We start from the raw sequence: 69,003 nt of genomic DNA, 5'->3' as shown, positions 1-69,003 counted from the left end.
CGGTGGTGGTGCGGTGCTTTTTTTTCTTTGGGCTGATAGCTTTGAAGATATGTTCTGATGGTGGTGAGAGTGGAGCAGGACTGTCTCCATGGCGCGATTGGCTAGCGCGATCGGCTGTTAACCAAAAGGTCGGAGGTTCGAGCCCACCCTGTGGTGGTATGGCGCTTTTTTTTCTTTGGGCTGATAGCTTTGAAGATATGTTCTGATGGTGGTGAGAGTGGAGCAGGACTGTCTCCATGGCAAAATTGGCTTGCACGATCGGCTGTTAACCGAAAGGTTGGAGGTTCGAGCCCACCCAGTGGTGGTGCGGCGCTTTTTTTTCTTTGCACTTATAGCTTTGAAGATATGTTCTGATGGTGGTGAGAGTGGAGCAGGACTATCTCCGTGGCGCAATTGGCTAGCTTGATCGGCTGTTAACCGGAAAGTCTGAGGTTCGAGCCCACCCGGTGGTGGTGCGGCGCTTTTTTTCTTTGTGCTGATAGCTTTGAAGATATGTTCTGATGGTGGTGAGAGTGGAGCAGGACTGTCTCCGTGGCGCAATTGGCTAGCGTGATCGGCTGTTAACCGAAAAGTTGGAGGTTCGAGCCCACCCGGTGGTGGTGCAGTGCTTTTTTTTCTTTGGGCTGATAGCTTTGAAGATATGTTCTGATGGTGGTGAGAGTGGAGCAGGACTGTCTCCATGGCGCGATTGGCTAGCGCGATCGGCTGTTAACCAAAAGGTCGGAGGTTCGAGCCCACCCAGTGGTGGTGCGGCACTTTTTTTTGGGCTGATACCTTTGAAGATATGTTCTGATGGTGGTGAGAGTGGAGCAGGACTGTCTCCATGGCAAAATTGGCTTGCGCGATCGGCTGTTAACCGAAAGGTTGGAGGTTCGAGCCCACCCAGTGGTGGTGCGGCGCTTTTTTTTCTTTGCGCTGATAGCTTTGAAGATATGTTCTGATGGTGGTGAGAGTGGAGCACGATTGTCACCGTGGCGCAATAGGCTAGCGCGATCTGCTGTTAACCGAAAGGTTGGAGAATCCAGCCCACCCGGTGGTGGTGCGGCGCTTTTTTTTCTTTGGGCTGATAGCTTTGAAGATATGTTCTAATTGTGGTGAGAGTGGAGCAGGACTGTCTCCGTGGCGCAATTGGCCAGCGCGATCGGCTGTTAACCGAAAAGTTGGAGTTTCGATCCCACCCGGTGGTGGTGCGGTGCTTTTTTTTCTTTGGGCTGATAGCTTTGATGATATGATCTGATGGTGGTGAGAGATGAGCAAGACTGTCTCCGTGGCGCAATGGGCTAGCGCGATCGGCTGTTGACCGAAAGATTGGAGTTTCGAGCCCTCCCGGGAGTGGTGTGTTGCTTTTTTTTTGCGATGATAGCTTTGAAGATATGTTCTGATGGTGGTGAGAGTGGAGCAGGACTGTCTTCGTGGCGCAATTGGCTAGCGCGATCGGCTGCTAACCGAAATGTTGGAGGTTCTAGCCCAACCGGTGGTGGTGCGGCGCTTTTTTTCTTTGGGGTGATAGCTCTGAAGAAATATTCTGACGGTGGTGAGAGTGGAGCACGACTGTCTTCGTGGGGCAATTGGCTAGCGCGATCGGCTGCTACCCGAAAGGTTGGAGGTTCGAGCCCACCCGGTGGTGGTGCGGCGCTTTTTTTTTCTTTGGGGTGATAGCTCCGAATAAATGGTCTGACGGTAGTGAGAGTGGAGCAGGACGGTCCCCGTGGCGAAATTGGCTAGCGCAATCGGCTGTTAACCGAAAAGTTGGAGGTTCGAGCCCTCCCGGGAGTGGTGTTTTGCTTTTTTCTTTGCGCTGATAGCTTTGAAGATATTTTCTGATGGTGGTGAGAGTGAAGCACGACTGTCTCCGTGGCGCAATTCGCCAGCGCGATCGGCTGTTAACCAAAAGGTTGGAGGTTCGAGCCCACACGGTGGTGGTGCGGTGCTTTTTTTTCTTTGGGCTGATAGCTTTGAAGTTATGTTCTGATGGTGGTGAGAACGGAGCAAGACTGTCTCCGTGGCGCAATTGGCCAGCGCGATCGGCTGTTAACCGAAAAGTTGGAGGTTCGATCCCACCCGGTGGTGGTGCGGTGCTTTTTTTTCTTTGGGCTGATAGCTTTGATGATATGATCTGATGGTGGTGAGAGATGAGCAAGACTGTCTCCGTGGCGCAATGGGCTAGCGCGATCGGCTGTTGACCGAAAGGTTGGAGTTTCGAGCCCTCCCGGGAGTGGTGTGTTGCTTTTTTCTTTGCGATGATAGCTTTGAAGATATGTTCTGATGGTGGTGAGAGTGGAGCAAGACTGTCTCCGTGGCGCAATGGGCTAGCGCGATCGGCTATTAACCGAAAGGTTGGAGTTTTGAGCCCTCCCGGAAGTGGTGTGTTGCTTTTTTCTTTGCGGTAATAGCTTTGAAGATATGTTCTGATGGTGGTGAGAGTGGAGCAGGACTGTCTTCGTGGCGCAATTGGCTAGCGCGATCGGCTGTTAACCGAAATGTTGGAGGTTCTAGCCCAACCGGTGGTGGTGCGGCGCTTTTTTTTTCTTTGGGGTGATAGCTCTGAAGAAATATTCTGACGGTGGTGAGAGTGGAGCACGACTGTCTCCGTGGGGCAATTGGCTAGCGCGATCGGCTGTTAACCGAAAGGTTGGAGGTTCGAGCCCACCCTGTGGTGGTATGGCGCTTTTTTTTCTTTGGGCTGATAGCTTTGAAGATATGTTCTGATGGTGGTGAGAGTGGAGCAGGACTGTCTCCATGGCAAAATTGGCTTGTGCGATCGGCTGTTAACCGAAAGGTTGGGGGTTCGAGCCCACCCAGTGGTGGTGCGGCGCTTTTTTTTCTTTGCGCTGATAGCTTTGAAGATATGTTCTGATGGTGGTGAGAGTGGAGCAGGACTATCTCCGTGGCGCAATTGGCTAGCTTGATCGGCTGTTAACCGGAAAGTCTGAGGTTCGAGCCCACCCGGTGGTGGTGCGGCGCTTTCTTTTTTTGGGCTGATAGCTTTGAAAATATGTTCTGATGGTGGTGAGAGTGGAGCAGGACTGTCTCCGTGGCGCAACTGGCTAGCGCGATCGGCTGTTAACCAAAAGGTCGGAGGTCCGAGCCCACCCAGTGGTGGTGCGGCGCTTTTTTTTTCTTTGGGCTGATAGCTTTAAGATAGGTTCTTATGGTGGTGAGAGTGGAGCAGGACTGTCTCCGTGGCGCAATTGGCTAGCGCGATCGGCTGTTAACCGAAAAGTCGGAGGTTCGAGCCTACCCGGTGGTTGTGTGGCGCTTTTTTTCTGTGGGCTGATAGCTTTGAAGATATGTTCTGATGGTGGTGAGAGTGGAGCAGGACTGTCTCCGTGGCGCAATTGGCTAGCGTGATCGGCTGTTAACCGAAAAGTTGGAGGTTCGAGCCCACCCGGTGGTGGTGCGGTGCTTTTTTTTCTTTGGGCTGATAGCTTTGAAGATATCTTCTGATGGTGGTGAGAGTGGAGCAGGACTGTCTCCATGGCGCAATTGGCTAGCGAGATCGGCTGTTAACCAAAAGGTCGGAGGTTCGAGCCCACCCTGTGGTGGTATGGCGCTTTTTTTCTTTGGGCTGATAGCTTTGAAGTTATGTTCTGATGGTGGTGAGAAGGGAGCAAGACTGTCTCCGTGGCGCAATGGGCTAGCGCGATCGGCTGTTGACCGAAAGGTTGGAGTTTCGAGCCCTCCCGGGAGTGGTGTGTTGCTTTTTTCTTTGCGCTGATAGCTTTGAAGATATGTTCTGATGGTGGTGAGAGTGGAGCAAGACTGTCTTCGTGGCGCAATGGGCTAGCGCGATCGGCTGTTAACCGTAAGGTTGGAGGTTCGAGCCCACCCGGTGGTGGTGCAGCACTTTTTTTTTCTTTGGGCTGATAGCTCTGAAGAAATGTTCTGACGGTGGTGAGAGTGGAGCAGGACTGTCTCCGTGGCGCAATTGGCTAGCGCGATCGGCTGTTAACGAAAAGGTCGGAGGTTCGAGCCCACCCAGTGGTGATGTGGCGCTTTTTTTTCTTCGGGCTGATAGCTTTGATGATATGTTCTTATGGTGGTGAGAGTGGAGCAGGTCTGTCTCCGTGGCGCAATTGGCTAGCGCGATCGGCTGTTAACCGAAAAGTTGGAGGTTCGAGCCTACTCGGTGGTTGTGCGGCGCTTTTTTTCTGTGGGCTGATAGCTTTGAAGATATGTTCTGATGGTGGTGAGAGTGGAGCAGGACTGTCTCCGTGGCGCAATTGGCTAGCTTGATCGGCTGTTAACCGGAAAGTTGGAGGTTCGAGCCCACCCGGTGGTGGTGCGGCGCTTTTTTTTCTTTGGGCTGATAGCTTTGAAAATATGTTCTGATGGTGGTGAGAGAGGAGCAGGACTGTCTCCGTGGCGCAATTGGCTAGCGCGATCGGCTGTTAACCAAAATGTCGGAGGTTCGAGCCCACCCAGTGGTAGTGCGGCGCTTTTTTTCTTTGGGCTGATAGCTTTGAAGATATGTTCTTATGGTGGTGAGAGTGGAGCAGGACTGTCTCCGTGGCGCAATTGGCTAGCGCGATCGGCTGTTAACCGAAAAGTCGGAGGTTCGAGCCTACCCGGTGGTTGTGCGGCGCTTTTTTTTCTGTGGGCTGATAGCTTTGAAGATATGTTCTGATGGTGGTGAGAGTGGAGCAGGACTGTCTCCGTGGCGCAATTGGCTAGCGTGATCGGCTGTTAAGCGAAATTTGGAGGTTCGAGCCCACCCGGTGGTGGTGCGGGGCTTTTTTTTGGGCTGATAGCTTTGAAGATATGTTCTGATGGTGGTGAGAGTGGAGCAGGACTGTCTCCATGGCGCAATTGGCTAGCGCGATCGGCTGTTAACCAAAAGGTCGGAGGTTCGAGCCCACCCTGTGGTGGTATGGCGCTTTTTTTTCTTTGGGCTGATAGCTTTGAAGATATGTTCTGATGGTGGTGAGAGTGGAGCAGGACTGTCTCCATGGCAAAATTGGCTTGCACGATCGGCTGTTAACCGAAAGGTTGGAGGTTCGAGCCCACCCAGTGGTGGTGCGGCGCTTTTTTTTCTTTGCGCTGATAGCTTTGAAGATATGTTCTGATGGTGGTGAGAGTGGAGCAGGACTATCTCCGTGGCGCAATTGGCTAGCTTGATCGGCTGTTAACCGGGAAGTCTGAGGTTCGAGCCCACCCGGTGGTGGTGCGGCGCTTTTTTTTCTTTGGGCTGATAGCTTTGAAAATATGTTCTGATGGTGGTGAGAGTGGAGCGGGACTGTCTCCGTGGCCCGATTGGCTAGCGCGATTGGCTGTTAACCGAAAGGTTGGAGGTTCGAGCCCACTCGGTGGTTGTGCGGTGGTTTTTTTTCTTTGAGCTGATAGCTTTGAAGATATGTTCTGATGGTGGTGAGAGAGGAGCAGGACTGTCTCCGTGGCGCAATTGGCTAGCGCGATCGGCTGTTAACCGAAAAGTCGGAGGTTCGAGCCCACCCAGTGATGGTGCGGCGCTTTTTTTTCTTTGGGCTGATACCTTTGAAGATATGTTCTGATGGTGGTGAGAGTGGAGCAGGACTGTCTCTATGGCGAAATTGGCTTGCGCGATCGGCTGTTAACCGAAAGGTTAGAGGTTCGAGCCCACCCGGTGGTGGTGCGGCGCTTTTTTTTCTTTGCGCTGATAGCTTTGAAGATATGTTCTGATGGTGGTGAGAGTGGAGCACGATTGTCTCCGTGGCGCATTTGGCTAGCGCGATCTGCTGTTAACCGAAAAGTCGGAGGTTCGAGCCTACCCGGTGGTTGTGTGGCGCTTTTTTTCTGTGGGCTGATAGCTTTGAAGATATGTTCTGATGGTGGTGAGAGTGGAGCAGGACTGTCTCCGTGGCGCAATTGGCTAGCGTGATCGGCTGTTAACCGAAAAGTTGGAGGTTCGAGCCCACCCGGTGGTGGTGCGGTGCTTTTTTTTCTTTGGGCTGATAGCTTTGAAGATATGTTCTGATGGTGGTGAGAGTGGAGCAGGACTGTCTCCATGGCGCAATTGGCTAGCGCGATCGGCTGTTAACCAAAAGGTCGGAGGTTCGAGACCACCCTGTGGTGGTATGGCGCTTTTTTTCTTTGGGCTGATAGCTTTGAAGTTATGTTCTGATGGTGGTGAGAAGGGAGCAAGACTGTCTCCGTGGCGCAATGGGCTAGCGCGATCGGCTGTTGACCGAAAGGTTGGAGTTTCGAGCCCTCCCGGGAGTGGTGTGTTGCTTTTTTCTTTGCGCTGATAGCTTTGAAGATATGTTCTGATGGTGGTGAGAGTGGAGCAAGACTGTCTCCGTGGCGCAATTGGCTAGCGTGATCGGCTGTTAAGCGAAAAGTTGGAGGTTCGAGCCCACCCGGTGGTGGTGCGGGGCTTTTTTTTCTTTGGGCTGATAGCTTTGAAGATATGTTCTGATGGTGGTGAGAGTGGAGCAGGACTGTCTCCATGGCGCACTTGGCTAGCGCGATCGGCTATTAACCAAAAGGTCGGAGGTTCGAGCCCACCCTGTGGTGGTATGGCGCTTTTTTTCTTTGGGCTGATAGCTTGAAGATATGTTCTGATGGTGGTGAGAGTGGAGCAGGACTGTCTCCGTGGCGCAATTGGCTAGCGCGATCGGCTGTTAACGAAAAGGTCGGAGGTTCGAGCCCACCCAGTGGTGATGTGGCGCTTCTTTTTCTTCGGGCTGATAGCTTTGAAGATATGTTCTGATGGTGGTGAGAGTGGAGCAGGACTGTCTCCATGGCGCACTTGGCTAGCGCGATCGGCTATTAACCAAAAGGTCGGAGGTTCGAGCCCACCCTGTGGTGGTATGGCGCTTTTTTTCTTTGGGCTGATAGCTTTGAAGATATGTTCTTATGGTGGTGAGAGTGGAGCAGGTCTGTCTCCGTGGCGCAATTGGCTAGCGCGATCGGCTGTTAACCGAAAAGTTGGAGGTTCGAGCCTACTCGGTGGTTGTGCGGCGCTTTTTTTCTGTGGGCTGATAGCTTTGAAGTTATGTTCTGATGGTGGTGAGAAGGGAGCAAGACTGTCTCCGTGGCGCAATGGGCTAGCGCGATCGGCTGTTGACCGAAAGGTTGGAGTTTCGAGCCCTCCCGGGAGTGGTGTGTTGCTTTTTTCTTTGCGCTGATAGCTTTGAAGATATGTTCTGATGGTGGTGAGAGTGGAGCAAGACTGTCTCCGTGGCGCAATTGGCTAGCGTGATCGGCTGTTAAGCGAAAAGTTGGAGGTTCGAGCCCACCCGGTGGTGGTGCGGGGCTTTTTTTTCTTTGGGGTGATAGCTTTGAAGATATGTTCTTATGGTGGTGAGAGTGGAGCAGGACTGTCTCCGTGGCGCAATTGGCTAGCGCGATCGGCTGTTAACCGAAAAGTCGGAGGTTCGAGCCTACCCGGTGGTTGTGCGGCGCTTTTTTTTCTGTGGGCTGATAGCTTTGAAGATATGTTCTGATGGTGGTGAGAGTGGAGCAGGACTGTCTCCGTGGCGCAATTGGCTAGCGTGATCGGCTGTTAAGCGAAATTTGGAGGTTCGAGCCCACCCGGTGGTGGTGCGGGGCTTTTTTTTGGGCTGATAGCTTTGAAGATATGTTCTGATGGTGGTGAGAGTGGAGCAGGACTGTCTCCATGGCGCAATTGGCTAGCGCGATCGGCTGTTAACCAAAAGGTCGGAGGTTCGAGCCCACCCTGTGGTGGTATGGCGCTTTTTTTTCTTTGGGCTGATAGCTTTGAAGATATGTTCTGATGGTGGTGAGAGTGGAGCAGGACTATCTCCGTGGCGCAATTGGCTAGCTTGATCGGCTGTTAACCGGGAAGTCTGAGGTTCGAGCCCACCCGGTGGTGGTGCGGCGCTTTTTTTTCTTTGGGCTGATAGCTTTGAAAATATGTTCTGATGGTGGTGAGAGTGGAGCAGGACTGTCTCCGTGGCCCGATTGGCTAGCGCGATTGGCTGTTAACCGAAAGGTTGGAGGTTCGAGCCCACTCGGTGGTTGTGCGGTGGGTTTTTTTCTTTGAGCTGATAGCTTTGAAGATATGTTCTGATGGTGGTGAGAGTGGAGCAGGACTGTCTCCGTGGCGCAATTGGCTAGCGCGATCGGCTGTTAACCGAAAAGTCGGAGGTTCGAGCCCACCCAGTGATGGTGCGGCGCTTTTTTTTCTTTGGGCTGATACCTTTGAAGATATGTTCTGATGGTGGTGAGAGTGGAGCAGGACTGTCTCTATGGCGAAATTGGCTTGCGCGATCGGCTGTTAACCGAAAGGTTAGAGGTTCGAGCCCACCCGGTGGTGGTGCGGCGCTTTTTTTTCTTTGCGCTGATAGCTTTGAAGATATGTTCTGATGGAGGTGAGAGTGGAGCACGATTGTCTCCGTGGCGCATTTGGCTAGCGCGATCTGCTGTTAACCGAAAAGTCGGAGGTTCGAGCCTACCCGGTGGTTGTGTGGCGCTTTTTTTCTGTGGGCTGATAGCTTTGAAGATATGTTCTGATGGTGGTGAGAGTGGAGCAGGACTGTCTTCGTGGCGCAATTGGCTAGCGTGATCGGCTGTTAACCGAAAAGTTGGAGGTTCGAGCCCACCCGGTGGTGGTGCGGTGCTTTTTTTTCTTTGGGCTGATAGGTTTGAAGATATGTTCTGATGGTGGTGAGAGTGGAGCAGGACTGTCTCCATGGCGCAATTGGCTAGCGCGATCGGCTGTTAACCAAAAGGTCGGAGGTTCGAGACCACCCTGTGGTGGTATGGCGCTTTTTTTCTTTGGGCTGATAGCTTTGAAGTTATGTTCTGATGGTGGTGAGAAGGGAGCAAGACTGTCTCCGTGGCGCAATGGGCTAGCGCGATCGGCTGTTGACCGAAAGGTTGGAGTTTCGAGCCCTCCCGGGAGTGGTGTGTTGATTTTTTCTTTGCGCTGATAGCTTTGAAGATATGTTCTGATGGTGGTGAGAGTGGAGCAAGACTGTCTCCGTGGCGCAATTGGCTAGCGTGATCGGCTGTTAAGCGAAAAGTTGGAGGTTCGAGCCCACCCGGTGGTGGTGCGGGGCTTTTTTTTCTTTGGGCTGATAGCTTTGAAGATATGTTCTGATGGTGGTGAGAGTGGAGCAGGACTGTCTCCATGGCGCACTTGGCTAGCGCGATCGGCTATTAACCAAAAGGTCGGAGGTTCGAGCCCACCCTGTGGTGGTATGGCGCTTTTTTTCTTTGGGCTGATAGCTTTGAAGATATGTTCTGATGGTTGTGAGAGTGGAGCAGGACTGTCTCCATGGCAAAATTGGCTTGCACGATCGGCTGTTAACCGAAAGGTTGGAGGTTCGAGCCCACCCAGTGGTGGTGCGGCGCTTTTTTTTCTTTGCGCTGATAGCTTTGAAGATATGTTCTGATGGTGGTGAGAGTGGAGCAGGACTATCTCCGTGGCGCAATTGGCTAGCTTGATCGGCTGTTAACCGGAAAGTATGAAGTTCGAGCCCACCCGGTGGTGGTGCGGCGCTTTTTTTTCTTTGGGCTGATAGCTTTGAAAATATGTTTTGATGGTGGTGAGAGTGGAGCAGGACTGTCTCCGTGGCGCGATTGGCTAGCGCGATTGGCTGTTAACCGAAAGGTTGGAGGTTCGAGCCCACTCGGTGGTTGTGCGGTGGTTTTTTTTTCTTTGAGCTGATAGCTTTGAAGATATGTTCTGATGGTGGTGAGAGTGGAGCAGGACTGTCTCCGTGGCGCAATTGGCTAGCGCGATCGGCTGTTAACCGAAAAGTCGGAGGTTCGAGCCCACCCAGTGATGGTGCGGCGCTTTTTTTTCTTTGGGCTGATACCTTTGAAGATATGTTCTGATGGTGGTGAGAGTGGAGCAGGACTGTCTCTATGGCGAAATTGGCTTGCGCGATCGGCTGTTAACCGAAAGGTTAGAGGTTCGAGCCCACCCGGTGGTGGTGCGGCGCTTTTTTTTCTTTGCGCTGATAGCTTTGAAGATATGTTCTGATGGTGGTGAGAGTGGAGCACGATTGTCTCCGTGGCGCAATTGGCTAGCGCGATCTGCTGTTAACCGAAAGGTTGGAGGTTCGAGCCCACCCGGTGGTGGTGCGGCGCTTTTTTTTCTTTGGGCTGATAGCTTTGAAGATATGTTCTAATTGTGGTGAGAGTGGAGCAGGACTGTCTCCGTGGCGCAATTGGCTAGCGTGATCGGCTGTTAACCGAAAAGTTGGAGGTTCGAGCCCACCCGGTGGTGGTGCGGTGCTTTTTTTCTTTGGGCTGATAGCTTTGAAGATATCTTCTGATGGTGGTGAGAGTTGAGCAGGACTGTCTCCATGGCGCAATTGGCGAGCGCGATCGGTGTTAACCAAAAGGTCGGAGGTTCGAGCCCACCCGGTGGTGGTATGGCGCTTTTTTTTCTTTGGGGTGATAGCTTTGAAAATATGTTCTGATGGTGGTGAGAGTGCAGCAGGACTGTCTCCGTGGCGCAATTGGCTAGCGCGATCGGCTGTTATCCAAAAGGTCGGAGGTCCGAGCCCACCCAGTGGTGTTGCGGCGCTTTTTTTTCTTTGGGCTGATAGCTTTAAGATATGTTCTTATGGTGGTGAGAGTGGAGCAGGACTGTCTCCGTGGCGCAATTGGCTAGCGTGATCGGCTGTTAACCGAAAAGTCGGAGGTTCGAGCCTACCCGGTGGTTGTGTGGCGCTTTTTTTCTGTGGGCTGATAGCTTTGAAGATATGTTCTGATGGTGGTGAGAGTGGAGCAGGACTGTCTCCGTGGCGCAATTGGCTAGCGTGATCGGCTGTTAACCGAAAAGTTGGAGGTTCGAGCCCACCCGGTGGTGGTGCGGTGCTTTTTTTTCTTTGGGCTGATAGCTTTGAAGATATGTTCTGATGGTGGTGAGAGTGGAGCAGGACTGTCTCCATGGCGCAATTGGCTAGCGCGATCGGCTGTTAACCAAAAGGTCGGAGGTTCGAGCCCACCCTGTGGTGGTATGGCGCTTTTTTTCTTTGGGCTGATAGCTTTGAAGTTATGTTCTGATGGTGGTGAGAAGGGAGCAAGACTGTCTCCGTGGCGCAATGGGCTAGCGCAATCGGCTGTTGACCGAAAGGTTGGAGTTTCGAGCCCTCCCGGGAGTGGTGTGTTGCTTTTTTCTTTGCGCTGATAGCTTTGAAGATATGTTCTGATGGTGGTGAGAGTGGAGCAAGACTGTCTTCGTGGCGCAATGGGCTAGCGCGATCGGCTGTTAACCGTAAGGTTGGAGGTTCGAGCCCACCCGGTGGTGGTGCAGCGCTTTTTTTTTCTTTGGGCTGATAGCTCTGAAGAAATGTTCTGACGGTGGTGAGAGTGGAGCAGGACTGTCTCCGTGGCGCAATTGGCTAGCGCGATCGGCTGTTAACGAAAAGGTCGGAGGTTCGAGCCCACCCAGTGGTGATGTGGCGCTTTTTTTTCTTCGGGCTGATAGCTTTGATGATATGTTCTTATGGTGGTGAGAGTGGAGCAGGTCTGTCTCCGTGGCGCAATTGGCTAGCGCGATCGGCTGTTAACCGAAAAGTTGGAGGTTCGAGCCTACTCGGTGGTTGTGCGGCGCTTTTTTTTCTGTGGGCTGATAGCTTTGAAGATATGTGCTGATGGTGGTGAGAGTGGAGCAGGACTGTCTCCGTGGCGCAATTGGCTAGCTTGATCGGCTGTTAACCGGAAAGTTGGAGGTTCGAGCCCACCCGGTGGTGGTGCGGCGCTTTTTTTTCTTTGGGCTGATAGCTTTGAAAATATGTTCTGATGGTGGTGAGAGAGGAGCAGGACTGTCTCCGTGGCGCAATTGGCTAGCGCGATTGGCTGTTAACCAAAATGTCGGAGGTTCGAGCCCACCCAGTGGTAGTGCGGCGATTTTTTCTTTGGGCTGATAGCTTTGAAGATATGTTCTTATGGTGGTGAGAGTGGAGCAGGACTGTCTCCGTGGCGCAATTGGCTAGCGCGATCGGCTGTTAACCGAAAAGTCGGAGGTTCGAGCCTACCCGGTGGTTGTGCGGCGCTTTTTTTTCTGTGGGCTGATAGCTTTGAAGATATGTTCTGATGGTGGTGAGAGTGGAGCAGGACTGTCTCCGTGGCGCAATTGGCTAGCGTGATCGGCTGTTAAGCGAAAAGTTGGAGGTTCGAGCCCACCCGGTGGTGGTGCGGGGCTTTTTTTTCTTTGGGCTGATAGCTTTGAAGATATGTTCTGATGGTGGTGAGAGTGGAGCAGGACTGTCTCTATGGCGCAATTGGCTAGCGCGATCGGCTGTTAACCAAAAGGTCGGAGGTTCGAGCCCACCCTGTGGTGGTATGGCGCTTTTTTTTCTTTGGGCTGATAGCTTTGAAGATATGTTCTGATGGTGGTGAGAGTGGAGCAGGACTGTCTCCATGGCAAAATTGGCTTGCACGATCGGCTGTTAACCGAAAGGTTGGAGGTTCGAGCCCACCCAGTGGTGGTGCGGCGCTTTTTTTTCTTTGCGCTGATAGCTTTGAAGATATGTTCTGATGGTGGTGAGAGTGGAGCAGGACTATCTCCGTGGCGCAATTGGCTAGCTTGATCGGCTGTTAACCGGAAAGTCTGAGGTTCGAGCCCACCCGGTGGTGGTGCGGCGCTTTTTTTTCTTTGGGCTGATAGCTTTGAAAATATGTTCTGATGGTGGTGAGAGTGGAGCAGGACTGTCTCCGTGGCGCGATTGGCTAGCGCGATTGGCTGTTAACCGAAAGGTTGGAGGTTCGAGCCCACTCGGTGGTTGTGCGGTGGTTTTTTTTTCTTTGAGCTGATAGCTTTGAAGATATGTTCTGATGGTGGTGAGAGTGGAGCAGGACTGTCTCCGTGGCGCAATTGGCTAGCGCGATCGGCTGTTAACCGAAAAGTCGGAGGTTCGAGCCCACCCAGTGATGGTGCGGCGCTTTTTTTTCTTTGGGCTGATACCTTTGAAGATATGTTCTGATGGTGGTGAGAGTGGAGCAGGACTGTCTCTATGGCGAAATTGGCTTGCGCGATCGGCTGTTAACCGAAAGGTTAGAGGTTCGAGCCCACCCGGTGGTTGTGCGGCGCTTTTTTTTCTTTGCGCTGATAGCTTTGAAGATATGTTCTGATGGTGGTGAGAGTGGAGCACGATTGTCTCCGTGGCGCATTTGGCTAGCGCGATCTGCTGTTAACCGAAAAGTCGGAGGTTCGAGCCTACCCGGTGGTTGTGTGGCGCTTTTTTTCTGTGGGCTGATAGCTTTGAAGATATGTTCTGATGGTGGTGAGAGTGGAGCAGGACTGTCTCCGTGGCGCAATTGGCTAGCGTGATCGGCTGTTAACCGAAAAGTTGGAGGTTCGAGCCCACCCGGTGGTGGTGCGGTGCTTTTTTTTCTTTGGGCTGATAGCTTTGAAGATATGTTCTGATGGTGGTGAGAGTGGAGCAGGACTGTCTCCATGGCGCAATTGGCTAGCGCGATCGGCTGTTAACCAAAAGGTCGGAGGTTCGAGACCACCCTGTGGTGGTATGGCGCTTTTTTTCTTTGGGCTGATAGCTTTGAAGTTATGTTCTGATGGTGGTGAGAAGGGAGCAAGACTGTCTCCGTGGCGCAATGGGCTAGCGCGATCGGCTGTTGACCGAAAGGTTGGAGTTTCGAGCCCTCCCGGGAGTGGTGTGTTGCTTTTTTCTTTGCGCTGATAGCTTTGAAGATATGTTCTGATGGTGGTGAGTGTGGAGCAAGACTGTCTCCGTGGCGCAATTGGCTAGCGTGATCGGCTGTTAAGCGAAAAGTTGGAGGTTCGAGCCCACCCGGTGGTGGTGCGGGGCTTTTTTTTTCTTTGGGCTGATAGCTTTGAAGATATGTTCTGATGGTGGTGAGAGTGGAGCAGGACCGTCTCCATGGCGCACTTGGCTAGCGCGATCGGCTATTAACCAAAAGGTCGGAGGTTCGAGCCCACCCTGTGGTGGTATGGCGCTTTTTTTTTCTTTGGGCTGATAGCTTTGAAGATATGTTCTGATGGTGGTGAGAGTGTAGCAGGACTGTCTCCATGGCAAATTTGGCTTGCACGATCGGCTGTTAACCGAAAGGTTGGAGGTTCGAGCCCACCCAGTGGTGGTGCGGCGCTTTTTTTTCTTTGCGCTGATAGCTTTGAAGATATGTTCTGATGGTGGTGAGAGTGGAGCAGGACTATCTCCGTGGCGCAGTTGGCTAGCTTGATCGGCTGTTAACCGGAAAGTCTGAAGTTCGAGCCCACCCGGTGGTGGTGCGGCGGTTTTTTTTCTTTGGGCTGATAGCTTTGAAAATATGTTCTGATGGTGGTGAGAGTGGAGCAGGACTGTCTCCGTGGCGCGATTGGCTAGCGCGATTGGCTGTTAACCGAAAGGTTGGAGGTTCGAGCCCACTCGGTGGTTGTGCGGTGGTTTTTTTTCTTTGAGCTGATAGCTTTGAAGATATGTTCTGATGGTGGTGAGAGTGGAGCAGGACTGTCTCCTTGGCGCAATTGGCTAGCGCGATCGGCTGTTAACCGAAAAGTCGGAGGTTCGAGCCCACCCGGTGGTGGTATGGCGCTTTTTTTTCTTTGGGCTGATAGCTTTGAAGATATGTTCTGATGGTGGTGAGAGTGAAGCAGGACTGTCTCCGTGGCGCAATTGGCTAGCGCGATCGGCTGTTAACCGAAAGGTAGGAGTTTCGAGCCCACCCGGCGGTGGTGCGGCGCTTTTTTTTCGTTGGGCTGATAGCTTTGAAGATATGTTCTGATGGTGGTGAGAGTAGAGCAGGACTGTCTCCGTGGCGCAATTGGCTAGCGCGATCGGCTGTTAACCGAAAGGTTGGAGTTTCGATCCCTCCCGGGAGTGGTGTGTTGCTTTTTTCTTTGCGCTGATAGCATTGAAGATATGTTCTGATGGTGGTGAGAGTGGAGCACGACTGTCTCCGTGGCGCAGTTGGCTAGCGCGATCGGCTGTTAACCGAAAGGTTGGAGGTTCGAGCCCACCCGGGGGTGGTGCGGCGCTTTTTTTCTTTGGGCTGATAGCTTTGAAGATATGTTCTGATGGTGGTGAGAGTGGAGCAGGACTGTCTCCGTGGCGCAATTGGCTAGCGCGATCGGCTGTTAACCGAAAAGTCGGAGGTTCGAGCCCACCCAGTGGTGGTGCGGCGCTTTTTTTTGGGCTGATACCTTTGAAGATATGTTCTGATGGTGGTGAGAGTGGACCAGGACTGTCTCCATGGCAAAATTGGCTTGCGCGATTGGCTGTTAACCGAAAGGTTGGAAGTTCGAGCCCACCCAGTGGTGGTGCGGCGCTTTTTTTTCTTTGCGCTGATAGCTTTGAAGATATGTTCTGATGGTGGTGAGAGTGGAGCACGATTGTCTCCGTGGCGCAATAGGCTAGCGCGATCTGCTGTTAACCGAAATGTTGGAGAATCCAGCCCACCCGGTGGTGGTGCGGCGCTTTTTTTTCTTTGGGCTGATAGCTTTGAAGATATGTTCTAATTGTGGTGAGAGTGGAGCAGGACTGTCTCCATGGCGCAATTGGCGAGCGCGATCGGTGTTAACCAAAAGGTCGGAGGTTCGAGCCCACCCGGTGTTGGTATGGCGCTTTTTTTTCTTTGGGCTGATAGCTTTGAAGATATGTTCTGATGGTGGTGAGAGTGAAGCAGGACTGTCTCCTTGGCGCAAGTGGCTAGCGCGATCGGCTGTTAACCGAAAGGTAGGAGTTTCGAGCCCACCCGGCGGTGGTGCGGCGCTTTTTTTTCTTTGGGCTGATAGCTTTGAAGATATGTTCTGATGGTGGTGAGAGTAGAGCAGGACTGTCTCCGTGGCGCGATTGGCTAGCGCGATCGGCTGTAACCCGAAAGGTTGGAGTTTCGATCCCTCCCGGGAGTGGTGTGTTGCTTTTTTCTTTGCGCTGATAGAATTGAAGATATGTTCTGATGGTGGTGAGAGTGGAGCACGACTGTCTCCGTGGCGCAGTTGGCTAGCGCGATCGGCTGTTAACCGAAAGGTTGGAGGTTCGAGCCCACCCGGGGGTGGTGCGGCGCTTTTTTTCTTTGTGCTGATAGCTTTGAAGATATGTTCTGATGGTGGTGAGAGTGGAGCAGGACTGTCTCCGTGGCGCAATTGGCTAGCGCGATTGGCTCTTAACCGAAAAGTTTGAGGTTCGAGCCCACCCGGTGGTGGTGCGGCGGTTTTTTTTCTTTGGGCTGATAGCTTTGAAGATATGTTCTGATGGTGGTGAGAGTGGAGCAGGACTGTCTCCGTGGCGCAATTGGCTAGCGCGATCGGCTGTTAACCGAAAAGTCGGAGGTTCGAGCCCACCCAGTGGTGGTGCGGCGCTTTTTTTGGGCTGATACCTTTGAAGATATGTTCTGATGGTGGTGAGAGTGGAGCAGGACTGTCTCCATGGCGCAATAGGCTAGCGCGATCTGCTGTTAACCGAAAGGTTGGAGAATCCAGCCCACCCGGTGGTGGTGCGGCGCTTTTTTTTTCTTTGGGCTGATAGCTTTGAAGATATGTTCTAATTGTGGTGAGAGTGGAGCAGGACTGTCTCCGTGGCGCAATTGGCCAGCGCGATCGGCTGTTAACCGAAAAGTTGGAGTTTCGATCCCACCCGGTGGTGGTGCGGTGCTTTTTTTTTCTTTTGGCCTATAGGTTTGATGATATGATCTGATGGTGGTGAGAGATGAGCAAGACTGTCTCGGTGGCGCAATGGGCTAGCGCGATCGGCTGTTGACCGAAAGGTTGGAGTTTCGAGCCCTCCCGGGAGTGGTGTGTTGCTTTTTTCTTTGCGATGATAGCTTTGAAGATATGTTCTGATGGTGGTGAGAGTGGAGCAGGACTGTCTTCGTGGCGCAATTGGCTAGCGCGATCGGCTGCTAACCGAAATCTTGGAGGTTCTAGCCCAACCGGTGGTCGTGCGGCGCTTTTTTTTCTTTGGGGTGATAGCTCTGAAGAAATATTCTGACGGTGGTGAGAGTGGAGCACGACTGTCTCCGTGGGGCAATTGGCTAGCGCGATCGGCTGCTACCCGAAAGGTTGGAGGTTCGAGCCCACGCGGTGGTGGTGCGGCGCTTTTTTTTTCTTTGGGGTGATAGCTCCGAATAAATGGTCTGACGGTGGTGAGAGTGGAGCAGGACGGTCCCCGTGGCGAAATTGGCTAGGGCAATCGGCTGTTAACCGAAAAGTTGGAGGTTCGAGCCCTCCCGGGAGTGGTGTTTTGCTTTTTTCTTTGCGCTGATAGCTTTGAAGATATTTTCTGATGGTGGTGAGAGTGAAGCACGACTGTCTCCGTGGCGCAATTCGCTAGCGCGATCGGCTGTTATCCAAAAGGTTGGAGGTTCGAGCCCACACGGTGGTGGTGCGGTGCTTTTTTTTCTTTGGGCTTATATCTTTGAAGTTATGTTCTGATGGTGGTGAGAAGGAAGCAAGACTGTCTCCGTGGCGCAATTGGCCAGCGCGATCGGCTGTTAACCGAAAAGTTGGAGGTTCGATCCCACCCGGTGGTGGTGCGGTGCTTTTTTTTCTTTGGGCTGATAGCTTTGATGATATGATCTGATGGTGGTGAGAGATGAGCAAGACTGTCTCCGTGGCGCAATGGGCTAGCGCGATCGGCTGTTGACCGAAAGGTTGGAGTTTCGAGCCCTCCCGGGAGTGGTGTGTTGCTTTTTTCTTTGCGATGATAGCTTTGAAGATATGTTCTGATGGTGGTGAGAGTGGAGCAAGACTGTCTCCGTGGCGCAATGGGCTAGCGCGATCGGCTATTAACCGAAAGGTTGGAGTTTTGAGCCCTCCCGGGAGTGGTGTGTTGCTTTTTTCTTTGCGGTAATAGCTTTGAAGATATGTTCTGATGGTGGTGAGAGTGGAGCAGGACTGTCTTCGTGGCGCAATTGGCTAGCGCGATCGGCTGTTAACCGAAATGTTGGAGGTTCTAGCCCAACCGGTGGTGGTGCGGCGCTTTTTTTTTCTTTGGGGTGTTAGCTCTGAAGAAATATTCTGACGGTGGTGAGAGTGGAGCACGACTGTCTCCGTGGGGCAATTGGCTAGCGCGATCGGCTGTTAACCGAAAGGTTGGAGGTTCGAGCCCACCCGGTGGTGGTGCAGCGCTTTTTTTTCTTTGGGCTGATAGCTCTGAAGAAATGTTCTGACAGTGGTGAGAGTGGAGCAGGACAGTCTGCGTAGCGCAATTGGCTAGCGCGATCGGCTGTTAACCGAAAAGTTGGAGGTTCGAGCTCTCCCGGTGGTGGTGCGGCGCTTTTTTTTCAGTGGGCTGATAGCTTTGAAGTTATGTTCTGATGGTTGTGAGAGTAGAGTAAGACTTTCTCCGTGGCGCAATTGGCTAGCGTGATCGGCTGTTAACCGAAAAGTTGGAGGTTCGAGCCCTCCCGGGAGTGGTGTTTTGCTTTTTTCTTTGCGCTGATAGCTTTGAAGATATTTTCTGATGGTGGTGAGAGTGAAGCACGACTGTCTCCGTGGCGCAATTCGCTAGCGCGATCGGCTGTTAACCAAAAGGTTGGAGGTTCGAGCCCACACGGTGGTGGTGCGGTGCTTTTTTTTCTTTGGGCTGATAGCTTTGAAGTTATGTTCTGATGGTGGTGGGAAGGGAGCAAGACTGTCTCCGTGGCGCAATGGGCTAGCGCGATCGGCTGTTGACCGAAAGGTTGGAGCTTCGAGCCCTCCCGGGAGTGGTGTGTTGCTTTTTTCTTTGCGCTGATAGCTTTGAAGATATGTTCTGATGGTGGTGAGAGTGGAGCAAGACGGTCTCCGTGGCGCAATGGGCTAGCGCGATCGGCTGTTAACCGTAAGGTTGGAGGTTCTACCCACCCGGTGGTGGTGCAGCGCTTTTTTTTCTTTGGGCTGATAGCTCTGAAGAAATGTTCTGACGGTGGTGAGAGTGTAGCAGGACTGTCTCCGTGGCGCAATTGGCTAGCGCGATGGGTGTTAACCAAAATGTCGGAGGTTCGAGCCCACCCAGTGGTAGTGCGGCGCTTTTTTTTCTTTGGGCTGATAGCTTTGAAGATATGTTCTTATGGTGGTGAGAGTGGAGCAGGACTGTCTCCGTGGCGCAATTGGCTAGCGCGATCGGCTGTTAACCGAAACGTCGGAGGTTCGAGCCTACCCGGTGGTTGTGCGGCGCTTTTTTTTCTGTGGGCTGATAGCTTTGAAGATATGTTCTGATGGTGGTGAGAGTGGAGCAGGACTGTCTCCGTGGCGCAATTGGCTAGCGTGATCGGCTGTTAACCGAAAAGTTGGAGGTTCGAGCCCACCCGGTGGTGGTGCGGTGCTTTTTTTCTTTGGGCTGATAGCTTTGAAGATATGTTCTGATGGTGGTGAGAGTGGAGCAGGACTGTCTCCATGGCGCAATCGGCTAGCGCGATCGGCTGTTAACCAAAAGGTCTGAGGTTCAAGCCAACCCTGTGGTGGTATGGCGCTTTTTTTTCTTTGGGCTGATAGCTTTGAAGATATGTTCTGATGGTGGTGAGAGTGGAGCAGGACTGTCTCCATGGCAAAATTGGCTTGCGCGATCGGCTGTTAACCGAAAGGTTGGAGGTTCGAGCCCACCCAGTGGTGGTGCGGCGCTTTTTTTTTGCGCTGATAGCTTTGAAGTTATGTTCTGATGGTGGTGAGAAGGAAGCAAGACTGTCTCCGTGGCGCAATGGGCTAGCGCGATCGGCTGTTGACCGAAAGGTTGGAGTTTCGAGCCCTCCCGGGAGTGGTGTGTTGCTTTTTTCTTTGCGCTGATAGCTTTGAAGATATGTTCTGATGGTGGTGAGCGGGTAGCAAGACTGTCTCCGTGGCGCAATGGGCTAGCGCGATCGGCTGTAAACCGTAAGGTCGGAGGTTCGAGCCCACCCGGTGGTGGTGCAGCGCTTTTTTTTTCTTTGGGCTGATAGCTCTGAAGAAATGTTCTGACGGTGGTGAGAGTGGAGCAGGACTGTCTCCGTGGCGCAATTGGCTAGCGCGATCGGCTGTTAACGAAAAGGTCGGAGGTTCGAGCCCACCCAGTGGTGGTGTGGCGCTTTTTTTTCTTCGGGCTGATAGCTTTGATGATATGTTCTTATGGTGGTGAGAGTGGAGCAGGTCTGTCTCCGTGGCGCAATTGGCTAGCGCGATCGGCTGTTAACCGAAAAGTTGGAGGTTCGAGCCTACCCGGTGGTTGTGCGGCGCTTTTTTTTCTGTGGGCTGATAGCTTTGAAGATATGTTCTGATGGTGGTGAGAGTGGAGCAGGACTGTCTCCGTGGCGCAATTGGCTAGCTTGATCGGCTGTTAACCGGAAAGTTGGAGGTTCGAGTCCACCCGGTGGTGGTGCGGCGCTTTTTTTTCTTTGGGCTGATAGCTTTGAAAATATGTTCTGATGGTGGTGAGAGAGGAGCAGGACTGTCTCCGTGGCGCAATTGGCTAGCGCGATCGGCTGTTAACCAAAATGTCGGAGGTTCGAGCCCACCCAGTGGTGGTGTGGCGCTTTTTTTTCTTCGGGCTGATAGCTTTGATGATATGTTCTTATGGTGGTGAGAGTGGAGCAGGTCTGTCTCCGTGGCGCAATTGGCTAGCGCGATCGGCTGTTAACCGAAAAGTTGGAGGTTCGAGCCTACCCGGTGGTTGTGCGGCGCTTTTTTTTCTGTGGGCTGATAGCTTTGAAGATATGTTCTGATGGTGGTGAGAGTGGAGCAGGACTGTCTCCGTGGCGCAATTGGCTAGCTTGATCGGCTGTTAACCGGAAAGTTGGAGGTTCGAGTCCACCCGGTGGTGGTGCGGCGCTTTTTTTTCTTTGGGCTGATAGCTTTGAAAATATGTTCTGATGGTGGTGAGAGAGGAGCAGGACTGTCTCCGTGGCGCAATTGGCTAGCGCGATCGGCTGTTAACCAAAATGTCGGAGGTTCGAGCCCACCCAGTGGTAGTGCGGCGCTTCTTTTTCTTTGGGCTGATAGCTTTGAAGATATGTTCTGATGGTGGTGAGAGTGGAGCAGGACTGTCTTCATGGCGCAATTGGCTAGCGCGATCAGCTGTTAACCAAAAGGTCGGAGGTTCGAGCCCACCCTGTGGTGGTATGGCGTTTTTTTTATTTGGGCTGATAGCTTTGAAGATATGTTCTGATGGTGGTGAGAGTGGAGCAGGACTGTCTCCATGGCAAAATTGGCTTGCGCGATCGGCTGTTAACCGAAAGGTTGGAGGTTCGAGCCCACCCAGTGGTTGAGCGGCGCTTTTTTTCTTTGCGCTGATAGCTTTGAAGATATGTTCTGATGGTGGTGAGAGTGGAGCAGGACTATCTCCGTGGCGCAATTGGCTAGCTTGATGGGCTGTTAACCGGAAAGTCTGAGGTTCGAGCCCACTCGGTGGTGGTGCGGTGGTTTTTTTTCTTTGAGCTGATAGCTTTGAAGATATGTTCTGATGGTGGTGAGAGTGGAGCAGGACTGTCTCCGTGGCGCAATTGGCTAGCGCGATCGGCTGTTAACCGAAAAGTCGGAGGTTCGAGCCCACCCAGTGATGGTGCGGCGCTTTTTTTTCTTTGGGCTGATACCTTTGAAGATATGTTCTGATGGTGGTGAGAGTGGAGCAGGACTGTCTCTATGGCGAAATTGGCTTGCGCGATCGGCTGTTAACCGAAAGGTTAGAGGTTCGAGCCCACCCGGTGGTGGTGCGGCGCTTTTTTTTCTTTGGGCTGATAGCTTTGAAGATATGTTCTAATTGTGGTGAGAGTGGAGCAGGACTGTCTCCGTGGCGCAATTGGCCAGCGCGATCGGCTGTTAACCGAAAAGTTGGAGGTTCGAACCCACCCGGTGGTGGTGCGGTGCTTTTTTTTCTTTGGGCTGATAGCTTTGATGATATGATCTGATGGTGGTGAGAGATGAGCAAGACTGTCTCCGTGGCGCAATGGGCTAGCGCGATCGGCTGTTGACCGAAAGGTTGGAGTTTCGAGCCCTCCCGGGAGTGGTGTGTTGCTTTTTTCTTTGCGATGATAGCTTTGAAGATATGTTCTGATGGTGGTGAGAGCGGAGCAAGACTGTCTCCATGGTGCAATTGGCTAGCGCGATCGGCTGTTAACCGAAAAGTTGGAGGTTCGAGCCCACCCGGTGGTGGTGCGGTGCTTTTTTTTCTTTGGGCTGATAGCTTTGAAGATATGTTCTGATGGTGGTGAGAGTGGAGCAGGACTGTCTTCGTGGCGCAATTGGCTAGCGCGATCGGCTGTTAACCGAAAGGTTGGAGGTTCTAGCCCAACCGGTGGTGGTGCGGCGCTTTTTTTTTCTTTGGGGTGATAGCTCTGAAGAAATGTTCTGACGGTGGTGAGAGTGGAGCACGACTGTCTCCGTGGGGCAATTGGCTAGCGCGATCGGCTGTTACCCGAAAGGTTGGAGGTTCGAGCCCACCCGGTGGTGGTGTGGCGCTTTTTTTTCTTTGGGGTGATAGCTCTGAAGAAATGGTCTGACGGTGGTGAGAGTGGAGCAGGACGGTCCCCGTGGCGCAATTGGCTAGCGCAATCGGCTGTTAACCGAAAAGTTGGAGGTTCGAGCCCTCCCGGGAGTGGTGTTTTGCTTTTTTCTTTGCGCTGATAGCTTTGAAGATATTTTCTGATGGTGGTGAGAGTGAAGCACGACTGTCTCCGTGGCGCAATTCGCTAGCGCGATCGGCTGTTATCCAAACGGTTGGAGGTTCGAGCCCACACGGTGGTGGTGCGGTGCTTTTTTTTCTTTGGGCTGATAGCTTTGAAGTTATGTTCTGATGGTGGTGAGAAGGGAGCAAGACTGTCTCCGTGGCGCAATTGGCCAGCGCGATCGGCTGTTAACCGAAAAGTTGGAGGTTCGATCCCACCCGGTGGTGGTGCGGTGCTTTTTTTTCTTTGGGCTGATAGCTTTGATGATATGATCTGATGGTGGTGAGAGATGAGCAAGACTGTCTCCGTGGCGCAATGGGCTAGCGCGATCGGCTGTTGACCGAAAGGTTGGAGTTTCGAGCCCTCCCGGGAGTGTTGTGTGGCTTTTTTCTTTGCGATGATAGCTTTGAAGATATGTTCTGATGGTGGTGAGAGTGGAGCAAGACTGTCTCCGTGGCGCAATGGGCTAGCGCGATCGGCTATTAACCGAAAGGTTGGAGTTTTGAGCCCTCCCGGGAGTGGTGTGTTGCTTTTTTCTTTGCGGTAATAGCTTTGAAGATATGTTCTGATGGTGGAGAGAGTGGAGCAGGACTGTCTTCGTGGCGCAATTGGCTAGCGCGATCGGCTGTTAACCGAAATGTTGGAGGTTCTAGCCCAACCGGTGGTGGTGCGGCGCTTTTTTTTTCTTTGGGGTGATAGCTGTGAAGAAATATTCTGACGGTGGTGAGAGTGGAGCACGACTGTCTCCGTGGGGCAATTGGCTAGCGCAATCGGCTGTTAACCGAAAGGTTGGAGGTTCGAGCCCACCCGGTGGTGGTGCAGCGCTTTTTTTTCTTTGGGCTGATAGCTCTGAAGAAATGTTCTGACAGTGGTGAGAGTGGAGCAGGACAGTCTGCGTAGCGCAATTGGCTAGCGCGATCGGCTGTTAACCGAAAAGTTGGAGGTTCGAGCTCTCCCGGTGGTGGTGCGGCGCTTTTTTTTCTGTGGGCTGATAGCTTTGAAGTTATGTTCTGATGGTTGTGAGAGTAGAGTAAGACTTTCTCCGTGGCGCAATTGGCTAGCGTGATCGGCTGTTAACCGAAAAGTTGGAGGTTCGAGCCCTCCCGGGAGTGGTGTTTTGCTTTTTTCTTTGCGCTGATAGCTTTGAAGATATTTTCTGATGGTGGTGAGAGTGAAGCACGACTGTCTCCGTGGCGCAATTCGCTAGCGCGATCGGCTGTTAACCAAAAGGTTGGAGGTTCGAGCCCACACGGTGGTGGTGCGGTGCTTTTTTTTCTTTGGGCTGATAGCTTTGAAGTTATGTTCTGATGGTGGTGGGAAGGGAGCAAGACTGTCTCCGTGGCGCAATGGGCTAGCGCGATCGGCTGTTGACCGAAAGGTTGGAGCTTCGAGCCCTCCCGGGAGTGGTGTGTTGCTTTTTTCTTTGCGCTGATAGCTTTGAAGATATGTTCTGATGGTGGTGAGAGTGGAGCAAGACTGTCTCCGTGGCGCAATGGGCTAGCGCGATCGGCTGTTAACCGTAAGGTTGGAGGTTCTAGCCCACCCGGTGGTGGTGCAGCGCTTTTTTTTCTTTGGGCTGATAGCTCTGAAGAAATGTTCTGACGGTGGTGAGAGTGTAGCAGGACTGTCTCCGTGGCGCAATTGGCTAGCGCGATGGGTGTTAACCAAAATGTCGGAGGTTCGAGCCCACCCAGTGGTAGTACGGCGCTTTTTTTTCTTTGGGCTGATAGCTTTGAAGATATGTTCTTATGGTGGTGAGAGTGGAGCAGGACTCTCTCCGTGGCGCAATTGGCTAGCGCGATCGGCTGTTAACCGAAAAGTCGGAGGTTCGAGCCTACCCGGTGGTGGTATTGCGCTTTTTTTTCTTTGGGCTGATAGCTTTGAAGATATGTTCTGATGGTGGTGAGAGTGGAGCAGGACTGTCTCCATGGCAAAATTGGCTTGCGCGATCGGCTGTTAACCGAAAGGTTGGAGGTTCGAGCCCACCCAGTGGTGGTGCGGCGCTTTTTTTGCGCTGATAGCTTTGAAGTTATGTTCTGATGGTGGTGAGAAGGAAGCAAGACTCTCCGTGGCGCAATGGGCTAGCGCGATCGGCTGTTGACCGAAAGGTTGGAGTTTCGAGCCCTCCCGGGAGTGGTGTGTTGCTTTTTTCTTTGCGCTGATAGCTTTGAAGATATGTTCTGATGGTGGTGAGCGGGTAGCAAGACTGTCTCCGTGGCGCAATGGGCTAGCGCGATCGGCTGTAAACCGTAAGGTTGGAGGTTCGAGCCCACCCGGTGGTGGTGCAGCGCTTTTTTTTTCTTTGGGCTGATAGCTCTGAAGAAATGTTCTGACGGTGGTGAGAGTGGAGCAGGACTGTCTCCGTGGCGCAATTGGCTAGCGCGATCGGCTGTTAACGAAAAGGTCGGAGGTTCGAGCCCACCCAGTGGTGGTGTGGCGCTTTTTTTTCTTCGGGCTGATAGCTTTGATGATATGTTCTTATGGTGGTGAGAGTGGAGCAGGTCTGTCTCCGTGGCGCAATTGGCTAGCGTGATCGGCTGTTAACCGAAAATTTGGAGATTCGAGCCCACCCGGTGGTGGTGCGGTGCTTTTTTTTCTTTGGGCTGATAGCTTTGAAGATATGTTCTGATGGTGGTGAGAGTGGAGCAGGACTGTCTCCATGGCGCAATCGGCTAGCGCGATCGGCTGTTAACCAAAAGGTCTGAGGTTCAAGCCAACCCTGTGGTGGTATGGCGCTTTTTTTTTCTTTGGGCTGATAGCTTTGAAGATATGTTCTGATGGTGGTGAGAGTGGAGCAGGACTGTCTCCATGGCAAAATTGGCTTGCGCGATCGGCTGTTAACCGAAAGTTTGGAGGTTCGAGCCCACCCAGTGGTGGTGCGGCGCTTTTTTTTTGCGCTGATAGCTTTGAAGTTATGTTCTGATGGTGGTGAGAAGGAAGCAAGACTGTCTCTGTGGCGCAATGGGCTAGCGCGATCGGCTGTTAACCGAAAGGTTGGAGGTTCGAGCCCACTCGGTGGTGGTGCGGTGGTTTTTTTTCTTTGAGCTGATAGCTTTGAAGATATGTTCTGATGGTGGTGAGAGTGGAGCAGGACTGTCTCCGTGGCGCAATTGGCTAGCGCGATCGGCTGTTAACCGAAAAGTCGGAGGTTCGAGCCCACCTAGTGATGGTGCGGCGCTTTTTTTTCTTTGGGCTGATACCTTTGAAGATATGTTCTGATGGTGGTGAGAGTGGAGCAGGACTGTCTCTATGGCGAAATTGGCTTGCGCGATCGGCTGTTAACCGAAAGGTTAGAGGTTCGAGCCCACCCGGTGGTGGTGCGGCGCTTTTTTTTCTTTGGGCTGATAGCTTTGAAGATATGTTCTAATTGTGGTGAGAGTGGAGCAGGACTGTCTCCGTGGCGCAATTGGCCAGCGCGATCGGCTGTTAACCGAAAAGTTGGAGGTTCGAACCCACCCGGTGGTGGTGCGGTGCTTTTTTTTCTTTGGGCTGATAGCTTTGATGATATGATCTGATGGTGGTGAGAGATGAGCAAGACTGTCTCCGTGGCGCAATGGGCTAGCGCGATCGGCTGTTGACCGAAAGGTTGGAGTTTCGAGCCCTCCCGGGAGTGGTGTGTTGCTTTTTTCTTTGCGATGATAGCTTTGAAGATATGTTCTGATGGTGGTGAGAGCGGAGCAAGACTGTCTCCATGGTGCAATTGGCTAGCGCGATCGGCTGTTAACCGAAAAGTTGGAGGTTCGAGCCCACCCGGTGGTGGTGCGGTGCTTTTTTTTCTTTGGGCTGATAGCTTTGATGATATCATCTGATGGTGGTGAGAGATGAGCAAGACTGTCTCCGTGGTGCAATGGGCTAGCGCGATCGGCTGTTGACCGAAAGGTTGGAGTTTCGAGCCCTCCCGGGAGTGGTGTGTTGCTTTTTTTCGGGCTGATAGCTTTGAAAATATGTTCTTATGGTGGTGAAAGTGGAGCAGGACTGTCTCCGTGGCGCAATTGGCTAGCGCGATCGGCGGTTAACCGAAAAGTTGGAGGTTCGAGCCTACCCGGTGGTAGTGCGGCGCTTTTTTTTCTGTGGGCTGATAGCTTTGAAGATATGTTCTGATGGTGGTGAGAGTGGAGCAGGACTGTGTCTCCGTGGCGCAATTGGCTTGCGTGATCGGCTGTTAACCGGAAAGTTGGAGGTTCGAGCCCACCCGGTGGTGGTGCGTCGCTTTTTTTCTTTGGGCTGATAGCTTTGAAGATATGTTCTGATGGTGGTGAGAGTGGAGCAGGATTGTCTCCGTGGCGCAATGGCTAGCGCAATCGGCTGTTAACCAAAAGGTCGGAGGTTCGAGCCCACCCAGTGGTGGTGCGGCCCTTTTTTTTCTTTGGGCTGATAGCTTTGAAGATATGTTCTTATGGTGGTGAGAGTGAAGCAGGACTGTCTTCAAGGCAAAATTGGCTTGCGCGCTCGGCTGTTAACCGAAAGGTTGGAGGTTCGAGCCCCCCCGGTGGTGGTGCGGTGCTTTTTTTCTTTGGGCTGATAGCTTTGAAGATATCTTCTGATGGTGGTGAGAGTTGAGCAGGACTGTCTCCATGGCGCAATTGGCGAGCGCGATCGGTGTTAACTAAAAGGTCGGAGGTTCGAGCCCACCCGGTGGTGGTATGGCGCTTTTTTTTCTTTGGGCTGATAGCTTTGAAGATATGTTCTGATGGTGGTGAGAGTGAAGCAGGACTGTCTCCGTGGCGCAATTGGCTAGCGCGATCGGCTGTTAACCGAAAGGTAGGAGTTTCGAGCCCACCCGGCGGTGGTGCGGCGCTTTTTTTTCTTTGGGCTGATAGCTTTGAAGATATGTTCTGATGGTGGTGAGAGTAGAGCATGACTGTCTCCGTGGCGCAATTGGCTAGCGCGATCGGCTGATAACTTAAGGTTGGAGTTTCGATCCCGAGAGTGGTGTGTTGCTTTTTTCTTTGCGCTGATAGCTTTGAAGATATGTTCTGATGGTGGTGAGAGTGGAGCAAGACTGTCTCCGTGGCGCAGTTGGCTAGCGCGATCGGCTGTTAACCGAAAGGTTGGAGTTTTGAGCCCTCCCGGGAGTGGTGTGTTGCTTTTTTCTTTGCGGTAATAGCTTTGAAGATATGTTCTGATGGTGGTGAGAGTGGAGCAGGACTGTCTTCGTGGCGCAATTGGCTAGCGCGATCGGCTGTTAACCGAAAGGTTGGAGGTTCTAGCCCAACCGGTGGTGGTGCGGCGCTGTTTTTTTCTTTGGGGTGATAGCTCTGAAGAAATGTTCTGACGGTGGTGAGAGTGAAGCACGACTGTCTCCGTGGGGCAATTGGCTAGCGCGATCGGCTGTTAACCGTAAGGTTGGAGGTTCGAGCCCACCCGGTGGTGGCGCAGCGCTTTTTTTTTCTTTGGGCTGATAGCTCTGAAGAAATGTTCTGACGGTGGTGAGAGTAGAGCAGGACTGTCTCCGTGGCGCAATTGGCTAGCGCGATCGGCTGTTAACCAAAAGGTCGGAGGTTCGCGCCCACCCAGTGGTGGTGTGGCGCTTTTTTTTCTTCGGGCTGATAGCTTTGATGATATGTTCTTATGGTGGTGAGTGTGGAGCAGGTCTGTCTCCGTGGCGCAATTGACTAGCGCGATCGGCTGTTAACCGAAAAGTTGGAGGTTCGAGCCCACCCGGTGGTGGTGCGGTGCTTTTTTTTCTTTGGGCTGATAGCTTTGAAGATATGTTCTGATGGTGGTGAGAGTGGAGCAGGACTGTCTCCATGGCGCAATTGGCTAGCGCGATCGGCTGTTAACCAAAAGGTCGGAGGTTCGAGCCCACCCTGGGGTGGTATGGCGCTTTTTTTTCTTTGGGCTGATAGCTTTGAAGATATGTTCTGATGGTGGTGAGAGTGGAGCAGGACTGTCTCCATGGCAAAATTGGCTTGCGCGATCGGCTGTTAACCGAAAGGTTGGAGGTTCGAGCCCACCCTGTGGTGGTGCGGCGCTTTTTTTTCTTTGCGCTGATAGCTTTGAAGATATGTTCTGATGGTGTTGAGAGTGGAGCACGATTTTCTCCGTGGCGCAATTGGCTAGAGCGAACTGCTGTTAACCGAAAGGTTGGAGGTTCCAGCCCACCCGGTGGTGGTGCGGCGCTTTTTTTTTCTTTGGGCTGATAGCTTTGAAGATATGTTCTGACAGTGGTGAGAGTGGAGCAGGACAGTCTGCGTAGCGCAATTGGCCAGCGCGATCGGCTGTTAACCGAAAAGTTGGAGGTTCGAGCTCTCCCGGTGGTGGTGCGGCGCTTTTTTTTCTTTGGGCTGATAGCTTTGAAGTTATGTTCTGATGGTTGTGAGAGTAGAGTAAGACTGTCTCCGTGGCGCAATTGGCTAGCGTGATCGGCTGTTAACCGAAAAGTTGGAGGTTCGAGCCCTCCCGGGAGTGGTGTTTTGCTTTTTTCTTTGCGCTGATAGCTTTGAAGATATTTTCTGATGGTGGTGAGAGTGAAGCACGACTGTCTCCGTGGCGCAATTCGCTAGCGCGATCGGCTGTTAACCAAAAGGTTGGAGGTTCGAGCCCACACGGTGGTGGTGCGGTGCTTTATTTTCTTTGGGCTGATAGCTTTGAAGTTATGTTCTGATGGTGGTGGGAAGGGAGCAAGACTGTCTCCGTGGCGCAATGGGCTAGCGCGATCGGCTGTTGACCGAAAGGTTGGAGCTTCGAGCCCTCCCGGGAGTGGTGTGTTGCTTTTTTCTTTGCGCTGATAGCTTCGAAGATATGTTCTGATGGTGGTGAGAGTGGAGCAAGACTGTCTCCGTGGCGAAATGGGCTAGCGCGATCGGCTGTTAACCGTAAGGTTGGAGGTTCTAGCCCACCCGGTGGTGGTGCAGCGCTTTTTTTTCTTTGGGCTGATAGCTCTGAAGAAATGTTCTGACGGTGGTGAGAGTGTAGCAGGACTGTCTCCGTGGCGCAATTGGCTAGCGCGATGGGTGTTAACCAAAATGTCGGAGGTTCGAGCCCACCCAGTGGTAGTGCGGCACTTTTTTTTCTTTGGGCTGATAGCTTTGAAGATATGTTCTTATGGTGGTGAGAGTGGAGCAGGACTGTCTCCGTGGCGCAATTGGCTAGCGCGATCGGCTGTTAACCGAAAAGTCGGAGGTTCGAGCCTACCCGGTGGTTGTGCGGCGCTTTTTTTCTGTGGGCTGATAGCTTTGAAGATATGTTCTGATGGTGGTGAGAGTGGAGCAGGACTGTCTCCGTGGCGCAATTGGCTAGCGTGATCGGCTGTTAACCGAAAAGTTGGAGGTTCGAGCCCACCCGGTGGTGGTGCGGTGCTTTTTTTTCTTTGGGCTGATAGCTTTGAAGATATGTTCTGATGGTGGTGAGAGTGGAGCAGGACTGTCTCCATGGCGCAATTGGCTAGCGCGATCGGCTGTTAACCAAAAGATCGGAGCTTCAAGGCCACCCTGTGGTGGTATGGCGCTTTTTTTTCTTTGGGCTGATAGCTTTGAAGATATGTTCTGATGGTGGTGAGAGTGGAGCAGGACTGTCTCCATGGCAAAATTGGCTTGCGCGATCGGCTGTTAACCGAAAGGTTGGAGGTTCGAGCCCACCCAGTGGTGGTGCGGCGCTTTTTTTTGCGCTGATAGCTTTGAAGTTATGTTCTGATGGTGGTGAGAAGGAAGCAAGACTGTCTCCGTGGCGCAATGGGCTAGCGCGATCGGCTGTTGACCGAAAGGTTGGAGTTTCGAGCCCTCCCGGGAGTGGTGTGTTGCTTTTTTCTTTGCGCTGATAGCTTTGAAGATATGTTCTGATGGTGGTGAGCGGGTAGCAAGACTGTCTCCGTGGCGCAATGGGCTAGCGCGATCGGCTGTAAACCGTAAGGTTGGAGGTTCGAGCCCACCCGGTGGTGGTGCTGCGCTTTTTTTTTCTTTGGGCTGATAGCTCTGAAGAAATGTTCTGATGGTGGTGAGAGTGGAGCAGGACTGTCTCCGTGGCGCAATTGGCTAGCGCGATCGGCTGTTAACGAAAACGTCGGATGTTCGAGCCCACCCAGTGGTGGTGTGGCGCTTTTTTTTCTTCGGGCTGATAGCTTTGATGATATGTTCTTATGGTGGTGAGAGTGGAGCAGGACTGTCTCCGTGGCGCAATTGGCTAGCGCGATCGGCTGTTAACCGAAAAGTTGGAGGTTCGAGCCTACCCGGTGGTTATGCGGCGCTTTTTTTTCTGTGGGCTGATAGCTTTGAAGATATGTTCTGATGGTGGTGAGAGTGGAGCAGGACTGTCTCCGTGGCGCAATTGGCCAGCTTGATCGGCTGTTAACCGGAAAGTTGGAGGTTCGAGTCCACCCGGTGGTGGTGCGGCGCTTTTTTTTCTTTGGGCTGATAGCTTTGAAAATATGTTCTGATGGTGGTGAGAGAGGAGCAGGACTGTCTCCGTGGCGCAATTGGCTAGCGCGATCGGCTGTTAACCAAAATGTCGGAGGTTCGAGCCCACCCAGTGGTAGTGCGGCGCTTCTTTTTCTTTGGGCTGATAGCTTTGAAGATATGTTCTGATGGTGGTGAGAGTGGAGCAGGACTGTCTTCATGGCGCAATTGGCTAGCGCGATCAGCTGTTAACCAAAAGGTCGGAGGTTCGAGCCCACCCTGTGGTGGTATGGCGTTTTTTTTTTATTCGGGCTGATAGCTTTGAAGATATGTTCTGATGGTGGTGAGAGTGGAGCAGGACTGTCTCCATGGCAAAATTGGCTTGCGCGATCGGCTGTTAACCGAAAGGTTGGAGGTTCGAGCCCACCCAGTGGTGGTGCGGCGCTTTTTTTCTTTGCGCTGATAGCTTTGAAGATATGTTCTGATGGTGGTGAGAGTGGAGCAGGACTATCTCCGTGGCGCAATTGGCTAGCTTGATCGGCTGTTAACCGGAAAGTCTGAGGTTCGAGCCCACCCGGTGGTGGTGCGGCGCTTTTTTTTCTTTGGGCTGATAGCTTTGAAAATATGTTCTGATGGTGGTGAGAGTGGAGCAGGACTGTCTCCGTGGCGCGATTGGCTAGCGCGATTGGCTGTTAACCGAAAGGTTGGAGGTTCGAGCCCACTCGGTGGTGGTGCGGTGGTTTTTTTTCTTTGAGCTGATAGCTTTGAAGATATGTTCTGATGGTGGTGAGAGTGGAGCAGGACTGTCTCCGTGGCGCAATTGGCTAGCGCGATCGGCTGTTAACCGAAAAGTCGAAGGTTCGAGCCCACCCAGTGATGGTGCGGCGCTTTTTTTTCTTTGGGCTGATACCTTTGAAGATATGTTCTGATGGTGGTGAGAGTGGAGCAGGACTGTCTCTATGGCGAAATTGGCTTGCGCGATCGGCTGTTAACCGAAAGGTTAGAGGTTCGAGCCCACCCGGTGGTGGTGCGGCGCTTTTTTTTCTTTGGGCTGATAGCTTTGAAGATATGTTCTAATTGTGGTGAGAGTGGAGCAGGACTGTCTCCGTGGCGCAATTGGCCAGCGCGATCGGCTGTTAACCGAAAAGTTGGAGGTTCGAACCCACCCGGTGGTGGTGCGGTGCTTTTTTTTTCTTTGGGCTGATAGCTTTGATGATATGATCTGATGGTGGTGAGAGATGAGCAAGACTGTCTCCGTGGCGCAATGGGCTAGCGCGATCGGCTGTTGACCGAAAGGTTGGAGTTTCGAGCCCTCCCGGGAGTGGTGTGTTGCTTTTTTCTTTGCGATGATAGCTTTGAAGATATGTTCTGATGGTGGTGAGAGCGGAGCAAGACTGTCTCCATGGTGCAATTGGCTAGCGCGATCGGCTGTTAACCGAAAAGTTGGAGGTTCGAGCCCACCCGGTGGTGGTGCGGTGCTTTTTTTTCTTTGGGCTGATAGCTTTGATGATATCATCTGATGGTGGTGAGAGATGAGCAAGACTGTCTCCGTGGTGCAATGGGCTAGCGCGATCGGCTGTTGACCGAAAGGTTGGAGTTTCGAGCCCTCCCGGGAGTGGTGTGTTGCTTTTTTTCGGGCTGATAGCTTTGAAAATATGTTCTTATGGTGGTGAAAGTGGAGCAGGACTGTCTCCGTGGCGCAATTGGCTAGCGCGATCGGCGGTTAACCGAAAAGTTGGAGGTTCGAGCCTACCCGGTGGTAGTGCGGCGCTTTTTTTTCTGTGGGCTGATAGCTTTGAAGATATGTTCTGATGGTGGTGAGAGTGGAGCAGGACTGTGTCTCCGTGGCGCAATTGGCTTGCGTGATCGGCTGTTAACCGGAAAGTTGGAGGTTCGAGCCCACCCGGTGGTGGTGCGTCGCTTTTTTTCTTTGGGCTGATAGCTTTGAAGATATGTTCTGATGGTGGTGAGAGTGGAGCAGGATTGTCTCCGTGGCGCAATGGCTAGCGCAATCGGCTGTTAACCAAAAGGTCGGAGGTTCGAGCCCACCCAGTGGTGGTGCGGCCCTTTTTTTTCTTTGGGCTGATAGCTTTGAAGATATGTTCTTATGGTGGTGAGAGTGAAGCAGGACTGTCTTCATGGCAAAATTGGCTTGCGCGCTCGACTGTTAACCGAAAGGTTGGAGGTTCGAGCCCACCCAGTGGTGGTGCGGCGCTTTTTTTTCTATGCGCTGATAGCTTTGAAGATATGTTCAGATGGTGGTGAGAGTGGAGCACGATTGTCTCCGTGGCGCAATTGGCTAGCGCGATCTGCTGTTAACCGAAAGGTTGGAGGTTCCAGCTCACCCGGTGGTGGTGCGGCGCTTTTTTTTTCTTTGGGCTGATAGCTTTGAAGATATGTTCTAATTGTGGTGAGAGTGAAGCAGGACTGTCTCCGTGGCGCAATTGGCCAGCGCGATCGGCTGTTAACCGAAAAGTTGGAGGTTCGATCCCACCCGGTGGTTGTGCGGTGCTTTTTTTTCTTTGGGCTGATAGCTTTGATGATATGATCTGATGGTGGTGAGAGTGGAGCAGGACTGTCTCCGTGGCGCAATTGGCTAGCGCGATCGGCTGTTAACGAAAAGGTCGGAGGTTCGAGCCCACCCAGTGGTGGTGTGGCGCTTTTTTTTCTTCGGGCTGATAGCTTTGATGATATGTTCTTATGGTGGTGAGAGTGGAGCAGGTCTGTCTCCGTGGCGCAATTGGCTAGCGCGATCGGCTGTTAACCGAAAAGTTGGAGGTTCGAGCCTACCCGGTGGTTGTGCGGCGCTTTTTTTTCTGTGGGCTGATAGCTTTGAAGATATGTTTTGATGGTGGTGAGAGTGGAGCAGGACTGTCTCCGTGGCGCAATTGGCTAGCTTGATCGGCTGTTAACCGGAAAGTTGGAGGTTCGAGTCCACCCGGTGGTGGTGCGGCGCTTTTTTTTCTTTGGGCTGATAGCTTTGAAAATATGTTCTGATGGTGGTGAGAGATGAGCAAGACTGTCTCCGTGGCGCAATGGGCTAGCGCGATCGGCTGTTGACCGAAAGGTTGGAGTTTCGAGCCCTCCCGGGAGTGGTGTGTTGCTTTTTTCTTTGCGATGATAGCTTTGAAGATATGTTCTGATGGTGGTGAGAGCGGAGCAAGACTGTCTCCATGGTGCAATTGGCTAGCGCGATCGTCTGTTAACCGAAAAGTTGGAGGTTCGAGCCCACCCGGTGGTGGTGCGGTGCTTTTTTTTCTTTGGGCTGATAGCTTTGATGATATCATCTGATGGTGGTGAGAGATGAGCAAGACTGTCTCCGTGGCGCAATGGGCTAGCGCGATCGGCTGTTGACCGAAAGGTTGGAGTTTCGAGCCCTCCCGGGAGTGGTGTGTTGCTTTTTTTCGGGCTGATAGCTTTGAAGATATGTTCTTATGGTGGTGAAAGTGGAGCAGGACTGTCTCCGTGGCGCAATTGGCTAGCGCGATCGGCGATTAACCGAAAAGTTGGAGGTTCGAGCCTACCCGGTGGTAGTGCGGCGCTTTTTTTCTGTGGGCTGATAGCTTTGAAGATATGTTCTGATGGTGGTGAGAGTGGAGCAGGACTGTCTCCGTGGCGCAATTGGCTTGCGTGATCGGCTGTTAACCGGAAAGTTGGAGGTTCGAGCCCACCCGGTGGTGGTGCGTCGCTTTTTTTCTTTGGGCTGATAGCTTTGAAGATATGTTCTGATGGTGGTGAGAGTGGAGCAGGATTGTCTCCGTGGCGCAATGGCTAGCGCAATCGGCTGTTAACCAAAAGGTCGGAGGTTCGAGCCCACCCAGTGGTGGTGCGGCCCTTTTTTTTCTTTGGGCTGATAGCTTTGAAGATATGTTCTTATGGTGGTGAGAGTGGAGCAGGACTGTCTCCGTGGCGCAATTGGCTAGCGCGATCGGCTGTTAACCAAAAATTCGGAGTTTGGAGCCTACCCAGTGGTTGTGCGGCGCTTTTTTTTCTGTGGGTTGATAGCTTTGAAGATATGTTCTGATGGTGGTGAGAGTGGAGCAGGACTGTCTCCGTGGCGCAATTGGCTAGCGTGATCGGCTGTTAACCGAAAAGTTGGAGGTTCGAGCCCACCCGGGGGTGGTGCGGTGCTTTTTTTCTTTGGGCTGATAGCTTTGAAGATATCTTCTGATGGTGGTGAGAGTGGAGCAGGACTGTCTCCATGGCGCAATTGGCGAGCGCGATCGGTGTTAACCAAAAGGTCGGAGGTTCGAGCCCACCCAGTGGTGGTATGGCGCTTTTTTTTCTTTGGGCTGATAGCTTTGAAGATATGTTCTGATGGTGGTGAGAGTGAAGCAGGACTGTCTTCATGGCAAAATTGGCTTGCGCGATTGGCTGTTAACCGAAAGGTTGGAGGTTCGAGCCCACCCAGTGGTGGTGCGGCGCTTTTTTTTCTTTGCGCTGATAGCTTTGAAGATATGTTCAGATGGTGGTGAGAGTGGAGCACGATTGTCTCCGTGGCGCAATTGGCTAGCGCGATCTGCTGTTAACCGAAAGGTTGGAGGTTCCAGCTCACCCGGTGGTGGTGCGGCGCTTTTTTTCTTTGGGCTGATAGCTTTGAAGATATGTTCTAATTGTGGTGAGAGTTGAGCAGGACTGTCTCCGTGGCGCAATTGGCCAGCGCGATCGGCTGTTAACCGAAAAGTTGGAGGTTCGATCCCACCCGGTGGTTGTGCGGTGCTTTTTTTTCTTTGGGCTGATAGCTTTGATGATATGATCTGATGGTGGTGAGAGATGAGCAAGACTGTCTCCGTGGCGCAATGGGCTAGCGCGATCGGCTGTTGACCAAAAGGTTGGAGTTTCGAGCCCTCCCGGGAGTGGTGTGTTGCTTTTTACTTTGCGATGAAAGCTTTGAAGATATGTTCTGATGGTAGTGAGAGTGGAGCAAGACTGTCTCCGTGGCGCAATGGCCTAGCGCGATCGGCTGTTAACCGAAAGGTTGGAGTTTTGAGCCCTCCCGGGAGTGGTGTGTTGCTTTTTTCTTTGCGGTAATAGCTTTGAAGATATGTTCTGATGGTGGTGAGAGTGGAGCAGGACTGTCTTCGTGGCGCAATTGGCTAGCGCGATCGGCTGTTAACCGAAAGGTTGGAGGTTCTAGCCCAACCGGTGGTGGTGCGGCGCTTTTTTTTTCTTTGGGGTGATAGCTCTGAAGAAATGTTCTGACGGTGGTGAGAGTGGAGCACGACTGTCTCCGTGGGGCAATTGGCTAGCGCGATCGGCTGTTACCCGAAAGGTTGGAGGTTCGAGCCCACCCGGTGGTGGTGCGGCGCTTTTTTTTCTTTGGGGTGATAGCTCTGAAGAAATGGTCTGACGGTGGTGAGAGTGGAGCAGGACGGTCCCCGTGGCGCAATTGGCTAGCGCAATCGGCTGTTAACCGAAAAGTTGGAGGTTCGACCCCACCCGGTGGTGGTGCGGCGCTTTTTTTTCTATGGGCTGATAGCTTTGAAGATATGTTCTGATGGTGGTGAGAGTGGAGCACGACTGTCACCGTGGGGCAATTGGCTAGCACGATCGCCTGTTAACCAAAAGGTCGGAGGTTCGAGCCCACCCTGTGGTGGTATGGCGCTTTTTTTTCTTTGGGCTGATAGCTTTGAAGATATGTTCTGATGGTGGTGAGATGGAGCAGGACTGTCTCCATGGCAAAATTGGCTTGCGCGATCGGCTGTTAACCGAAAGGTTGGAAGTTCGAGCCCACCCAGTGGTGGTGCGGCGCTTTTTTTTCTTTGCGCTGATAGCTTTGAAGATATGTTCTGATGGTGGTGAGAGTGGAGCACGATTTTCTCCGTGGCGCAATTGGCTAGCGCGATCTGCTGTTAACCGAAAGGTTGGAGGTTCCAGCCCACTCGGTGGTGGTGCGGCGCTTTTTTTTTCTTTGGGCTGATAGCTTTGAAGATATGATCTAATTGTGGTGAGAGTGGAGCAGGACTGTCTCCGTGGCGCAATTGGCCAGCGCGATCGGCTGTTAACCGAAAAGTTGGAGGTTCGAGCCCACCCGGTGGTGGTGCGGTGCTTTTTTTTCTTTGGGCTGATAGCTTTGATGATATGATCTGATGGTGGTGAGAGATGAGCAAGACTGTCTCCGTGGCGCAATGGGCTAGCGCGATCGGCTGTTGACCGAAAGGTTGGAGTTTCGAACCCTCCCGTGAGTGGTGTGTTGCTTTTTTCTTCGGGCTGATAGCTTTGAAGATATGTTCTTATGGTGGTGAGAGTGGAGCAGGGCTGTCTCCGTGGCGCAATTGGCTAGCGCGATCGGCTGTTAACCGAAAAGTTGGAGGTTCGAGCCTACCCGGTGGTTGTGCGACGCTTTTTTTCTTTGGGCTGATAGCTTTGAAGATATCTTCTGATGGTGGTGAGAGTGGAGCAGGACTGTCTCCATGGCGCAATTGGCGAGCGCGATCGGTGTTAACCAAAAGGTCGGAGGTTCGAGCCCACCCAGTGGTGGTATGGCGCTTTTTTTTCTTTGGGCTGATAGCTTTGAAGATATGTTCTGATGGTGGTGAGAGTGAAGCAGGACTGTCTTCATGGCAAAATTGGCTTGCGCGATCGGCTGTTAACCGAAAGGTTGGAGGTTCGAGCCCACCCAGTGGTGGTGCGGCGCTTTTGTTTCTTTGCGCTGATAGCTTTGAAGATATGTTCAGATGGTGGTGAGAGTGGAGCACGATTGTCTCCGTGGCGCAATTGGCTAGCGCGATCTGCTGTTAACCGAAAGGTTGGAGGTTCCAGCTCACCCGGTGGTGGTGCGGCGCTTTTTTTCTTTGGGCTGATAGCTTTGAAGATATGTTCTAATTGTGGTGACAGTTGAGCAGGACTGTCTCCGTGGCGCAATTGGCCAGCGCGATCGGCTGTTAACCGAAAAGTTGGAGGTTCGATCCCACCCGGTGGTTGTGCGGTGCTTTTTTTTCTTTGGGCTGATAGCTTTGATGATATGATCTGATGGTGGTGAGAGATGAGCAAGACTGTCTCCGTGGCGCAATGGGCTAGCGCGATCGGCTGTTGACCAAAAGGTTGGAGTTTCGAGCCCTCCCGGGAGTGGTGTGTTGCTTTTTACTTTGCGATGAAAGCTTTGAAGATATGTTCTGATGGTAGTGAGAGTGGAGCAAGACTGTCTCCGTGGCGCAATGGGCTAGCGCGATCGGCTGTTAACCGAAAGGTTGGAGTTTTGAGCCCTCCTGGGAGTGGTGTGTTGCTTTTTTCTTTGCGGTAATAGCTTTGAAGATATGTTCTGATGGTGGTGAGAGTGGAGCAGGACTGTCTTCGTGGCGCAATTGGCTAGCGCGATCGGCTGTTAACCGAAAGGTTGGAGGTTCTAGCCCAACCGGTGGTGGTGCGGCGCTTTTTTTTTCTTTGGGGTGATAGCTCTGAAGAAATGTTCTGACGGTGGTGAGAGTGGAGCACGACTGTCTCCGTGGGGCAATTGGCTAGCGCGATCGGCTGTTACCCGAAAGGTTGGAGGTTCGAGCCCACCCGGTGGTGGTGCGGCGCTTTTTTTTCTTTGGGGTGATAGCTCTGAAGAAATGGTCTGACGGTGGTGAGAGTGGAGCAGGACGGTCCCCGTGGCGCAATTGGCTAGCGCAATCGGCTGTTAACCGAAAAGTTGGAGGTTCGACCCCACCCGGTGGTGGTGCGGCGCTTTTTTTTCTATGGGCTGATAGCTTTGAAGATATGTTCTGATGGTGGTGAGAGTGGAGCACGACTGTCACCGTGGGGATATTGGCTAGCACGATCGGCTGTTAACCAAAAGGTCGGAGGTTCGAGCCCACCCTGTGGTGGTATGGCGCTTTTTTTTCTTTGGGCTGATAGCTTTGAAGATATGTTCTGATGGTGGTGAGAGTGGAGCAGGACTGTCTCCATGGCAAAATTGGCTGGCGCGATCGGCTGTTAACCGAAAGGTTGGAAGTTCGAGCCCACCCAGTGGTGGTGCGGCGCTTTTTTTTCTTTGCGCTGATAGCTTTGAAGATATGTTCTGATGGTGGTGAGAGTGGAGCACGATTTTCTCCGTGGCGCAATTGGCTAGCGCGATCTGCTGTTAACCGAAAGGTTGGAGGTTCCAGCCCACCCGGTGGTGGTGCGGCGCTTTTTTTTTCTTTGGGCTGATAGCTTTGAAGATATGATCTAATTGTGGTGAGAGTGGAGCAGGACTGTCTCCGTGGCGCAATTGGCCAGCGCGATCGGCTGTTAACCGAAAAGTTGGAGGTTCGAGCCCACCCGGTGGTGGTGCGGTGCTTTTTTTTCTTTGGGCTGATAGCTTTGATGATATGATCTGATGGTGGTGAGAGATGAGCAAGACTGTCTCCGTGGCGCAATGGGCTAGCGCGATCGGCTGTTGACCAAAAGGTTGGAGTTTCGAGCCCTCCCGTGAGTGGTGTGTTGCTTTTTTCTTCGGGCTGATAGCTTTGAAGATATGTTCTTATGGTGGTGAGAGTGGAGCAGGGCTGTCTCCGTGGCGCAATTGGCTAGCGCGATCGGCTGTTAACCGAAAAGTTGGAGGTTCGAGCCTACCCGGTGGTTGTGCGGCGCTTTTTTTTCTGTGGGCTGATAGCTTTGAAGATATGTTCTGATGGTGGTGAGAGTGGAGCAGGACTGTCTCCGTGGCGCAATTGGCTAGCGTGATCGGCTGTTAACCGGAAAGTTGGAGGTTCGAGCCCACCCGGTGGTGGTGCGTCGCTTTTTTTTCTTTGGGCTGATAGCTTCTAAGATATGTTCTGATGGTGGTGAGAGTGGAGCAGGATTGTCTCCGTGGCGCAATGGCTAGCGCGATCGGCTGTTAACCAAAAGGTCGGAGGTTCGAGCCCACCTAGTGGTGGTGCGGCGCTTTTTTTTCTTTGGGCTGATAGCTTTGAAGATATGTTCTTATGGTGGTGAGAGTGGAGCAGGACTGTCTCCGTGGCGCAATTGGCTAGCGCGATCGGCTGTTAACCGAACATTCGGAGGTTGGAGCCTACCCGGTGGTTGTGCGGCGCTTTTTTTTCTGTGGGTTGATAGCTTTGAAGATATGTTCTGATGGTGGTGAGAGTGGAGCAGGACTGTCTCCGTGGCGCAATTGGCTAGCGCGATCGGCTGTTAACCGAAAGGTAGGAGTTTCGAGCCCACCCGGCGGTGGTGCGGCGCTTTTTTTTCTTTGGGCTGATAGCTTTGAAGATATGTTCTGATGGTGGTGAGAGTAGAGCATGACTGTCTCCGTGGCGCAATTGGCTAGCGCGATCGGCTGATAACAGAAAGGTTGGAGTTTCGATCCCTCCCGAGAGTGGTGTGTTGCTTTTTTCTTTGCGCTGATAGCTTTGAAGATATTTTCTGATGGTGGTGAGAGTGGAGCAAGACTGTCTCCGTGGCGCAGTTGGCTAGCGCGATCGGCTGTTAACCGAAAGGTTGGAGTTTTGAGCCCTCCCGGGAGAGGTGTGTTGCTTTTTTCTTTGCGGTAATAGCTTTGAAGATATGTTCTGATGGTGGTGAGAGTGGAGCAGGACTGTCTTCGTGGCGCAATTGGCTAGCGCGATCGGCTGTTAACCGAAAGGTTGGAGGTTCTAGCCCAACCGGTGGTGGTGCGGCGCTGTTTTTTTCTTTGGGGTGATAGCTCTGAAGAAATGTTCTGACGGTGGTGAGAGTGAAGCACGACTGTCTCCGTGGGGCAATTGGCTAGCGCGACCGGCTGTTACCCGAAAGGTTGGAGGTTCGAGCCCACCCGGTGGTGGTGCGGCGCTTTTTTTTTCTTTGGGGTGATAGCTCTGAAGAAATGGTCTGACGGTGGTGAGAGTGGAGCAGGACGGTCCCCGTGGCGCAATTGGCTAGCGCAATCGGCTGTTAACCGAAAAGTTGGAGGTTCGACCCCACCGGTGGTGGTGCGGCGCTTTTTTTTCTTTGGGCTGATAGCTTTGAAGATATGTTCTGATGGTGGTGAGAGTGGAGCAGGACTGTCTCCATGGCGCAATTGGCTAGCGCGATCGGCTGTTAACCAAAAGGTCGGAGGTTCGAGCCCACCCTGGGGTGGTATGGCGCTTTTTTTTCTTTGGGCTGATAGCTTTGAAGATATGTTCTGATGGTGGTGAGAGTGGAGCAGGACTGTCTCCATGGCGCAATTGGCTAGCACGATCGGCTGTTAACCAAAAGGTTGGAGGTTCGAGCCCACCCGGTGGTGGTGCGGCGCTTTTTTTTTCTTTGGGGTGATAGCTGTGAAGAAATGGTCTGACGGTGGTGAGAATGGAGCAAGACTGTCTCCGTGGCGCAATGGGCTAGCGCGATCGGCTGTTGACCAAAAGGTTGGAGTTTCGAGCCCGCCCGGGAGTGGTGTAATGCTTTTTTCTTTGCGCTGATAGCTTTGAAGATATGTTCTGATGGTGGTGAGAGTGGAGCAAGACTGTCTCCGTGGCGGAATGGGCTAGCGCGATCGGCTGTTAACCGTAAGGTTGGACGTTCGAGCCCACCCGGTGGTGGCGCAGCGCCTTTTTTTTTTCTTTGGGCTGATAGCTCTGAAGAAATGTTCTGACGGTGGTGAGAGTGGAGCAGGACTGTCTCCGTGGCGCAATTGGGTAGCGCGATCGGCTGTTAACCAAAAGGTCGGAGGTTCGAGCCCACCCAGTGGTGGTGTGGCGCTTTTTTTTTCTTCGGGCTGATAGCTTTGAAGATATGTTCAGATGGTGGTGAGAGTGGAGCACGATTGTCTCCGTGGCGCAATTGGCTAGCGCGATCTGCTGTTAACCGAAACGTTGGAGGTTCCAGCTCACCCGGTGGTGGTGCGGCGCTTTTTTTCTTTGGGCTGATAGCTTTGAAGATATGTTCTAATTGTGGTGACAGTTGAGCAGGACTGTCTCCGTGGCGCAATTGGCCAGCGCGATCGGCTGTTAACCGAAAAGTTGGAGGTTCGATCCCACCCGGTGGTTGTGCGGTGCTTTTTTTTCTTTGGGCTGATAGCTTTGATGATATGATCTGATGGTGGTGAGAGATGAGCAAGACTGTCTCCGTGGCGCAATGGGCTAGCGCGATCGGCTGTTGACCAAAAGGTTGGAGTTTCGAGCCCTCCCGGGAGTGGTGTGTTGCTTTTTACTTTGCGATGAAAGCTTTGAAGATATGTTCTGATGGTAGTGAGAGTGGAGCAAGACTGTCTCCGTGGCGCAATGGGCTAGCGCGATCGGCTGTTAACCGAAAGGTTGGAGTTTTGAGCCCTCCCGGGAGTGGTGTGTTGCTTTTTTCTTTGCGGTAATAGCTTTGAAGATATGTTCTGATGGTGGTGAGAGTGGAGCAGGACTGTCTTCGTGGCGCAATTGGCTAGCGCGATCGGCTGTTAACCGAAAGGTTGGAGGTTCTAGCCCAACCGGTGGTGGTGCGGCGCTTTTTTTTTCTTTGGGGTGATAGCTCTGAAGAAATGTTCTGACGGTGGTGAGAGTGGAGCACGACTGTCTCCGTGGGGCAATTGGCTAGTGCGATCGGCTGTTACCCGAAAGGTTGGAGGTTCGAGCCCACCCGGTGGTGGTGCGGCGCTTTTTTTTCTTTGCGGTGATAGCTCTGAAGAAATGGTCTGACGGTGGTGAGAGTGGAGCAGGACGGTCCCCGTGGCGTAATTAATTGGCTAGCGCAATCGGCTGTTAACCGAAAAGTTGGAGGTTCGACCCCACCCGGTGGTGGTGCGGCGCTTTTTTTTCTATGGGCTGATAGCTTTGAAGATATGTTCTGATGGTGGTGAGAGTGGAGCACGACTGTCACCGTGGGGATATTGGCTAGCACGATCGGCTGTTAACCAAAAGGTCGGAGGTTCGAGCCCACCCTGTGGTGGTATGGCGCTTTTTTTTCTTTGGGCTGATAGCTTTGAAGATATGTTCTGATGGTGGTGAGAGTGGAGCAGGACTGTCTCCATGGCAAAATTGGCTGGCGCGATCGGCTGTTAACCGAAAGGTTGGAAGTTCGAGCCCACCCAGTGGTGGTGCGGCGCTTTTTTTTCTTTGCGCTGATAGCTTTGAAGATATGTTCTGATGGTGGTGAGAGTGGAGCACGATTTTCTCCGTGGCGCAATTGGCTAGCGCGATCTGCTGTTAACCGAAAGGTTGGAGGTTCCAGCCCACCCGGTGGTGGTGCGGCGCTTTTTTTTTCTTTGGGCTGATAGCTTTGAAGATATGATCTAATTGTGGTGAGAGTGGAGCAGGACTGTCTCCGTGGCGCAATTGGCCAGCGCGATCGGCTGTTAACCGAAAAGTTGGAGGTTCGAGCCCACCCGGTGGTGGTGCGGTGCTTTTTTTTCTTTGGGCTGATAGCTTTGATGATATGATCTGATGGTGGTGAGAGATGAGCAAGACTGTCTCCGTGGCGCAATGGGCTAGCGCGATCGGCTGTTGACCGAAAGGTTGGAGTTTCGAGCCCTCCCGTGAGTGGTGTGTTGCTTTTTTCTTCGGGCTGATAGCTTTGAAGATATGTTCTTATGGTGGTGAGAGTGGAGCAGGGCTGTCTCCGTGGCGCAATTGGCTAGCGCGATCGGCTGTTAACCGAAAAGTTGGAGGTTCGAGCCTACCCGGTGGTTGTGCGGCGCTTTTTTTTCTGTGGGCTGATAGCTTTGAAGATATGTTCTGATGGTGGTGAGAGTGGAGCAGGACTGTCTCCGTGGCGCAATTGGCTAGCGTGATCGGCTGTTAACCGGAAAGTTGGAGGTTCGAGCCCACCCGGTGGTGGTGCGTCGCTTTTTTTTCTTTGGGCTGATAGCTTCTAAGATATGTTCTGATGGTGGTGAGAGTGGAGCAGGATTGTCTCCGTGGCGCAATGGCTAGCGCGATCGGCTGTTAACCAAAAGGTCGGAGGTTCGAGCCCACCCAGTGGTGGTGCGGCGCTTTTTTTTCTTTGGGCTGATAGCTTTGAAGATATGTTCTTATGGTGGTGAGAGTGGAGCAGGACTGTCTCCGTGGCGCAATTGGCTAGCGCGATCGGCTGTTAACCGAACATTCGGAGGTTGGAGCCTACCCGGTGGTTGTGCGGCGCTTTTTTTTCTGTGGGTTGATAGCTTTGAAGATATGTTCTGATGGTGGTGAGAGTGGAGCAGGACTGTCTCCGTGGCGCAATTGGCTAGCGCGATCAGCTGTTAACCGAAAGGTAGGAGTTTCGAGCCCACCCGGCGGTGGTGCGGCGCTTTTTTTTCTTTGGGCTGATAGCTTTGAAGATATGTTCTGATGGTGGTGAGAGTAGAGCATGACTGTCTCCGTGGCGCAATTGGCTAGCGCGATCGGCTGATAACAGAAAGGTTGGAGTTTCGATCCCTCCCGAGAGTGGTGTGTTGCTTTTTTCTTTGCGCTGATAGCTTTGAAGATATGTTCTGATGGTGGTGAGAGTGGAGCAAGACTGTCTCCGTGGCGCAGTTGGCTAGCGCGATCGGCTGTTAACCGAAATTGTTGGAGTTTTGAGCCCTCCCGGGAGAGGTGTGTTGCTTTTTTCTTTGCGGTAATAGCTTTGAAGATATGTTCTGATGGTGGTGAGAGTGGAGCAGGACTGTCTTCGTGGCGCAATTGGCTAGCGCGATCGGCTGTTAACCGAAAGGTTGGAGGTTCTAGCCCAACCGGTGGTGGTGCGGCGCTGTTTTTTTCTTTGGGGTGATAGCTCTGAAGAAATGTTCTGACGGTGGTGAGAGTGAAGCACGACTGTCTCCGTCGGGCAATTGGCTAGCGCGACCGGCTGTTACCCGAAAGGTTGGAGGTTCGAGCCCACCCGGTGGTGGTGCGGCGCTTTTTTTTTCTTTGGGGTGATAGCTCTGAAGAAATGGTCTGACGGTGGTGAGAGTGGAGCAGGACGGTCCCCGTGGCGCAATTGGCTAGCGCAATCGGCTGTTAACCGAAAAGTTGGAGGTTCGACCCCACCGGTGGTGGTGCGGCGCTTTTTTTTCTTTGGGCTGATAGCTTTGAAGATATGTTCTGATGGTGGTGAGAGTGGAGCAGGACTGTCTCCATGGCGCAATTGGCTAGCGCGATCGGCTGTTAACCAAAAGGTCGGAGGTTCGAGCCCACCCTGGGGTGGTATGGCGCTTTTTTTTCTTTGGGCTGATAGCTTTGAAGATATGTTCTGATGGTGGTGAGAGTGGAGCAGGACTGTCTCCATGGCGCAATTGGCTAGCACGATCGGCTGTTAACCAAAAGGTTGGAGGTTCGAGCCCACCCGGTGGTGGTGCGGCGCTTTTTTTTTCTTTGGGGTGAGAGCTGTGAAGAAATGGTCTGACGGTGGTGAGAATGGAGCAAGACTGTCTCCGTGGCGCAATGGGCTAGCGCGATTGGCTGTTGACCGAAAGGTTGGAGTTTCGAGCCCACCCGGGAGTGGTGTAATGCTTTTTTCTTTGCGCTGATAGCTTTGAAGATATGTTCTGATGGTGGTGAGAGTGGAGCAAGACTGTCTCCGTGGCGGAATGGGCTAGCGCGATCGGCTGTTAACCGTAAGGTTGGAGGTTCGAGCCCACCCGGTGGTGGCGCAGCGCTTTTTTTTTTCTTTGGGCTGATAGCTCTGAAGAAATGTTCTGACGGTGGTGAGAGTGGAGCAGGACTGTCTCCGTGGCGCAATTGGGTAGCGCGATCGGCTGTTAACCAAAAGGTCGGAGGTTCGAGCCCACCCAGTGGTGGTGTGGCGCTTTTTTTTTCTTCGGGCTGATAGCTTTGATGATATGTTCTTATGGTGGTGAGAGTGGAGCAGGTCTGTCTCCGTGGCGCAATTGACTAGCGCGATCGGCTGTTAACCGAAAAGTTGGAGGTTCAAGCCCACCCGGTGGTGGTGCGGTGCTTTTTTTTCTTTGGGCTGATAGCTTTGAAGATATGTTCTGATGGTGGTGAGAGTGGAGCAGGACTGTCTCCATGGCGCAATTGGCTAGCGCGATCGGCTGTTAACCAAAAGGTCGGAGGTTCGAGCCCACCCTGGGGTGGTATGGCGCTTTTTTTTCTTTGGGCTGATAGCTTTGAAGATATGTTCTGATGGTGGTGAGAGTGGAGCAGGACTGTCTCCATGGCAAAATTGGCTTGCGCGATCGGCTGTTAACCGAAAGGTTGGAGGTTCGAGCCCACCCAGTGGTGGTGCGGCGCTTTTTTTTTCTTTGGGCTGATAGCTTTGAAGATATGTTCTAATTGTGGTGAGAGTGGAGCAGGACTGTCTCCGTGGCGCAATTGGCCAGCGCGATCGGCTGTTAACCGAAAAGTTGGAGGTTCGAGCCCACCCGGTGGTGGTGCGGTGGTTTTTTTTCTTTGGGCTGATAGCTTTGATGATATGATCTGATGGTGGTGAGAGATGAGCAAGACTGTCTCCGTGGCGCAATGGGCTAGCGCGATCGGCTGTTGACCGAAAGGTTGGAGTTTCGAGCCCTCCCGGGAGTGGTGTGTTGCTTTTTTCTTTGCGATGATAGCTTTGAAGATATGTTCTGATGGTGGTGAGAGCGGAGCAAGACTGTCTCCATGGCGCAATTGGCTAGCGCGATCGGCTGTTAACCGAAAAGTTGGAGGTTCGAGCCCACCCGGTGGTGGTGCGGTGCTTTTTTTTCTTTGGGCTGATAGCTTTGATGATATGATCTGATGGTGGTGAGAGATGAGCAAGACTGTCTCCGTGGCGCAATGGGCTAGCGCGATCGGCTGTTGACCGAAAGGTTGGAGTTTCGAGCCCTCCCGGGAGTGGTGTGTTGCTTTTTTCTTCGGGCTGATAGCTTTGAAGATATTTTCTTATGGTGGTGAGAGTGGAGCAGGGCTGTCTCCGTGGCGCAATTGGCTAGCGCGATCGGCTGTTAACCGAAAAGTTGGAGGTTCGAGCCTACCCGGTGGTTGTGCGGCGCCTTTTTTCTGTGGGCTGATAGCTTTGAAGATATGTTCTGATGGTGGTGAGAGTGGAGCAGGACTGTCTCCGTGGCGCAATTGGCTAGCGTGATCGGCTGTTAACCGGAAAGTTGGAGGTTCGAGCCCACCCGGTGGTGGTGCGTCGCTTTTTTTTCTTTGGGCTGATAGCTTTCAAGATATGTTCTGATGGTGGTGAGAGTGGAGCAGGATTGTCTCCGTGGCGCAATGGCTAGCGCGATCGGCTGTTAACAAAAAGGTCGGAGGTTCGAGCCCACCCAGTGGTGGTGCGGCGCTTTTTTTTCTTTGGGCTGATAGCTTTGAAGATATGTTCTTATGGTGGTGAGAGTGGAGCAGGACTATCTCCGTGGCGCAATTGGCTAGCGCGATCGGCTGTTAACTGAACATTCGGAGGTTGGAGCCTACCCGGTGTTTGTGCGGCGCTTTTTTTTCTGTGGGTTGATAGCTTTGAAGATATGTTCTGATGGTGGTGAGAGTGGAGCAGGACTGTCTCCGTGGAGCAATTGGCTAGCGTGATCGGCTGTTAACCGAAAAGTTGGAGGTTCGAGCCCACCCGGTGGTGGTGCGGTGCTTTTTTTCTTTGGGCTGATAGCTTTGAAGATATCTTCTGATGGTGGTGAGAGTTGAGCAGGACTGTCTCCATGGCGCAATTGGCGAGCGCGATCGGTGCTAACCAAAAGGTCGGAGGTTCGAGCCCACCCGGTGGTGGTGCGTCGCTTTTTTTTCTTTGGGCTGATAGCTTTGAAGATATGTTCTGATGGTGGTGAGAGTGAAGCAGGACTGTCTCCGTGGCGCAATTGGCTAGCGCGATCGGCTGTTAACCGAAAGGTAGGAGTTTCGACCCCACCCGGTGGTGGTGCGGCGCTTTTTTTTCTATGGGCTGATAGCTTTGAAGATATGTTCTGATGGTGGTGAGAGTGGAGCACGACTGTCACCGTGGGGCAATTGGCTAGCACGATCGGCTGTTAACCAAAAGGTCGGAGGTTCGAGCCCACCCAGTGGTGGTGCGGCGCTTTTTTTTCTTTGGGCTGATAGCTTTGAAGATATGTTCTTATGGTGGTGAGAGTGGAGCAGGACTATCTCCGTGGCGCAATTGGCTAGCGCGATCGGCTGTTAACTGAACATTCGGAGGTTGGAGCCTACCCGGTGTTTGTGCGGCGCTTTTTTTTCTGTGGGTTGATAGCTTTGAAGATATGTTCTGATGGTGGTGAGAGTGGAGCAGGACTGTCTCCGTGGAGCAATTGGCTAGCGTGATCGGCTGTTAACCGAAAAGTTGGAGGTTCGAGCCCACCCGGTGGTGGTGCGGTGCTTTTTTTCTTTGGGCTGATAGCTTTGAAGATATCTTCTGATGGTGGTGAGAGTTGAGCAGGACTGTCTCCATGGCGCAATTGGCGAGCGCGATCGGTGCTAACCAAAAGGTCGGAGGTTCGAGCCCACCCGGTGGTGGTATGGCGCTTTTTTTTCTTTGGGGTGATAGCTCTGAAGAAATGGTCTGATGGTGGTGAGAGTGGAGCAGGACGGTCCCCGTGGCGCAATTGGCTAGCGCAATCGGCTGTTAACCGAAAAGTTGGAGGTTCGACCCCACCCGGTGGTGGTGCGGCGCTTTTTTTTCTATGGGCTGATAGCTTTGAAGATATGTTCTGATGGTGGTGAGAGTGGAGCACGACTGTCACCGTGGGGCAATTGGCTAGCACGATCGGCTGTTAACCAAAAGGTCGGAGGTTCGAGCCCACCCTGTGGTGGTATGGCGCTTTTTTTTCTTTGGGCTGATAGCTTTGAAGATATGTTCTGATGGTGGTGAGAGTGGAGCAGGACTGTCTCCATGGCAAAATTGGCTGGCGCGATCGGCTGTTAACCGAAAGGTTGGAAGTTCGAGCCCACCCAGTGGTGGTGCGGCGCTTTTTTTTTCTTTGCGCTGATAGCTTTGAAGATATGTTCTGATGGTGGTGAGAGTGGAGCACGATTTTCTCCGTGGCGCAATTGGCTAGCGCGATCTGCTCTTAACCGAAAGGTTGGAGGTTCCAGCCCACCCGGTGGTGGTGCGGCGCTTTTTTTTTCTTTGGGCTGATAGCTTTGAAGATATGATCTAATTGTGGTGAGAGTGGAGCAGGACTGTCTCCGTGGCGCAATTGGCCAGCGCGATCGGCTGTTAACCGAAAAGTTGGAGGTTCGAGCCCACCCGGTGGTGGTGCGGTGCTTTTTTTTCTTTGGGCTGATAGCTTTGATGATATGATCTGATGGTGGTGAGAGATGAGCAAGACTGTCTCCGTGGCGCAATGGGCTAGCGCGATCGGCTGTTGACCGAAAGGTTGGAGTTTCGAGCCCTCCCGTGAGTGGTGTGTTGCTTTTTTCTTCGGGCTGATAGCTTTGAAGATATGTTCTTATGGTGGTGAGAGTGGAGCAGGGCTGTCTCCGTGCCGCAATTGGCTAGCGCGATCGGCTGTTAACCGAAAAGTTGGAGGTTTGAGCCTACCCGGTGGTTGTGCGGCGCTTTTTTTTCTGTGGGCTGATAGCTTTGAAGATATGTTCTGATGGTGGTGAGAGTGGAGCAGGACTGTCTCCGTGGCGCAATTGGCTAGCGTGATCGGCTGTTAACCGGAAAGTTGGAGGTTCGAGCCCACCCGGTGGTGGTGCGTCGCTTTTTTTTCTTTGGGCTGATAGCTTCTAAGATATCTTCTGATGGTGGTGAGAGTGGAGCAGGATTGTCTCCGTGGCGCAATGGCTAGCGCGATCGGCTGTTAACCAAAAGGTTTGAGGTTCGAGCCCACCCAGTGGTGGTGCGGCGCTTTTTTTTCTTTGGGCTGATAGCTTTGAAGATATGTTCTTATGGTGGTGAGAGTGGAGCAGGACTGTCTCCGTGGCGCAATTGGCTAGCGCGATCGGCTGTTAACCGAACATTCGGAGGTTGGAGCCTACCCGGTGGTTGTGCGGCGCTTTTTTTTCTGTGGGTTGATAGCTTTGAAGATATGTTCTGATGGTGGTGAGAGTGGAGCAGGACTGTCTCCGTGGCGCAATTGGCTAGCGCGATCGGCTGTTAACCGAAAGGTAGGAGTTTCGAGCCCACCCGGCGGTGGTGCGGCGCTTTTTTTTCTTTGGGCTGATAGCTTTGAAGATATGTTCTGATGGTGGTGAGAGTAGAGCATGACTGTCTCCGTGGCGCAATTGGCTAGCGCGATCGGCTGATAACAGAAAGGTTGGAGTTTCGATCCCTCCCGAGAGTGGTGTGTTGCTTTTTTCTTTGCGCTGATAGCTTTGAAGATATGTTCTGATGGTGGTGAGAGTGGAGCAAGAGTGTCTCCGTGGCGCAGTTGGCTAGCGCGATCGGCTGTTAACCGAAAGGTTGGAGTTTTGAGCCCTCCCGGGAGAGGTGTGTTGCTTTTTTCATTGCGGTAATAGCTTTGAAGATATGTTCTGATGGTGGTGAGAGTGGAGCAGGACTGTCTTCGTGGCGCAATTGGCTAGCGCGATCGGCTGTTAACCGAAAGGTTGGAGGTTCTAGCCCAACCGGTGGTGGTGCGGCGCTGTTTTTTTCTTTGGGGTGATAGCTCTGAAGAAATGTTCTGACGGTGGTGAGAGTGAAGCACGACTGTCTTCGTCGGGCAATTGGCTAGCGCGACCGGCTGTTACCTGAAAGGTTGGAGGTTCGAGCCCACCCGGTGGTGGTGCGGCGCTTTTTTTTTCTTTGGGGTGATAGCTCTGAAGAAATGGTCTGACGGTGGTGAGAGTGGAGCAGGACGGTCCCCGTGGCGCAATTGGCTAGCGCAATCGGCTGTTAACCGAAAAGTTGGAGGTTCGACCCCACCAGTGGTGGTGCGGCGCTTTTTTTTCTTTGGGCTGATAGCTTTGAAGATATGTTCTGATGGTGGTGAGAGTGGAGCAGGGCTGTCTCCATGGCGCAATTGGCTAGCGCGATCGGCTGTTAACCAAAAGGTCGGAGGTTCGAGCCCACCCTGGGGTGGTATGGCGCTTTTTTTTCTTTGGGCTGATAGCTTTGAAGATATGTTCTGATGGTGGTGAGAGTGGAGCAGGACTGTCTCCATGGCGCAATTGGCTAGCACGATCGGCTGTTAACCAAAAGGTTGGAGGTTCGAGCCCACCCGGTGGTGGTGCGGCGCTTTTTTTTTCTTTGGGGTGATAGCTGTGAAGAAATGGTCTGACGGTGGTGAGAATGGAGCAAGACTGTCTCCGTGGCGCAATGGGCTAGCGCGATCGGCTGTTGACCGAAAGGTTGGAGTTTCGAGCCCTCCCGGGAGTGGTGTAATGCTTTTTTCTTTGCGCTGATAGCTTTGAAGATATGTTCTGATGGTGGTGAGAGTGGAGCAAGACTGTCTCCGTGGCGGAATGGGCTAGCGCGATCGGCTGTTAACCGTAAGGTTGGAGGTTCGAGCCCACCCGGTGGTGGCGCAGCGCTTTTTTTTTCTTTGGGCTGATAGCTCTGAAGAAATGTTCTGACGGTGGTGAGAGTGGAGCAGGACTGTCTCCGTGGCGCAATTGGGTAGCGCGATCGGCTGTTAACCAAAAGGTCGGAGGTTCGAGCCCACCCAGTGGTGGTGTGGCGCTTTTTTTTTCTTCGGGCTGATAGCTTTGATGATATGTTCTTATGGTGGTGAGAGTGGAGCAGGTCTGTCTCCGTGGCGCAATTGACTAGCGCGATCGGCTGTTAACCGAAAAGTTGGAGGTTCGAGCCCACCCGGTGGTGGTGCGGTGCTTTTTTTTCTTTGGGCTGATAGCTTTGAAGATATGTTCTGATGGTGGTGAGAGTGGAGCAGGACTGTCTCCATGGCGCAATTGGCTAGCGCGATCGGCTGTTAACCAAAAGGTCGGAGGTTCGAGCCCACCCTGGGGTGGTATGGCGCTTTTTTTTCTTTGGGCTGATAGCTTTGAAGATATGTTCTGATGGTGGTGAGAGTGGAGCAGGACTGTCTCCATGGCAAAATTGGCTTGCGCGATCGGCTGTTAACCGAAAGGTTGGAGGTTCGAGCCCACCCAGTGGTGGTGCGGCGCTTTTTTTTCTTTGCGCTGATAGCTTTGAAGATATGTTCTGATGGTGGTGAGAGTGGAGCACGATTTTCTAAGTGGCGCAATTGGCTAGCGCGATCTGCTGTTAACCGAAAGGTTGGAGGTTCCAGCCCACCCGGTGGTGGTGCGGCGCTTTTTTTTTCTTTGGGCTGATAGCTTTGAAGATATGTTCTAATTGTGGTGAGAGTGGAGCAGGACTGTCTCCGTGGCGCAATTGGCCAGCGCGATCGGCTGTTAACCGAAAAGTTGGAGGTTCGAGCCCACCCGGTGGTGGTGCGGTGGTTTTTTTTCTTTGGGCTGATAGCTTTGATGATATGATCTGATGGTGGTGAGAGATGAGCAAGACTGTCTCCGTGGCGCAATGGGCTAGCGCGATCGGCTGATGACCGAAAGGTTGGAGTTTCGAGCCCTCCCGGGAGTGGTGTGTTGCTTTTTTCTTTGCGATGATAGCTTTGAAGATATGTTCTGATGGTGGTGAGAGCGGAGCAAGACTGTCTCCATGGCGCAATTGGCTAGCGCGATCGGCTGTTAACCGAAAAGTTGGAGGTTCGAGCCTACCCGGTGGTTGTGCGGCGCCTTTTTTCTGTGGGCTGATAGCTTTGAAGATATGTTCTGATGGTGGTGAGAGTGGAGCAGGACAGTCTCCGTGGCGCAATTGGCTAGCGTGATCGGCTGTTAACCGGAAAGTTGGAGGTTCGAGCCCACCCGGTGGTGGTGCGTCGCTTTTTTTTCTTTGGGCTGATAGCTTTGAAGATATGTTCTGATGGTGGTGAGAGTGGAGCAGGATTGTCTCCGTGGCGCAATGGCTAGCGCGATCGGCTGTTAACCAAAAGGTCGGAGGTTCGAGCCCACCCAGTGGTGGTGCGGCGCTTTTTTTTCTTTGGGCTGATAGCTTTGAAGATATGTTCTTATGGTGGTGAGAGTGGAGCAGGACTATCTCCGTGGCGCAATTGGCTAGCGCGATCGGCTGTTAACTGAACATTCGGAGGTTGGAGCCTACCCGGTGTTTGTGCGGCGCTTTTTTTTCTGTGGGTTGATAGCTTTGAAGATATGTTCTGATGGTGGTGAGAGTGGAGCAGGACTGTCTCCGTGGAGCAATTGGCTAGCGTGATCGGCTGTTAACCGAAAAGTTGGAGGTTCGAGCCCACCCGGTGGTGGTGCGGTGCTTTTTTTCTTTGGGCTGATAGCTTTGAAGATATCTTCTGATGGTGGTGAGAGTTGAGCAGGACTGTCTCCATGGCGCAATTGGCGAGCGCGATCGGTGCTAACCAAAAGGTCGGAGGTTCGAGCCCACCCGGTGGTGGTATGGCGCTTTTTTTTCTTTGGGCTGATAGCTTTGAAGATATGTTCTGATGGTGGTGAGAGTGAAGCAGGACTGTCTCCGTGGCGCAATTGGCTAGCGCGATCGGCTGTTAACCGAAAGGTAGGAGTTTCGAGCCCACCCGGCGGTGGTGCGGCGCTTTTTTTTCTTTCGGCTGATAGCTTTGAAGATATGTTCTGATGGTGGTGAGAGTAGAGCAGGACTGTCTCCGTGGCGCAATTGGCTAGCGCGATCGGCTGATAACAGAAAGGTTGGAGTTTCGATCCCTCCCGGGAGTGGTGTGTTGCTTTTTTCTTTGCGCTGATAGCTTTGAAGATATGTTCTGATGGTGGTGAGAGTGGAGCACGACTGTCTCCGTGGCACAGTTAGCTAGCGCGATTGGCTGTTAACCGAAAGGTTGGAGGTTCGAGCCCAACCGGGGGTGGTGCGGCGCTTTTTTTCTTTGTGCTGATAGCTTTGAAGATATGTTCTGATGGTGGTGAGAGTGGAGCAGTACTGTCTCCGTGGCGCAATTGGCTAGCGCGATTGGCTGTTAACCGAAAAGTTGGAGGTTCGAGCCCACCCGGTGGTGGTATGGCGTTTTTTTTTCTTTGGGCTGATAGCTTTGAAGATATGTTCTGATGGTGGTGAGAGTGAAGCAGGACTGTCTCCATGGCAAAATTGGCTTGCGCGATCGGCTGTTAACCGAAAGGTTGGAGGTTCGAGCTCACCCAGCGGTGGTGCGGCGTTTTTTTCTTTGCGCTGATAGCTTTGAAGATATGTTCTGATGGTGGTGAGAGTGCAGCACGATTGTCTCCGTGGCGCAATTGGCTAGCGCGATCTGCTGTTAACCGAAAGGTTGGAGGTTCCAGTCCACCCGGTGGTGGTGCGGCGCTTTTTTTTCTTTGGGCTGATAGCTTTGAAGATATGTTCTAATTGTGGTGAGAGTGGAGCAGGACTGTCTCCGTGGTGCAATTGGCCAGCGCGATTGGCTGTTAACCGAAAAGTTGGAGGTTCGATCCCACCCGGTGGTTGTGCGGTGCTTTTTTTTCTTTGGGCTGATAGCTTTGATGATATGATCTGATGGTGGTGAGAGATGAGCAAGACTGTCTCCGTGGCGCAATGGGCCAGCGCGATCGGCTGTTGACCAAAAGGTTGGAGTTTCGAGCCCTCCCGGGAGTGGTGTGTTGCTTTTTACTTTGCGATGAAAGCTTTGAAGATATGTTCTGATGGTGGTGAGAGTGGAGCAAGACTGTCTCCGTGGCGCAATGGGCTAGCGCGATCGGCTGTTAACCGAAAGGTTGGAGTTTTGAGCCCTCCCGGGAGTGGTGTGTTGCTTTTTTCTTTGCGGTAATAGCTTTGAAGATATGTTCTGATGGTGGTGAGAGTGGAGCAGGACTGTCTTCGTGGCGCAATTGGCTAGCGCGATCGGCTGTTAACCGAAAGGTTGGAGGTTCTAGCCCAACCGGTGGTGGTGCGGCGCTTTTTTTTTCTTTGGGGTGATAGCTCTGAAGAAATGTTCTGATGGTGGTGAGAGTGAAGCACGCCTGTCTCCGTGGGGCAATTGGCTAGCGCGATCGGCTGTTACCCGAAAGGTTGGAGGTTCGAGCCCACCCGGTGGTGGTGCGGCGTTTTTTTTTTCTTTGGGGTGATAGCGCTGAAGAAATGGTCTGACGGTGGTGAGAGTGGAGCAGGACGGTCCCCATGGCGCAATTGGCTAGCGCAATCGGCTGTTAACCGAAAAGTTGGAGGTTCGACCCCACCCGGTGGTGGTGCGGCGCTTTTTTTCTATGGACTGATAGCTTTGAAAATATGTTCTGATGGTGGTGAGAGTGGAGCACGACTGTCACCGTGGGGCAATTGGCTAGCACGATCGGCTGTTAACCAAAAGGTTGGAGGTTCGAGCCCACCCGGTGGTGGTGCGGCGCTTTTTTTTGGGGTGATAGCTCTGAAGAAATGGTCTGAAAGTGGTGAGAATGGAGCAAGACTGTCTCCGTGGCGCAATGGGCTAGCGCGATCGGCTGTTGACCGAAAGGTTGGAGTTTCGAGCCCTCCCGGGAGTGGTGTGTTGCTTTTTTCTTTGCGCTGATAGCTTTGAAGATATGTTCTGATGGTGGTGAGAGTGGAGCAAGACTGTCTCCGTGGCGGAATGGGCTAGCGCGATCGGCTGTTAACCGTAAGGTTGGAGGTTCGAGCCCACCCGGTGGTGGTGCGGTGCTTTTTTTTCTTTGGGCTGATAGCTTTGAAGATATGTTCTGATGGTGGTGAGAGTGGAGCAGGACTGTCTCCATGGCGCAATTGGCTAGCGCGATCGGCTGTTAACCGAAAAGTTGGAGGTTCGAGCCTACCCGGTGGTTGTGCGGCGCCTTTTTTCTGTGGGCTGATAGCTTTGAAGATATGTTCTGATGGTGGTGAGAGTGGAGCAGGACTGTCTCCGTGGCGCAATTGGCTAGCGTGATCGGCTATTAACCGGAAAGTTGGAGGTTCGAGCCCACCCGGTGGTGGTGCGTCGCTTTTTTTTCTTTGGGCTGATAGCTTTGAAGATATGTTCTGATGGTGGTGAGAGTGGAGCAGGATTGTCTCCGTGGCGCAATGGCTAGCGCGATCGGCTGTTAACCAAAAGGTCGGAGGTTCGAGCCCACCCAGTGGTGGTGCGGCGCTTTTTTTTCTTTGGGCTGATAGCTTTGAAGATATGTTCTTATGGTGGTGAGAGTGGAGCAGGACTATCTCCGTGGCGCAATTGGCTAGCGCGATCGGCTGTTAACTGAACATTCGGAGGTTGGAGCCTACCCGGTGTTTGTGCGGCGCTTTTTTTTCTGTGGGTTGATAGCTTTGAAGGTATGTTCTGATGGTGGTGAGAGTGGAGCAGGACTGTCTCCGTGGAGCAATTGGCTAGCGTGATCGGCTGTTAACCGAAAAGTTGGAGGTTCGAGCCCACCCGGTGGTGGTGCGGTGCTTTTTTTCTTTGGGCTGATAGCTTTGAAGATATGTTCTGATGGTGGTGAGAGTGAAGCAGGACTGTCTCCGTGGCGCAATTGGCTAGCGCGATCGGCTGTTACCCGAAAGGTTGGAGGTTCGAGCCCACCCGGTGGTGGTGCGGCGTTTTTTTTTCTTTGGGGTGATAGCGCTGAAGAAATGGTCTGACGGTGGTGATAGTGGAGCAGGACGGTCCCCATGGCGCAATTGGCTAGCGCAATCGGCTGTTAACCGAAAAGTTGGAGGTTCGACCCCACCCGGTGGTGGTGCGGCGCTTTTTTTCTATGGACTGATAGCTTTGAAAATATGTTCTGATGGTGGTGAGAGTGGAGCACGACTGTCACCGTGGGGCAATTGGCTAGCACGATCGGCTGTTAACCAAAAGGTTGGAGGTTCGAGCCCACCCGGTGGTGGTGCGGCGCTTTTTTTTGGGGTGATAGCTCTGAAGAAATGGTGTGACGGTGGTGAGAATGGAGCAAGACTGTCTCCGTGGCGCAATGGGCTAGCGCGATCGGCTGTTGACCGAAAGGTTGGAGTTTCGAGCCCTCCCGGGAGTGGTGTGTTGCTTTTTTCTTTGCGCTGATAGCTTTGAAGATATGTTCTGATGGTGGTGAGAGTGGAGCAAGACTGTCTCCGTGGCGGAATGGGCTAGCGCGATCGGCTGTTAACCGTAAGGTTGGAGGTTCGAGCCCACCCGGTGGTGGTGCAGCGCTTTTTTTTTCTTTGGGCTGATAGCTCTGAAGAAATGTTCTGACGGTGGTGAGAGTGGAGCCGGACTGTCTCCGTGGCGCAATTGGCTAGCGCGATCGGATGTTAACCAAAAGGTTGGAGGTTCGAGCCCACCCAGTGGTGGTGTGGCGCTTTTTTTCCTCGGGCTGATAGCTTTGATGATATGTTCTTATGGTGGTGAGAGTGGAGCAGGTCTGTCGCCGTTGCGCAATTGATTAGCGCGATCGGCTGTTAACCGAAAAGTTGGAGGTTCGAGCCCACCCGGCGGTGGTGCGGCGCTTTTTTTTCTTTGGGCTGATAGCTTTGAAGATATGTTCTGATGGTGGTGAGAGTAGAGCAGGACTGTCTCCGTGGCGCAATTGGCTAGCGCTATCGGCTGATAACAGAAAGGTTGGAGTTTCGATCCCTCCCGGGAGTGGTGTGTTGCTTTTTTCTTTGCGCTGATAGCTTTGAAGATATGTTCTGATGGTGGTGAGAGTGGAGCACGACTGTCTCCGTGGCACAGTTAGCTAGCGCGATTGGCTGTTAACCGAAAGGTTGGAGGTTCGAGCCCAACCGGGGGTGGTGCGGCGCTTTTTTTCTTTGTGCTGATAGCTTTGAAGATATGTTCTGATGGTGGTGAGAGTGGAGCAGTACTGTCTCCGTGGCGCAATTGGCTAGCGCGATTGGCTGTTAACCGAAAAGTTGGAGGTTCGAGCCCACCCGGTGGTGGTATGGCGTTTTTTTTTCTTTGGGCTGATAGCTTTGAAGATATGTTCTGATGGTGGTGAGAGTGAAGCAGGACTGTCTCCATGGCAAAATTGGCTTGCGCGATCGGCTGTTAACCGAAAGGTTGGAGGTTCGAGCTCACCCAGCGGTGGTGCGGCGTTTTTTTCTTTGCGCTGATAGCTTTGAAGATATGTTCTGATGGTGGTGAGAGTGCAGCACGATTGTCTCCGTGGCGCAATTGGCTAGCGCGATCTGCTGTTAACCGAAAGGTTGGAGGTTCCAGTCCACCCGGTGGTGGTGCGGCGCTTTTTTTTCTTTGGGCTGATAGCTTTGAAGATATGTTCTAATTGTGGTGAGAGTGGAGCAGGACTGTCTCCGTGGTGCAATTGGCCAGCGCGATTGGCTGTTAACCGAAAAGTTGGAGGTTCGATCCCACCCGGTGGTTGTGCGGTGCTTTTTTTTCTTTGGGCTGATAGCTTTGATGATATGATCTGATGGTGGTGAGAGATGAGCAAGACTGTCTCCGTGGCGCAATGGGCCAGCGCGATCGGCTGTTGACCAAAAGGTTGGAGTTTCGAGCCCTCCCGGGAGTGGTGTGTTGCTTTTTACTTTGCGATGAAAGCTTTGAAGATATGTTCTGATGGTGGTGAGAGTGGAGCAAGACTGTCTCCGTGGCGCAATGGGCTAGCGCGATCGGCTGTTAACCGAAAGGTTGGAGTTTTGAGCCCTCCCGGGAGTGGTGTGTTGCTTTTTTCTTTGCGGTAATAGCTTTGAAGATATGTTCTGATGGTGGTGAGAGTGGAGCAGGACTGTCTTCGTGGCGCAATTGGCTAGCGCGATCGGCTGTTAACCGAAAGGTTGGAGGTTCAAGCCCAACCGGTGGTGGTGCGGCGCTTTTTTTTTCTTTGGGGTGATAGCTCTGAAGAAATGTTCTGATGGTGGTGAGAGTGAAGCACGCCTGTCTCCGTGGGGCAATTGGCTAGCGCGATCGGCTGTTACCCGAAAGGTTGGAGGTTCGAGCCCACCCGGTGGTGGTGCGGCGCTTTTTTTCTATGGACTGATAGCTTTGAAAATATGTTCTGATGGTGGTGAGAGTGGAGCACGACTGTCACCGTGGGGCAATTGGCTAGCACGATCGGCTGTTAACCAAAAGGTTGGAGGTTCGAGCCCACCCGGTGGTGGTGCGGCGCTTTTTTTTGGGGTGATAGCTCTGAAGAAATGGTCTGACGGTGGTGAGAATGGAGCAAGACTGTCTCCGTGGCGCAATGGGCTAGCGCGATCGGCTGTTGACCGAAAGGTTGGAGTTTCGAGCCCTCCCGGGAGTGGTGTGTTGCTTTTTTCTTTGCGCTGATAGCTTTGAAGATATGTTCTGATGGTGGTGAGAGTGGAGCAAGACTGTCTCCGTGGCGGAATGGGCTAGCGCGATCGGCTGTTAACCGTAAGGTTGGAGGTTCGAGCCCACCCGGTGGTGGTGCGGTGCTTTTTTTTCTTTGGGCTGATAGCTTTGAAGATATGTTCTGATGGTGGTGAGAGTGGAGCAGGACTGTCTCCATGGCGCAATTGGCTAGCGCGATCGGCTGTTAACCGAAAAGTTGGAGGTTCGAGCCTACCCGGTGGTTGTGCGGCGCCTTTTTTCTGTGGGCTGATAGCTTTGAAGATATGTTCTGATGGTGGTGAGAGTGGAGCAGGACTGTCTCCGTGGCGCAATTGGCTAGCGTGATCGGCTATTAACCGGAAAGTTGGAGGTTCGAGCCCACCCGGTGGTGGTGCGTCGCTTTTTTTTCTTTGGGCTGATAGCTTTGAAGATATCTTCTGATGGTGGTGAGAGTTGAGCAGGACTGTCTCCATGGCGCAATTGGCGAGCGCGATCGGTGCTAACCAAAAGGTCGGAGGTTCGAGCCCACCCGGTGGTGGTATGGCGCTTTTTTTTCTTTGGGCTGATAGCTTTGAAGATATGTTCTGATGGTGGTGAGAGTGAAGCAGGACTGTCTCCGTGGCGCAATTGGCTAGCGCGATCGGCTGTTAACCGAAAGGTAGGAGTTTCGAGCCCACCCGGCGGTGGTGCGGCGCTTTTTTTTCTTTCGGCTGATAGCTTTGAAGATATGTTCTGATGGTGGTGAGAGTAGAGCAGGACTGTCTCCGTGGCGCAATTGGCTAGCGCGATCGGCTGATAACAGAAAGGTTGGAGTTTCGATCCCTCCCGGGAGTGGTGTGTTGCTTTTTTCTTTGCGCTGATAGCTTTGAAGATATGTTCTGATGGTGGTGAGAGTGGAGCACGACTGTCTCCGTGGCACAGTTAGCTAGCGCGATTGGCTGTTAACCGAAAGGTTGGAGGTTCGAGCCCAACCGGGGGTGGTGCGGCGCTTTTTTTCTTTGTGCTGATAGCTTTGAAGATATGTTCTGATGGTGGTGAGAGTGGAGCAGTACTGTCTCCGTGGCGCAATTGGCTAGCGCGATTGGCTGTTAACCGAAAAGTTGGAGGTTCGAGCCCACCCGGTGGTGGTATGGCGTTTTTTTTTCTTTGGGCTGATAGCTTTGAAGATATGTTCTGATGGTGGTGAGAGTGAAGCAGGACTGTCTCCATGGCAAAATTGGCTTGCGCGATCGGCTGTTAACCGAAAGGTTGGAGGTTCGAGCTCACCCAGCGGTGGTGCGGCGTTTTTTTCTTTGCGCTGATAGCTTTGAAGATATGTTCTGATGGTGGTGAGAGTGCAGCACGATTGTCTCCGTGGCGCAATTGGCTAGCGCGATCTGCTGTTAACCGAAAGGTTGGAGGTTCCAGTCCACCCGGTGGTGGTGCGGCGCTTTTTTTTCTTTGGGCTGATAGCTTTGAAGATATGTTCTAATTGTGGTGAGAGTGGAGCAGGACTGTCTCCGTGGTGCAATTGGCCAGCGCGATTGGCTGTTAACCGAAAAGTTGGAGGTTCGATCCCACCCGGTGGTTGTGCGGTGCTTTTTTTTCTTTGGGCTGATAGCTTTGATGATATGATCTGATGGTGGTGAGAGATGAGCAAGACTGTCTCCGTGGCGCAATGGGCCAGCGCGATCGGCTGTTGACCAAAAGGTTGGAGTTTCGAGCCCTCCCGGGAGTGGTGTGTTGCTTTTTACTTTGCGATGAAAGCTTTGAAGATATGTTCTGATGGTGGTGAGAGTGGAGCAAGACTGTCTCCGTGGCGCAATGGGCTAGCGCGATCGGCTGTTAACCGAAAGGTTGGAGTTTTGAGCCCTCCCGGGAGTGGTGTGTTGCTTTTTTCTTTGCGGTAATAGCTTTGAAGATATGTTCTGATGGTGGTGAGAGTGGAGCAGGACTGTCTTCGTGGCGCAATTGGCTAGCGCGATCGGCTGTTAACCGAAAGGTTGGAGGTTCTAGCCCAACCGGTGGTGGTGCGGCGCTTTTTTTTTCTTTGGGGTGATAGCTCTGAAGAAATGTTCTGATGGTGGTGAGAGTGAAGCACGCCTGTCTCCGTGGGGCAATTGGCTAGCGCGATCGGCTGTTACCCGAAAGGTTGGAGGTTCGAGCCCACCCGGTGGTGGTGCGGCGTTTTTTTTTTCTTTGGGGTGATAGCGCTGAAGAAATGGTCTGACGGTGGTGAGAGTGGAGCAGGACGGTCCCCATGGCGCAATTGGCTAGCGCAATCGGCTGTTAACCGAAAAGTTGGAGGTTCGACCCCACCCGGTGGTGGTGCGGCGCTTTTTTTCTATGGACTGATAGCTTTGAAAATATGTTCTGATGGTGGTGAGAGTGGAGCACGACTGTCACCGTGGGGCAATTGGCTAGCACGATCGGCTGTTAACCAAAAGGTTGGAGGTTCGAGCCCACCCGGTGGTGGTGCGGCGCTTTTTTTTGGGGTGATAGCTCTGAAGAAATGGTCTGAAAGTGGTGAGAATGGAGCAAGACTGTCTCCGTGGCGCAATGGGCTAGCGCGATCGGCTGTTGACCGAAAGGTTGGAGTTTCGAGCCCTCCCGGGAGTGGTGTGTTGCTTTTTTCTTTGCGCTGATAGCTTTGAAGATATGTTCTGATGGTGGTGAGAGTGGAGCAAGACTGTCTCCGTGGCGGAATGGGCTAGCGCGATCGGCTGTTAACCGTAAGGTTGGAGGTTCGAGCCCACCCGGTGGTGGTGCGGTGCTTTTTTTTCTTTGGGCTGATAGCTTTGAAGATATGTTCTGATGGTGGTGAGAGTGGAGCAGGACTGTCTCCATGGCGCAATTGGCTAGCGCGATCGGCTGTTAACCAAAAAGTTGGAGGTTCGAGCCTACCCGGTGGTTGTGCGGCGCCTTTTTTCTGTGGGCTGATAGCTTTGAAGATATGTTCTGATGGTGGTGAGAGTGGAGCAGGACTGTCTCCGTGGCGCAATTGGCTAGCGTGATCGGCTATTAACCGGAAAGTTGGAGGTTCGAGCCCACCCGGTGGTGGTGCGTCGCTTTTTTTTCTTTGGGCTGATAGCTTTGAAGATATGTTCTGATGGTGGTGAGAGTGGAGCAGGATTGTCTCCGTGGCGCAATGGCTAGCGCGATCGGCTGTTAACCAAAAGGTCGGAGGTTCGAGCCCACCCAGTGGTGGTGCGGCGCTTTTTTTTCTTTGGGCTGATAGCTTTGAAGATATGTTCTTATGGTGGTGAGAGTGGAGCAGGACTATCTCCGTGGCGCAATTGGCTAGCGCGATCGGCTGTTAACTGAACATTCGGAGGTTGGAGCCTACCCGGTGTTTGTGCGGCGCTTTTTTTTCTGTGGGTTGATAGCTTTGAAGGTATGTTCTGATGGTGGTGAGAGTGGAGCAGGACTGTCTCCGTGGAGCAATTGGCTAGCGTGATCGGCTGTTAACCGAAAAGTTGGAGGTTCGAGCCCACCCGGTGGTGGTGCGGTGCTTTTTTTCTTTGGGCTGATAGCTTTGAAGATATGTTCTGATGGTGGTGAGAGTGAAGCAGGACTGTCTCCGTGGCGCAATTGGCTAGCGCGATCGGCTGTTAACCGAAAGGTAGGAGTTTCGAGCCCACCCGGCGGTGGTGCGGCGCTTTTTTTTCTTTGGGCTGATAGCTTTGAAGATATGTTCTGATGGTGGTGAGAGTAGAGCAGGACTGTCTCCGTGGCGCAATTGGCTAGCGCGATCGGCTGATAACAGAAAGGTTGGAGTTTCGATCCCTCCCGGGAGTGGTGTGTTGCTTTTTTCTTTGCGCTGATAGCTTTGAAGATATGTTCTGATGGTGGTGAGAGTGGAGCACGACTGTCTCCGTGGCACAGTTAGCTAGCGCGATTGGCTGTTAACCGAAAGGTTGGAGGTTCGAGCCCAACCGGGGGTGGTGCGGCGCTTTTTTTCTTTGTGCTGATAGCTTTGAAGATATGTTCTGATGGTGGTGAGAGTGGAGCAGTACTGTCTCCGTGGCGCAATTGGCTAGCGCGATTGGCTGTTAACCGAAAAGTTGGAGGTTCGAGCCCACCCGGTGGTGGTATGGCGCTTTTTTTTCTTTGGGCTGATAGCTTTGAAGATATGTTCTGATGGTGGTGAGAGTGAAGCAGGACTGTCTCCATGGCAAAATTGGCTTGCGCGATCGGCTGTTAACCGAAAGGTTGGAGGTTCGAGCTCACCCAGCGGTGGTGCGGCGCTTTTTTTTCTTTTCGCTGATAGCTTTGAAGATATGTTCTGATGGTGGTGAGAGTGCAGCACGATTGTCTCCGTGGCGCAATTGGCTAGCGCGATCTGCTGTTAACCGAAAGGTTGGAGGTTCCAGTCCACCCGGTGGTGGTGCGGCGCTTTTTTTTCTTTGGGCTGATAGCTTTGAAGATATGTTCTAATTGTGGTGAGAGTGGAGCAGGACTGTCTCCGTGGTGCAATTGGCCAGCGCGATTGGCTGTTAACCGAAAAGTTGGAGGTTCGATCCCACCCGGTGGTTGTGCGGTGCTTTTTTTTCTTTGGGCTGATAGCTTTGATGATATGATCTGATGGTGGTGAGAGATGAGCAAGACTGTCTCCGTGGCGCAATGGGCCAGCGCGATCGGCTGTTGACCAAAAGGTTGGAGTTTCGAGCCCTCCCGGGAGTGGTGTGTTGCTTTTTACTTTGCGATGAAAGCTTTGAAGATATGTTCTGATGGTGGTGAGAGTGGAGCAGGACTGTCTTCGTGGCGCAATTGGCTAGCGCGATCGGCTGTTAACCGAAAGGTTGGAGGTTCTAGCCCAACCGGTGGTGGTGCGGCGCTTTTTTTTTCTTTGGGGTGATAGCTCTGAAGAAATGTTCTGACGGTGGTGAGAGTGAAGCACGACTGTCTCCGTGGGGCAATTGGCTAGCGCGATCGGCTGTTACCCGAAAGGTTGGAGGTTCGAGCCCACCCGGTGGTGGTGCGGCGTTTTTTTTTCTTTGGGGTGATAGCGCTGAAGAAATGGTCTGACGGTGGTGATAGTGGAGCAGGACGGTCCCCATGGCGCAATTGGCTAGCGCAATCGGCTGTTAACCGAAAAGTTGGAGGTTCGACCCCACCCGGTGGTGGTGCGGCGCTTTTTTTCTATGGACTGATAGCTTTGAAAATATGTTCTGATGGTGGTGAGAGTGGAGCACGACTGTCACCGTGGGGCAATTGGCTAGCACGATCGGCTGTTAACCAAAAGGTTGGAGGTTCGAGCCCACCCGGTGGTGGTGCGGCGCTTTTTTTTGGGGTGATAGCTCTGAAGAAATGGTGTGACGGTGGTGAGAATGGAGCAAGACTGTCTCCGTGGCGCAATGGGCTAGCGCGATCGGCTGTTGACCGAAAGGTTGGAGTTTCGAGCCCTCCCGGGAGTGGTGTGTTGCTTTTTTCTTTGCGCTGATAGCTTTGAAGATATGTTCTGATGGTGGTGAGAGTGGAGCAAGACTGTCTCCGTGGCGGAATGGGCTAGCGCGATCGGCTGTTAACCGTAAGGTTGGAGGTTCGAGCCCACCCGGTGGTGGTGCAGCGCTTTTTTTTTCTTTGGGCTGATAGCTCTGAAGAAATGTTCTGACGGTGGTGAGAGTGGAGCCGGACTGTCTCCGTGGCGCAATTGGCTAGCGCGATCGGATGTTAACCAAAAGGTTGGAGGTTCGAGCCCACCCAGTGGTGGTGTGGCGCTTTTTTTCCTCGGGCTGATAGCTTTGATGATATGTTCTTATGGTGGTGAGAGTGGAGCAGGTCTGTCGCCGTTGCGCAATTGATTAGCGCGATCGGCTGTTAACCGAAAAGTTGGAGGTTCGAGCCCACCCGGCGGTGGTGCGGCGCTTTTTTTTCTTTGGGCTGATAGCTTTGAAGATATGTTCTGATGGTGGTGAGAGTAGAGCAGGACTGTCTCCGTGGCGCAATTGGCTAGCGCTATCGGCTGATAACAGAAAGGTTGGAGTTTCGATCCCTCCCGGGAGTGGTGTGTTGCTTTTTTCTTTGCGCTGATAGCTTTGAAGATATGTTCTGATGGTGGTGAGAGTGGAGCACGACTGTCTCCGTGGCACAGTTAGCTAGCGCGATTGGCTGTTAACCGAAAGGTTGGAGGTTCGAGCCCAACCGGGGGTGGTGCGGCGCTTTTTTTCTTTGTGCTGATAGCTTTGAAGATATGTTCTGATGGTGGTGAGAGTGGAGCAGTACTGTCTCCGTGGCGCAATTGGCTAGCGCGATTGGCTGTTAACCGAAAAGTTGGAGGTTCGAGCCCACCCGGTGGTGGTATGGCGTTTTTTTTTCTTTGGGCTGATAGCTTTGAAGATATGTTCTGATGGTGGTGAGAGTGAAGCAGGACTGTCTCCATGGCAAAATTGGCTTGCGCGATCGGCTGTTAACCGAAAGGTTGGAGGTTCGAGCTCACCCAGCGGTGGTGCGGCGTTTTTTTCTTTGCGCTGATAGCTTTGAAGATATGTTCTGATGGTGGTGAGAGTGCAGCACGATTGTCTCCGTGGCGCAATTGGCTAGCGCGATCTGCTGTTAACCGAAAGGTTGGAGGTTCCAGTCCACCCGGTGGTGGTGCGGCGCTTTTTTTTCTTTGGGCTGATAGCTTTGAAGATATGTTCTAATTGTGGTGAGAGTGGAGCAGGACTGTCTCCGTGGTGCAATTGGCCAGCGCGATTGGCTGTTAACCGAAAAGTTGGAGGTTCGATCCCACCCGGTGGTTGTGCGGTGCTTTTTTTTCTTTGGGCTGATAGCTTTGATGATATGATCTGATGGTGGTGAGAGATGAGCAAGACTGTCTCCGTGGCGCAATGGGCCAGCGCGATCGGCTGTTGACCAAAAGGTTGGAGTTTCGAGCCCTCCCGGGAGTGGTGTGTTGCTTTTTACTTTGCGATGAAAGCTTTGAAGATATGTTCTGATGGTGGTGAGAGTGGAGCAAGACTGTCTCCGTGGCGCAATGGGCTAGCGCGATCGGCTGTTAACCGAAAGGTTGGAGTTTTGAGCCCTCCCGGGAGTGGTGTGTTGCTTTTTTCTTTGCGGTAATAGCTTTGAAGATATGTTCTGATGGTGGTGAGAGTGGAGCAGGACTGTCTTCGTGGCGCAATTGGCTAGCGCGATCGGCTGTTAACCGAAAGGTTGGAGGTTCAAGCCCAACCGGTGGTGGTGCGGCGCTTTTTTTTTCTTTGGGGTGATAGCTCTGAAGAAATGTTCTGATGGTGGTGAGAGTGAAGCACGCCTGTCTCCGTGGGGCAATTGGCTAGCGCGATCGGCTGTTACCCGAAAGGTTGGAGGTTCGAGCCACCCGGTGGTGGTGCGGCGCTTTTTTTCTATGGACTGATAGCTTTGAAAATATGTTCTGATGGTGGTGAGAGTGGAGCACGACTGTCACCGTGGGGCAATTGGCTAGCACGATCGGCTGTTAACCAAAAGGTTGGAGGTTCGAGCCCACCCGGTGGTGGTGCGGCGCTTTTTTTTGGGGTGATAGCTCTGAAGAAATGGTCTGACGGTGGTGAGAATGGAGCAAGACTGTCTCCGTGGCGCAATGGGCTAGCGCGATCGGCTGTTGACCGAAAGGTTGGAGTTTCGAGCCCTCCCGGGAGTGGTGTGTTGCTTTTTTCTTTGCGCTGATAGCTTTGAAGATATGTTCTGATGGTGGTGAGAGTGGAGCAAGACTGTCTCCGTGGCGGAATGGGCTAGCGCGATCGGCTGTTAACCGTAAGGTTGGAGGTTCGAGCCCACCCGGTGGTGGTGCGGTGCTTTTTTTTCTTTGGGCTGATAGCTTTGAAGATATGTTCTGATGGTGGTGAGAGTGGAGCAGGACTGTCTCCATGGCGCAATTGGCTAGCGCGATCGGCTGTTAACCGAAAAGTTGGAGGTTCGAGCCTACCCGGTGGTTGTGCGGCGCCTTTTTTCTGTGGGCTGATAGCTTTGAAGATATGTTCTGATGGTGGTGAGAGTGGAGCAGGACTGTCTCCGTGGCGCAATTGGCTAGCGTGATCGGCTATTAACCGGAAAGTTGGAGGTTCGAGCCCACCCGGTGGTGGTGCGTCGCTTTTTTTTCTTTGGGCTGATAGCTTTGAAGATATGTTCTGATGGTGGTGAGAGTGGAGCAGGATTGTCTCCGTGGCGCAATGGCTAGCGCGATCGGCTGTTAACCAAAAGGTCGGAGGTTCGAGCCCACCCAGTGGTGGTGCGGCGCTTTTTTTTCTTTGGGCTGATAGCTTTGAAGATATGTTCTTATGGTGGTGAGAGTGGAGCAGGACTATCTCCGTGGCGCAATTGGCTAGCGCGATCGGCTGTTAACTGAACATTCGGAGGTTGGAGCCTACCCGGTGTTTGTGCGGCGCTTTTTTTTCTTTGGGTTGATAGCTTTGAAGGTATGTTCTGATGGTGGTGAGAGTGGAGCAGGACTGTCTCCGTTGAGCAATTGGCTAGCGTGATCGGCTGTTAACCGAAAAGTTGGAGGTTCGAGCCCACCCGGTGGTGGTGCGGTGCTTTTTTTCTTTGGGCTGATAGCTTTGAAGATATCTTCTGATGGTGGTGAGAGTTGAGCAGGATTGTCTCCATGGCGCAATTGGCGAGCGCGATCGGTGCTAACCAAAAGGTCGGAGGTTCGAGCCCACCCGGTGGTGGTATGGCGCTTTTTTTTCTTTGGGCTGATAGCTTTGAAGATATGTTCTGATGGTGGTGAGAGTGAAGCAGGACTGTCTCCGTGGCGCAATTGGCTAGCGCGATCGGCTGTTAACCGAAAGGTAGGAGTTTCGAGCCCACCCGGCGGTGGTGCGGCGCTTTTTTTTCTTTGGGCTGATAGCTTTGAAGATATGTTCTGATGGTGGTGAGAGTAGAGCAGGACTGTCTCCGTGGCGCGATTGGCTAGCGCGATCGGCTGATAACAGAAAGGTTGGAGTTTCGATCCCTCCCGGGAGTGGTGTGTTGCTTTTTTCTTTGCGCTGATAGCTTTGAAGATATGTTCTGATGGTGGTGAGAGTGGAGCACGACTGTCTCCGTGGCACAGTTAGCTAGCGCGATTGGCTGTTAACCGAAAGGTTGGAGGTTCGACCCAACCGGGGGTGGTGCGGCGCTTTTTTTCTTTGTGCTGATAGCTTTGAAGATATGTTCTGATGGTGGTGAGAGTGGAGCAGTACTGTCTCCGTGGCGCAATTGGCTAGCGCGATTGGCTGTTAACCGAAAAGTTGGAGGTTCGAGCCCACCCGGTGGTGGTATGGCGCTTTTTTTTCTTTGGGCTGATAGCTTTGAAGATATGTTCTGATGGTGGTGAGAGTGAAGCAGGACTGTCTCCATGGCAAAATTGGCTTGCGCGATCGGCTGTTAACCGAAAGGTTGGAGGTTCGAGCTCACCCAGCGGTGGTGCGGCGCTTTTTTTTCTTTGCGCTGATAGCTTTGAAGATATGTTCTGATGGTGGTGAGAGTGCAGCACGATTGTCTCCGTGGCGCAATTGGCTAGCGCGATCTGCTGTTAACCGAAAGGTTGGAGGTTCCAGTCCACCCGGTGGTGGTGCGGCGCTTTTTTTTCTTTGGGCTGATAGCTTTGAAGATATGTTCTAATTGTGGTGAGAGTGGAGCAGGACTGTCTCCGTGGTGCAATTGGCCAGCGCGATTGGCTGTTAACCGAAAAGTTGGAGGTTCGATCCCACCCGGTGGTTGTGCGGTGCTTTTTTTTCTTTGGGCTGATAGCTTTGATGATATGATCTGATGGTGGTGAGAGATGAGCAAGACTGTCTCCGTGGCGCAATGGGCCAGCGCGATCGGCTGTTGACCAAAAGGTTGGAGTTTCGAGCCCTCCCGGGAGTGGTGTGTTGCTTTTTACTTTGCGATGAAAGCTTTGAAGATATGTTCTGATGGTGGTGAGAGTGGAGCAGGACTGTCTTCGTGGCGCAATTGGCTAGCGCGATCGGCTGTTAACCGAAAGGTTGGAGGTTCTAGCCCAACCGGTGGTGGTGCGGCGCTTTTTTTTTCTTTGGGGTGATAGCTCTGAAGAAATGTTCTGACAGTGGTGAGAGTGAAGCACGCCTGTCTCCGTGGGGCAATTGGCTAGCGCGATCGGCTGTTACCCGAAAGGTTGGAGGTTCGAGCCCACCCGGTGGTGGTGCGGCGTTTTTTTTTCTTTGGGGTGATAGCGCTGAAGAAATGGTCTGACGGTGGTGAGAGTGGAGCAGGACGGTCCCCATGGCGCAATTGGCTAGCGCAATCGGCTGTTAACCGAAAAGTTGGAGGTTCGACCCCACCCGGTGGTGGTGC

Source organism: Rhipicephalus microplus, unplaced genomic scaffold, assembly GCF_043290135.1.
Source record: "Rhipicephalus microplus isolate Deutch F79 unplaced genomic scaffold, USDA_Rmic scaffold_29, whole genome shotgun sequence".
Classification (NCBI taxonomy): Eukaryota; Metazoa; Arthropoda; class Arachnida; order Ixodida; family Ixodidae; genus Rhipicephalus; species Rhipicephalus microplus.
This window is presented reverse-complemented; position numbering follows the sequence as displayed.